Source organism: Ambystoma mexicanum, chromosome 2p, assembly GCF_040938575.1.
Source record: "Ambystoma mexicanum isolate Mex_15411 chromosome 2p, UKY_AmexF1_1, whole genome shotgun sequence".
NCBI classification, from domain to species: Eukaryota; Metazoa; Chordata; class Amphibia; order Caudata; family Ambystomatidae; genus Ambystoma; species Ambystoma mexicanum.
In genome coordinates, this window is record NC_090923.1 from 573,374,581 (window position 1) to 573,446,669 (window position 72,089).

The following is a 72,089-nucleotide window of genomic DNA, read 5'->3' on the forward strand; positions in this document are numbered from 1 at the left end:
TACACTAAACTGCCATTAATTACTTAGTCTGTAAAAAAAAAAATATATATTATTACTACTAATGCATTTGGATGTTTCTGTGCCTTTGAAATTTCACTGGCCATTATGTACGTTGCACATTGTCGCGGTTTGTAAGGTGGTACTATATTTCCCCATAAAAAGTTAATGTTTGCTAAAAAAGGGTATGTTTTACACCTTTGGTTTGTGCTGAGGTTGCATACTGCTACATGTTTTAATTCCACTTCCCCGCTTATCTAGTACAAAACACACAGTCTTATATTAATAATGACATACCCCCACTATGGAGATTGCACATTACCGCCGTCTTTACAATGTCACTACAATTTCCACTATTTTCTACAAAATGTATGTGTCATTGATATTTTTTTACCATCTATGCAGATTGCACATTGTCACCGTTTGTAGGGTGTCACTACATTTCCCCATATAACATTAATTGTTCATAGAAATGTTATGTGTTACACCTTTCATTTCCGCAAAGGCTTCGTATTGCTAGATTTTTTTTTCATTTTCCCCTCAGCTACTTCCTTCCCTATTGTGATTGTCATGGATTGCAGCGCCCAAGTGACGTTTTTTTTAATCGTCATTTGCAGCTATTCGTCACCGGTTGCATGTGCGTCATCATTGAATGGGATGACCGCATCGGACCTCTATGTCCGTACGCAGTTGTAGCAGTAAGAAGCAACATACCATCCTTTCTGGTGTCCAAGTTCACAGCCATTCATGTCGCCTTGTAAATCACTGTGAGAGGAATACGACTACTGTGTCAACAACGCATATTTTCTGTGTGGTTAAACAACAACGTCACCATTACCACTAACATTTTAAGTAACATACCATGCTTTCTGATGGACTACATCGCAGCAATTGACGCCGTCTTGGCGCTGAATGTGAGAGGAAACCGACTACTGTGTCGCCAATGCATACTGTGTGTGTGATAAAAACTGTGCCACCAACGCATGGTGACTGTGTGGGAAAACATCCACGGCACCGTCAAAATTACCCTTTTCATTGTGCAGCACAGACACAAACTTCTGATTTCTATGCAAATGAGAATAGGGTGATGAATTAGCGCTGTGATTGTGAAATAAAAGTACCTTACTAATTTTTACATGTTAGTGTGTTTTTAACAATTTAATCTTTCCCTTCACAATGTGCCATGCTGCATTGCAGAATGTTCTTTAGTAGATGCCGTATCACGGTACGTGAGTCATTATGGAATAATTTCTTTACGCTGCCAAGGTATGTTATCTAGACCGCTATTGCACACCAATGTCCGGGGTGGTAGTGGTAGCAGTGGAGAGTGCTGATGGGAAAAATGGGTGTTTAGCCTACCATAACTGCCGAATTTCAGGGGTTTTTAGATTTTACTTGTAATCATAACGTCCTTTAAACAAAGTTTTTGTACTGAATGGCATAGGTTTTTAATAGGGCAACTTAACCATAATGTCCCTTTAACAAAGTTTTTTTTGTAGTGAATATATATATATATATATATATATATATATAAAACGTTTCCAAAGAAATGTGTCCACTTTCCACCTATCTTTCCTACATCCACTCTCTCCTCCTCCCATTCCTTCCTTTACCCCATAATGTTTTTTTTCAGAACCACCATAACATTTCAGAAAAAGATCTAAACTGGGGGAGGTGGGTTTAATATGAAGCACCATGGCAACGGGCTAATAACCCTACCACTAACCGCCCAAGTTATAGGCCCAAATGAAACAAGGGTTGCTTGACGCATGCATTGGTAATGTTGCCAGCAGTCTCTGCCAGGTGCCGCAGATTAGATCACCATTAACACCTGTGTAGTTTTCTATGCAGGTGCTAAAGGTCTTTAATTTATTTTTAAAAAGACACTTATCTTGCGGTTCACTTCGACACCACGCCATAGGTGACATCATCAACAAAGAAACAGTCTTTGCAAAGTACGTCACGGCACAGCGCCACATCACAAGGTCCTTGCATGTGCTAAGGGTGTTTCATTGGAAAAAAACACACTTACCATGTGGCACACAAAGGCACCACACTCTAGTTCCTGAAATCCATTTTCACTGTTGATGACCGTGATGTCATCTACAGAGACATGGACTTCTGAAGGGTTGGCATGACACAGGACCACACCACAAGGTCATCTTTGTTAGGTTTCTTCGGACCCACTAGTCATGGCTGTCGGCCTTGGCCACTGTACATGTTGCACCAATAGTTTTTTTGGGGCCCACTAGCCTTGGCCTTCAACCATGGCCAATGCACATGTTGCTCCAATAGGTTTCTTTGAAGCCCACAAGCCATGGCCTTCGTCCATGGCCATTGTACATGTTGCACAAATCGGTTTCTTTGAGGCCAACTTTACATGGCCTTCGGCCTCTGCCACTGTACATATTGCACCAACAGGTTTCTTTGGGGTCCGCTAGCCATGGCCTTCGGCCTCGGCCACTGTCCATGTTGCACCAACAGCTTTCTATGGGGTTCACTAGCCATGACCACACCAATTGGTTTCTTTGAAGCCCACTAGCCATGGCCACTAATTACATCACCCATGAAATCACTGATGACATCACTGATGGCATCACTAATGACATCATACATGACACCACTGATATAACCTGTTTTATTAATTACATTTTGAAATATGGCAACTCTGTTTTGTTACATAGCATATATATACATATTTCACATTTACAAAGTATATTGTTTTCTGCCTTTGTTTCTTTAAATGTAGTGTGCAGTGCACAAATGTAAGTGCATACAGACATTATTACAATGAAGTGTAGCATATATGCATTATGTACTTTGGGAGGTAATCTGTTTTATTGTAATACAAATTCATAATTTATTTTCAAAAGAAATGACAAAAAATATTAGCAATACAAATTACATTTCTATAGCTAAATATGTACGTATGTATTTGATTATTTTCTTATAAAACCTGTCATTTAGAAAATAATGTGTTCATGTAATGTTATTACAGTAAGGAGAATTGTAAATTGATATGTGTACATTTACTATTTTCATAACACTTAAGATTAAATATGTTTCTCCTCCTATCTATTCTTATTTATTTTACTACTACATATACTTATTATGTTATATTTCAAATACCTGAAATAGATTTTCCTGACTCAGGTACTTTCCCTGCAATGAAGTATTGTAATTGTTTACTAATACATTAAATTCAAACCATGTATGAAACGGTACATATTTTTATTTAAAATTGTATAAATTGATAAGTACGAATTGTTTGCATCGAGCAAAACAAATGGTCGTTTTTCATTTCTGAAAAACCTCTCTGCTGCAAAGCGCCAAGGCCGATGAATACAAAGGTTTTAAGGAGCAAGGGGCACATCCATGACTCTGTCGAAAATATTTGTAAAACTGCTGGATTGTTTGTACCGCAACCAGTCAAGGAAATTAAGTCAGTGTTTTGTGCCCAAATTGTTAATTTGGTCCAAATCTGCCCAGCGTTCTTTCATGCCATGGCTGTTCAAAAACTGTACTTTTTCTCAATGGAAAAATGAATCGGAGGAGGCTGAAAACTGTGTTTATATGTTTTATTAATGTTTTCATGTTTTCATTAATTGTTTCCAGATTTTGCAAATCATGAGGAGGGGGGTTTCATAAATTCCATCCAGCAAGTCAAAAGTTGTTAGCCTCTCTCAACCTCCTTGCTGCCGATATAAAGGTTTAAAGGAGCCGTAGGCACCCGTTCTCTGTTGAATATCTTAAAAACAACTGGATGAATTTACCCCAAATCAGTCAAGGAAATTAGGTCAATGCTTTGTGCCCAAGTTGTTCATTGTTTGATCCAATTCTGCACTTTTTCTCTATAGAAAAATGAATGGGAGTAGACTGAAAACATACTGCGCTTTTTTGTTTTCTTAATACTTTTGTATTTTTTAATGTATCGTTCCCACAATTCCCTCTTTGTGGGGACCCTTGTGTGAAGATTGGAGGGGGGTATCTGTACTTCTGCTCCCTATATGGCAGAGTTGAGGCACAGAGCACCCCAGCCAGGATTCTCTATTTGGTAAACGTGGACGAGCAATCAAGGCTTAAGCACGCAGGAGGTGATGCAGGCTGGTTCTTAAGTACAGTGTAGTCGCCAAGCACCCACAAAGGAATGTCCACATACTATGTTACTGAAAACACAGTTCTTTATATAAATAGGCTCAAGTTATGTACACAATCACAATAACTTCTTTGTGCTCAAGATAATCTAAAATAGTAAATATATACAGTGGTACCACAATTACTCTTTGATTCCATTAAAATGCATCAACTGTACTCAGTTCAAAAGTCATACAAATCAGTTAATAAAGTGAACCAACAATAGACATAGGAGGAAAGCAGGTTGGTTAAAACAATAGGCAGAACACTGGGCCCCTACCAGGAGGCACAGTTCTGTATGAGGATTCCTCCACCTGGGCAACCTTTAGATAAAGATATACTACAAGCACAGTCCATATATTGCTCAATATGAGTCTTATTCCCTTCTAAAATAGTTGTACCACACCAATGTATCTGGAATAGCAGAGTTCGATGTCAGGGTCGTCGACGGATCCTTCTTGAGTGGCTCCCTTTAAGGCAGGAGCCACGGATCATCGAGATCCCTCAAAGAAATGGTGAACAACGGCATCGAGGTAGCAGCTTCGATCCTGACGGTGCTCGTCGATGATCGGTCATGGAGATCCTGTGAAGAGGAGGCGTGCTGTTCACCTCGATGACGGTAGTTCATTTACCGCAAAGGGTCACTGAAGAACTTTGGCACATCAATGGCGCCGGGTCGTCCGGTGTCTCTGCGGTCTTTGGGTGGCGGGAAACCCACCGGTGGATGCTCCTCGGCGCGTCGGTGGCCTCGGCTTTCTGCGGCGGGACAAAGCGGTCGACGGTGCTGGCGAAAGTGTCCTTGAATTCAAAGTGTCTTGATCAATGGAGCGTTGCGGCTCCGGTCGTCGGCGGCTCAGTATCAAGTGGTTCCCGCTTCTGGGCAACACAGCTTCGACGGGTCTCAAGCGGTTATAGCAGACCTGCAAACCCTGGTTGACGATGGTAGACGGCTGTCCGGTGCTTCTCTCCCATCTCCTCAGCGGTCTCCGTCTCTGGTTGACAGTCTTTCGAAGGATGGCTTCCAGAGCGCTTCGGTGAAGTTTAGCAGTGAACAATGGTCCCTCGTAGCTCGGGAAGAGGGCTCCTAGCCATGTTCTCTCTTGGATCAGTTTCAACGGCAAAGCAGCTTTCGGATTGCGGTGTAGGTAACAGCAGTCAATCCTATTCTTCGGGCTTGGCTTCGAGATTAGGCATCAGTTTCGACCTCAGCTTCTGAACAATTTCTAGCAGTGAGAGGCCCCCAGATATACTGTGCGGACTCTCATTCATTCTGCTGGGTCCCACTCAGGCAACCAATCACTCAGAAGGGCATTCACCAGGCAGGCAGCCAATCAGGCTCACTGGGCATTCAGGCCATTCTCCTCCCTCACAGACACTCACAACAACGAATGTGTATTGGGACAAGTACCCAGCCATTCAGCACTCCACACTGCATTTATACCAGTTTCGGGCAGGGCTGTCTCAGTCTTTGTGTCACGTACCAGAAACTAGACACCCATAATAGGAAGTGCATATTGGTCACAAACTCCATTCACCCATTTCCCATCCCAAGGGTGTACCCACAACACACAGGCACTGGGAAGGCTAGAGCCAGTCTGGCCTGGACTTCCCCACAATAGAATATATATGGAACTTCCACCCAACAGCCAGTCAGGGGGAAGGAACAGAGTCAGGGCTTCCCAGGACTTTGGGAAAAACAAGGTAACAGGCAATAGAAAGCAAAAGGCCACAGGGACCATCTTGTCTACTATCAGGAATCAACTGATTCCAATGGCAGGGCCTGGGCATCCCAAAATGGAGGATACTCAGAGCACCTGTAAAATTCAGCATGGAGCTGCCACCAGCCCATACCCTGCTCTGTAGGCCACACACAGGTGCCCAAAAACATACACTAGGGGTACAGGGTTGTACCCCCACCCAAGGGTGCCATATGGGTATCCCAAGGGTCTATACACCAAACCAAAAAGAGGAAGAGCTGCACTGCCAGGAGACCCACACGGTAACACAAAACATACACAAAAAAGGACTACAGAACAAGGACAGGGAGGCCCTGTCCCTCAAATGCATATCCGACCTCACAGTCGCCCCCCCAGACTGAGGTTAGGGCATCTACTCTCCCACAAGATTGATGCCCTCATCCAGATGGTCAACATACCTTCTGAAAAGGCCATCTGCATTATCGTGACTCTTCCCTGGTCTATGCTCAATGGTGAACTCTAGCCCTTGCAGGCTAATGGACCACCTGAGCAGTTTCGGGTTTTCACCCTTGATCTGCATAAGCCACTTCAGGGTTTACATTCTGTTTGGACCTTGAAGGCTCCAAACTATACTGAAACATTCCTTTTCAACAGTAGCCCACCTAAGTTGTCTACCCTTGAGTTGTCTACTGATGAAGATGATCGGATGTTCCCTCCCTTTATCATCTAACTGGGACAAGACAGCTCCAATTACGGTGTCACAGGCATCTGTCTGGACGATAAAGCGTTTGCTGTAATCAGGCACACACAACACCGTTGCCCTACACAGACTTTCATTCAAGCCAACAAAGGCCCTCTGACAGTCTTCTGTTCAATTAACCTTCCTTGGTTGCTTGGGCGAAGTCAAAGCTCTCACCTGGGTTTGAGTAGTGGGAGTCTCCCAGTCATGTACATCCTGTACCTTACTGGGGAGAGGTTGGATTCGACCCCCTCCTACCTCATGACCAAGATAAGTGAATTTCCCCTAAGCTATCTGGCACTTGGTGGCCTTAATAGTAAGGCTAGCCCTTTTCAAGGCCTGCAACACTTTATCCAAGTGAGTCAAATGCTCCTCACAAGTGGAACTTTAGACGGCAATATCGTCTAAGTAGGCCACACAAAAGGCCTCCAGCCCACTGAGTGCATGATTGACTAAACGTTGGAAAGTGGTAGGTGCATTTTCCAACCCAAAAGGCATGACTCTAAACTGGTAGAGTCCCTCAGGTGTTGAAAATGCAGTCTTTTCCTTGGCATGGTCCATCAGAGCTATTTGCCTTTGAGGTAAGGTCAAACGTGCTCACAAATTTGGCAACACATATGGTGTCCACAAGCTCATCAGCCCTGGGCCATAGGTGCGTGTCAATTTTGGTGACAGCATTGACGCCTCTGTAGTCCACACAGAATCGCCAATCCTTGGTACCTGCTTGGGAACTTGACTTGGGGACAAGGACCACTGGACTGGACCTGGGACTGGTCGAGGGCCCAATAACACCCAGAGCCAAAATTTTGGCGACCTCAGCCTGGATGTGGTTCTAAACAATGTCTGATATCCTGTGTTCTTGACAGGTACGCTGTCACCAGTGTCAATTTTGTTCCTACACCACTGTGTGAGGCCTGGTGACAGCGAGAATAAAGCGAGAATAAAGCTATTTTTTTGGGAGCTGGGGTCAACCTCTTCTCTGTCAAATATTTCAATAACTACTACATTGATTTACTGCAAAACAGTACCGGAATCGAGTCATCGTTTTGTGCCCAAGTTGTTTCTAATGTGCTCTAAATCTGTCCAGCGGTTTCCGTGCTATGGCTTCCCACAAATTGCCTAGCTGCCTACGGGCTTGGTGCATTCTATAAATGTCTAAATAAAATAAATAAATACATTTAAAAAATGCACTTTTTCTTAATGGGGGAATGTATGGGAGTAGGCACAAAACAACGTTTTTTTGTTCTCTTCATTTTTTCATTTTTCCAAGAATGTTTACCAAAATTTCCAGTTGCGGGGCGTGACAAACTTTGCTTTGGGAAAAGGTCATCCAAATCCATCCAACGAGTTCAAAGTCATTAGCAATTATATGTTTGCGAAAAGTCTTTTTAGAATCGCTTCACCTTAACTATGGGGCAGAGACCGCCACCCTATGATATGTGCATACATACCTGCCTTGTCTAAATAAAACATTTAATTTCTAAAAATAATAATGCTGGAGGGAATCAGACAGAAAGTTTGTGAAAGACAGGCCATGAATAAAATAGTTAAGTGGGTACAAAAAGTCAAATAAATCCATACACATGCCCTGAACGTGGCATACGATGGAGCACCTGAGCATTTGAGCATAGACCTTGTGAATAATGTCCAAACCTGGCTTATGAGAGTTTGCCTACCATAGGAGTGCAGTAATTGGCCATTTGAGGTTCTATTATTTTACCTGCCTTTTATACTGTGCCAATCACCACTGTACTGGTCTTCAAGTGACGAAACGTTGTCCAAGTGGAGGCAAATCGTCACCAAGCCCAGGGTGTCAAACCAGACTGTAATTTGTGGAGTGAAAAGAACCAGGGAAAGGTGTAGTGGAAGGGGAAAGAGGGTGAAGATGGACGTCAAGACAAACAGACGTAAATTTAAGAAAGCAGGGATATGAAACTTGGTATATGATAGTGATCGTTGGGAAGCATATAAGGTTGCAAAGTATTTTGTTCAGGAGTCAGGTCAGATTTGAACAAACGAGGAAAGAAGGCTACCTGTGTTGGCTGACCAACGCCCCTGGAGAGCGAGGCATGTACAGTGCTGTAATGGTACACGTTTAAATTAAGCTAAGGATGAGTGATGGCCTTTAAGTTTGCTCAAGAATGTCTAAGGGTACTGTTTGCTATTATTCCCGATGCAAACTGAGAGGCACCTGGTACTCAAGTGTCAGAGCCAAAAATTGGCCATGTGCAGGGGGAATTCGGCAGGACACAAAAAGGGGTTAATGTAGGAAGAGTAAAGGATCTCACCTATCCCGAGTCCCACAAAGATGGCCCCCAGAGGAGAGGTAAGAACATATCCTGCCTGCGTGTAAGGAGAGGGATTCGATAACCCTTGATGCTATTTTACTGCGTTGTGCGTTGCAAAGGATTGTAGTAAAACTCAGGTCTTGGTTTAAAATGTCTCTGCTATTATACAGGAGCTACTATTGCATCTGTCTGAGTTGGTGATAGTGAGCAAGGGGAGTCAAAATACTCATCACTTCTTTGGTTGGTGAGAGAATATTCATGGATCACAAAACAACCAGATAAAAAGCCAGCATTGTTGAGTCCTTACCAGTACCTCTGACGCTCCCTCCTCAAAATGACAGCAGCAACACAAATGCATACAAGGCACACACAGAAAGCCCACCATACAGACGAGCACCACACGAGATAGAATGTTGGCCCGCCCTCTGTTCTCCTGTTAGCTATAGAGGAACAGCAGAGAAACACCAAACTATCATTTCACAATACATTAGGAGTCTTCTGGAAGGTATGAGGAGGATAGTAGGGCATTCGCTTTGAATTTGTATGTGTAATTGATAAAACATTATTCACATCTAATGCCGCGATTGCTTTCCACAAAGTTAAACCTTGATGCTCAAGAGTTTCTTTCAACTCAATCTAATCATATCTTTATTGAGTTCACTGCTCTATGATCACATCTTCCAGCCTGAGACACCAACCCCATGTTCATGACTTGCTCTTTCCCTCTCTTATATGGCTGCTGTATGTTTCCACCGCTGTATGTTTGCTCCGTATGTTCCCCATGTCCCGCATGAACATCGTACACTAATGAACTCTCTTTTCTCGCATATCCCATGTATGCGCATATCTGCCTTTGGCCCTCGTGACTTTATCTAAAAATGCCCCTCACTTCCTGTTCAGTCATATAAACTCAATCACTCTCCAGCCCCATATCATGTCTCCATCTTTCCCTAATTTCATATATTTTGTCTCTGCCAAACCAACATGAATCCCTCGCTCCATCTATGCCTGTAACGTCTCCTCGCCTCCTGCTTCCATATCTTTCCTACTTATTAGCCTGCTCTCTACCCAGCACCATACTCAGGTCTCCTCCCAATGTTCTTCTGTCTCCCATAGGTCCATCACCCATTTACCCCGTATTATGTATATATCTTCTCCTCCTACCCTTACGTCTTTCGTTTGTTCCACTCTTTGGCCTTGGTTGACACCTCACACTGATGACTGTGCCTGGTAGGTGAGGCCAATGCGGCATAAGATGGTAGAACATGGGTATATGTTGTGTTCCTGACATATTATATTGCCCAAACATTACTGACTTTATTTTGCATAGTCTCTGGAGGATAGCTCTGGGGCAATGTGCTCGCCTTGGAAGCAAGACGACGTGGAGCAACACTGGTTCGAGTCCCGTGTCCGTGCTTAGAAACCTCTGGGTATTAAGCGCGTTATAAATAACATATCATATAATTATATCTGGAATGGAAGGCTACAATGGGCATAGGATGCCCGCAATCAGCCATATGCCGTTGGAATATCATACGAAGGCGGTGGATCTTGGGGCCTCTGCTGGGCATACACCTAGCTTACCATGGCTCTACATTTGGCATATCAAGGTACCATTCAAGCTAATACATGGTTGGTAGCTAAAATAGCTGTTTCTCGGCTTTTGTAACTTTGTTATTTTATAATGCTTACATTTAATGCATTTTTGTCCTCATTAATACACTTCCTCCACTTTGACATTGGGGGTCGAAGGGCAAGTAAAGGCACTTCCTGTGACATCTAGGCCAACAGTTCCTGTGATGTTACTAACTAATCAGACGTGTGAATTCACCTCTACTACCACTGGCATGTTGGGGACCCTGCTGCCTGCCTGCATTCTCTCTCCATTCCCTTTCCATTCTTAATCTCTTATTCCACATTTCGCACATGCATTCAATTTCCCCCCTCCCTCAGATTCCTCGCCTTGATCCCCTCTCTCACTTTAAGTTGCGTGTCTCATTCCCCTACTCTTATATTGATTCTCTCATCCCTCTTATATTCATGCTATTGTTTGGTCAATTTCATACTTATTCCAGAATTCCTAAACTCACATGCTCGTAAGTCACATTTCTCTCTCCCTTCCTTCCTCCCTTGCCTCACTCACTCCTCCGCCCCCCCCCCCCCACCCCACCCTTCGGTCCCTTCCTGCTTTCCATTTCCTTCCCTTCCCATCCCTTTCTTTCTCATGTTTCCATCAGCGTGGCTTCCTGTGTCTGAATTCACTCTCCTGCCCTCCTGCTCTGTCTACCATCTCACGCCGCCCTCTCACTCACCTGACCTTGTTATTCACCCCTCCCTTCTCCTGCTTTCTCATATGAAAGAGGGCACACCATTGTGAGTGAACAGGCTGCTGCTGTGCCTGCAGTGGATGAGATCATCTTCCACGGAAGAAATAAAATGCACACCCTCCTCCCTCCGCAATTCACTGAAAGTCTGGCTCTTCCAAGAAATCCGGCTAAGAAGAGGGCAGCGTCAGCACGTGTCACTCCGCTGAGGCGCCGACCTACCAATCAGCAGCAGGATGGATCAGTCTGCAGTGGCAGCTGGCGAGGGTTTTGCAGGGCACAGAAAGGGGCAGGGCTAGAGAAGAGGGTTAAATCAGCTACTCTGCGAACTGGACTATCAGGGCGCCTGGCACCATTTTCACATCTCTATGGCTAGATCTGACGAGCACTTAACCACACAGCAAACAGCCCTTTTGGGCATGTCTGCGTGTTTTCAGGGCTAGTCAATGAGTCCCAGGCTTTTTGATACAATCTTAGACTTACAGATTGAAGTGCTTCGATGTTTCTTTTGGTCTTCCCGGAACATTCCTTTTTATTTTTTTTAGACTTGTGCTTTTGATTAATAATCACAGTCTTCTGAACCTGCTAGAAAGCGTGCAATGGAAAGCACGAATGATAATATGCCTATGTATAAACGGATAATTCCGATGTATCTACACCAGATCCGGAGACACTGGGCCTCATTACGAGGTCGGCAGTAACTCGCCGGTTCCACCGGCAGATTGCCGCTGACCCAGAAACACTGTTTCCGGTGCCTGACTTCCCGGTGCCACCGGGACATTACAAGTCCCGGTGGTGCAGGGAAGTCAGGCGTCGGATTTGGGAGTCCCGGGATGGGGATTTGGTCCCCATCCCAGGACTCCATTCCTGTGGAGTCCCGCGATGGGGTCTCGGATGCACCGGCACCGCGGCTAATGGTGCCGATGCTTCCGTGACAACTCTGCCTTCTGGGCCGTTGCACCTGGCAGCGCAGACCTGCCGGGCGCAACGGCCTATGCAGGCAGACTTGTAGTGTGGCAGCCCGGAAACAAGGGTGCCGGACCGCCACACTCGTAATGAGGCCCACTGTCTATGTAGTGAAAACTACTGCCTTTAATACTTATTTCAATACAATTTATACCAGAATATACACTTTGTGCATATATTGAGCATTCTTTATTGATCTTCTTTTTATTTCTTCTTATCGAAGGAGAAGAAGCTGCTGCCAATGCATATCGGACTGGTAGATCCATCATCATGACAAAATCTACAACGACATATTCATATGTGTGTCATTAAAAAAGAGGTTTAACCATAATGTTTACCAAGATTCAGTGATGTACTAATATGGTAATGAGCACTGACTACCTGCCTACGTGCCTTTTCTTCCCTTATACCTGTGGGACGGTATAAATAGGCTTCGAGGATCTCAACTCGTCCTTACTGTCCACTTTGTTATTAAGAAGACATTTATTGACTGTGCATTTGTATCACATTCATACCTTCTAGGCAGGGGATGTCACTCTCTCAGGTGAAGGGAGTGTTAAAATAACATTATCAGTGTCCAATATCACAAGTCCTACTGGAAAAAATGGCGAGAGAAGATGTTTTTTGTAATAAAGCTGTTTCCTGGACATTTTGGTAAGGTTCTTCAAGTAAGTTTATTCATAGTTAATTACAAGATGTTACAGCGAACCACTGGGTCCAATCACCCAGGCTAGCTTCTACCAAATGACTAGTCCTAGAACCTTTACATAGCATCCACACCCAAACATTCCACCACAGCACACCAACATTCTCTAAGCTCATCATACATCTGCATACACTCCAAGCACTTCACAACACATCTCCCTCCTTACATTCACACACAAAACCACAAGAGGGAACACATAGGGGACACACTCTAACCCTTTTTAAGGAGAGATGCAACTCCCAAAAGGATTGGGCAGCGTCCACCCCAACATACTCCACATCCGTACACGGAGGGCGTCCCCCCCTCTACCTTTGCTGGCTCTCATGCAGCACTCTTCAAACTCTTCAGGATGTGTCCACATCCCTAGTTTGGTATGGATACATTGCTCTGACTCTCACTTCTCTAATAGAAGGCACGACCATCCAAACCTTGTGGGACACCATACCCACACTTACCCATTCAGAAGGCGCGATCCTCCAACCTTGTGGGACACCTTACCCACATTCACACTCTCAGAAGGCACGACCCTCCAATCTCGTGAGACACCATAACCGTTCTTACAGTCTCAGAAGGCGCTATCCTCCAACCTCGTGGGACACCATACCCACACTTACACATTCAGAAGGCGCTACCCTCCAACTTTGTGGGACACCATACCCACACTCACACTCTCGGAAGGCACTACCCTCCAACCTTGTGGGACACCCCATTCCCATCCACACTTAACCCAACTTCTCAGGGGGCATTATCAATACACAAAATTCAACATGCTTCCACATAACAATTAACATTGCTCTTCTAGAACTCCAAAACTGAATTGCTAAATGTCCATGCTGGTATCAGGTCTAGCCCTGAAAATCCTCAAAAGGTTAACTATAAACCACATCTCAGATTCTCACAACACTTTGGCACATTCCTTGCCCATTTAAAGCTATGATTTTATTTCCTAAAAGTCCATAGGTGCTTTGCATCTCTAACCTGCAAATCCTCAAAAAAATTAAATTAAGTCTGCAACTAACCTAGCTATAAACGTGTCCTCACCTACTCTGCACAATTATCCAGACAGCCATTCATTGCCAAAGACATGTAGACTACTCTTCAAACATTTTGCATAATTAACTTTACTGCTTACATCTCGCCCCATATGTTACTATAAACACTTCTTCACCGCCTAGTGTATGGTGATCCAAGGATTCTGTTTATGTGCCCTTCATGCGACACTTCTACTTGCTTGGGAACTGTGGCCGTTCTTCACTGCACTTCCTCAACAATGCCAGCAAGGTCTGTTCCTCAGACAACTCTGTCGCATCTGCATTTCTCATCTTCGGGGAAATAAAATCTGAACTATCCCACTTGCATTTTCCCTCAAATATGCCATCCAGTACACGTAACATGTTCCAAAACAAGGTAAATTCTTCTAAAACACGCTTTTGCGTTGCATTTACTTCTTTGAGTCTCATTCCGGTATGGTTGCAGCAATACTTTTATATCACAGGAACCTCAACGGTAGTAAAGGTGCCAGACCTCCCATGAGCTCTCTTCTAGTATTAGACATACTATCTATGCAGGCGCCATTCTCGTCGCCCTCACTCAAGCACCTCTTCCTTGATGCTACATCGATCTATTATGCAAAAACAAAACTCCTCAAAGTTTTTTTTCTTAGTCTCTATCAGAAGTTGACAGCATGCTGCAGGGTCCTTTTCTCTGACCTCCTAGATACGGCAACTGCCGTGGGCGTGCCGTAAACTGAAGTCATGACACTTGAATGCTGAACAGTCCCTTCTTCTAACTTTGGAACAAGAGCGCGCGGCACACTCATAGTTCATCGGAGCCGCTGGACCAACGCATTCCACCATCGTCATCACCCAGTGTGTAGCCTGATGTCATCACTGACCTCCCTCATACAGCAGGTACCGCATCTGCCCCTGGGAGCTCTCCAGCTGGGCACTTGACATCATTTTAATGGAGCCCCAGTCCACCAGCCTCCCCCTCCAACAGCACAATCTTCACGCCGCGCGGTCGGTAGACCACAACTTGCTGAGGCCGTCCTTCACTGCAGACTTCATCTGTACACAGGGAACTTGACACGGATCGATATATTCTTAACTCCCCATTATTCTTTGCACATGAGTTTCATAATATACATCCTGTGCAACTCTTTTGCCAACCTCCCTTCCTCTAGTCATTGTTGGGCTGGAAATCACATTTCTTCACTCCTACGGGGCCAAACGCCTCCCCTCTTCTTCATATGGGAGTGGGACAGGACTTCTTTAGCCTTGGACTTTCTGCCCTGTGTCGTCTGTTCTGCTCTCACCCTTCTGCTGTACTCTGGCCCTTCTGCTGTGCTCTGGGTCGTCTGCTATGGTCTTGGGCTGCACAAATCCCCTTATTCTCTGCCCTGGGTCACAGAACGGTTTCTTCATCCCCCTTCTTCTTGGATTATTACAGGGCCCTTTCTCTTTCCCCTGGGTGATGGGACTTACTTTTCATGGGGGGCAGTCGTTCCTCTCCTTCTTTTCTGCTCCCCCTTCAGCAGACTGATCATATTTTCCTCTCTTTGCACGTAGGTTCATTTTTTCTGCTCAGAAGCCATACTCGTCGCCAGTGTAATAAAGCTGTTTCCCCGACACTCTGATAAGGTTCTTTAAGTAAGCTTTATTCATAGTTCATTGGAAGATGTTATAGCAAACCACTGGGTCCCATCACCCAGGCTAGCTTCTAACAACTGACTAGTCCTAGAACCTTTACATAACATTCACACCCAAACCTTCCGCCACAGCACACCAACATTCTCTCAGCTCATCATATATCTGCATTCACTCCAAGCATTTCACAACAGTTTTTACATAATGTTTTTGGTTGTGCGTAATCGCTGACCTGGTATCGTAGGTCTGCTGTAAAATAATGTACCTGAACACTTGGTATATTGGTGCTGAACTGGCTGTGTAATTTGAATGCAGGCTTTCAGCCAAGTGCCTGTTATGTTTGACATGATCTGTGGAAAGAAATATTGGAAACAGTGTTGGAAGTGGACAGCAAGTTTTCATGCTTTCTTAGTCACCGGTTTGCACAAAGTATCATTTGCCGCTGGCTACGGTCCCTTCATTCGCTGCTTGCTTACCTGCCGGCTGCAGCGAGCTGCGTTGAGCGTCGGCCTAGCTTCTTTCTGATGCGCTCGGGAAATGCTTTTTTAGCTTTCCATTAACGGTGTGTGTGCCGGAACGAGCCACGTCACCTGGGTGGCATCATTGGCATCTGATGTCACACGCTTTGTGACGTGTCTTCTATGTTTACCTTTACTCAGATGATTGCAATGATGCAACAAAAAAACAGGTGCAGTGACTGTTAACAACATGTCATTTTCTCTGACTTGAAACTTATGTAAGGAAGGAGGGGTTCGGTTTACCCCCACTCCCTGTATGTTATACACAAAAGGGACCACCTGCTCTTGCAATAGTGGGGACACACCTTCCTTGCCTTTCTGTGGGCTCAGTGGACTAGTCCCTAGCACATACAGAAGTGGGGCTATTGCAAGATACATTTTCTGTACCCCAGACTCCATCTCTGGAATAGGCTGCATTATGGTATCTGTGAAGCCTTCACTTCCCTCTGCAGCGCAGCGCACAGCGAACACTGACAGCCCCCACCTTTTCCCTCCGGCGCCTGTGCCATCCAAGCCCATTTCTCACGGATGCTGTGGCGCGAATTGTTGCAAGCAAACAGTGTATTCTTTTCATCCTTCCTCTGAGATCACAGCCCTGTGTATGACCGGGCTGAATCATGACTTATGGCCCATCTATCTCAACAAAACCGCTCAGGCACTTCTCACCCCCACTGTTGGAAAATTACTGCCTGTTCAAGCCTGTGCCCCTCCAAGCCTTCTTTTGATGTAGCAGAAGTGTGATCCTTCCTTGCTGACCACCCTAGAGTGCTCCCAATAAAACCAAGCTCCTGTCATTATATATTTTGTCCGAAACTCACACATGGCAATCCATCCCCTCTCGCTCTGAAGTGCCAGACCCGACAACTGTTGATCACATCCCCCAACAAGTCACTTGAAGGACAAGACCCCCACACCTTTCACCTCACCAATGATCTGAAACAGGATAATGCAAATAAGCGTGTACAATTTATGGGCCTCTCTTAATACCAAAGGCTTATTTTATGGGTTATTATTTACTGCATGTCTTGTGATAGTGTGTAGATTAGTTTGACAGTATCAGCCCCCTCTCCCGGACCCAACCTGACCTTCAACTCGCACGGACCGGCCAGCTGAACCATGTGATGCCTACCAACCTGCCAAGCTTCCAGCCAATCTCGTGAAGCCTGCCCCTATAGCACTATACTAGGACCCATTCCCTCACAAATCAAAATGTAACTTGTAGAATGTATGGAAAACGTCATCTATAACACTATAACCTTTTAAAATGCATTGTATCTGTATTGCTTGCCAGAGCAATCTTGAGGCAGCAGAGTTCTCTTAATGCTGAATTTTACATAAAGACTTTGTTGTCTCTCACAATCTCCTGGTCTCATTCCCTACTGGGATGTGTCCATTATTCTGAGTTCTATTTGCAATGTGAGGATTGAGCACCTTCACTTGGTGACCCATAGGACGTGAACGAGGGTGTACCGAGAGACACCCTCGTGTCGTGCGGAAAGATCCGGGATGCCCCCCAGCAAAAACATCACCACCTGCGGCTGACCAGTGAGTGTACGCACCAGAGAGGTTCCAAGGGTCCGACCACTGCAAATATATGACTGCTCGCCCAGGTGGGTTACAGCTCGGTTGGGGTGCGGCCCGATTGTGGAAAAACAGTGAACGGAGGCTCTCGGATCACCCTGGACACGTGAGTATTGGTTGCGAGAACCTCAAAGGAGGGGGATTTTAAAGAGGACGTGAAGAGCGTAAGTGTAACGGTGAGGTAATAGTGGGGGAGTCAGATTGAGGATGCAGGGCTTGAATGAGTGTTGACCGCTAGGCTTTATTTTTTCTTTTCTTTAGATGGCCATTAGGTTGTGAATATAGAGGTAACAGAATATGGGAAGAGTACATGAATTTAGCTCCGAAAGGGGGTGGAAGGCGGTGCCGCATAGCATTGTCTCGACCAGTGCAGGAAATAAGTGGAGATAAAATAGAAAACGTAGGAGTCTTGTGTAATTAATAGGCTCAAGAGATATTAGCAAACCCATTTCCTTGTGTGCATGACTCTTTTAGAGGTCGGCCGAAAAGGGGCTCAGGGAAGGGGGAACAAAGAGAGTGAGTGTGGAAAGAGGACATGATAGTGTGATCAAGGGAAGGGCGGGGGTGTAACCAGAAGGGCAGCAGATCTGTTTTTCATGTTAATTGTCGTTAAAGTCAAACGTGTCAGTATGTCTAAGAGTATATGTAAAATAGTTTTGTGTTCCATTTGTTCAGATTATGTTTTAAAAATATGCTGGAGTCGAAAAGGTTTAAGTGAAAGGTTCTTTAAACTTTGCCTACCAGGTGTTATAAGGTGAACAGAAGTGTTTCTTGAACCTATTTCACACACACACACACACACACACGAGTGCACACGAGAGTCAAGCAGGGAATTATCACATATTTGCCAGCACCTCCCCCTGTATAGCGACAAAATCCAGAAGTACCATGATCAGTGGCTCACTGAGATAAAGGGGGAGGGATCGTCCCAAGTATGGCCAGAAGGGGGATCATTCGATAAAAAAGAATATTAGATCTTGTGACAACCCACTTGTTGGCCAAATACAGGGGAAACCAACTTCAAAATAGACGAGAAGTGTTAGATCCTTGGAGGATGTGTGAAGAAACGCCCCCTGTGAGAGACGGCACATGGCCCCATAGTGGGGTAGGAAAATCGGATGGAGGGGAACTAACAAAAACGGGGGATGAAGAACTCACTAGACTTTACCCACTGTGAACCAGGCCTGCTGAGGGGTACAGTGATCCATCTCATTTACCTGCGCCAAACACACCCTCTGCTCCCCCAGTGACGGCCCCGCCTCCTTATGACCCTAGACGGTTGTACGGTCCCACATGTGCCCCACCAGTAAATCTTGCACACCTAACTAATGATTTAGAAAGACAACTCGCTACCACTCAAATTGTCATGATGCATACCCCCGGGCATCCAGACCACGTCCATCAGCCCCGGGAGCAGGCATCATGTTGCCTTGAGAAAACCCAGCAACCCCTTTTAGGGGCTGTCTGGGTTCAGTCCTAGCACCTATGGCTCTAGGCTCATATGGGACATCAGTCCTGGCGCCATAGGCGCCGGGCTCATAGGTGCACACTTACCTGATGCAGACCATGCTGCAAGAAGATCCAAACCCATGTGAGGCCTCGAAGGGACTACTTTACCTTAGGGACTATTTTGTTTCTCGGTTGTGGTCGGGGAGGAATACCTACCTGGGACTACTTTGGAGGCTATTTAAACCACGCCCAAAGAGCAGCACACGCTTCGCGTTATTTTGAATCCAGCAGCGTAACGTTCACCGTGCCAGCAGCAGCATCCAGCCTTCTGCCACGCCCGCCTCGAACCTGGAGCACCTATAAAGAAGGAAAGAAGCAAATGTTACAACAAGAGTATTACCTGATTTCTTACCTGATACCGGATTCATCGCATCTTCAAACCAGAGGAAAGACTTTGTTTTAAAAGCGTTGCATCGCAGCAGCGGCGCCGCGCCATACTCACCGTTCCACGAAGCATTTCTTCGATCCGGCGCTGTCTCCATCTTTACATCGCCGAATCCCGGCACATAAGGGGGACAAGAAACAACAAGGTGAGCAGAGAGAACAGACCGAGACAATCGTTTTAGCTGCCATATGCTTACCTGATTTTACCGCCGGAGGTATTATTCATCAGCACGCCACATCTTCTTATGCTGCACCTGTAAGAAAAGGAGAAAGCAGCAAGTTTAACCCTTGGCATTATTTACCGGACAGTGTTGGGTAACACAGACTTTTACCGGAGCGCTTTCAGCAGTCAATCTTCTTATTGGGTCAAAGTTGCAAGATAAAAGAGGAATTGGGCAGGAGTGAATTCCAGACATTTTGAAATCTTACGAACTATATACTTACGGCTCTTCGCCCCGACCTTTTGGAGTCAGGATCCGTCTACAACTCTTCCAATATCTTCAGGCCAGTGAAGTAACTGGTCATCAACGCGCTCCTGCATGCTTCGCAGGATGGAGGGCTCATCCTTCAAGAATATAAGGTGAGATTGCTGAGAGGGCACAGAGGTGATTAGTCGTGAGGACAGTGGGGGAGCTATCACTTGAATCCACAAGTGGCTAAATCATCTCTTCACTTGTAGGAGTATATTTCTACGGGTCAAGCAGACAAGATTAGGAGGGCAGATCCAGTCAGTCATCGCTGCACTACGCATCACGTGGGTGCAGGCCGCAGCAGTCCGGGTCTGACCGACGCCCCTGTGGGAGCCAGGTGAGCGTAACACAAATGGAATTGACTCGACTGAGAGCGCTGTGTGACAGGGGCCAAATGTTGCCCGGGGCAGGGGAGCCGCCGTCCATCTCGGCGGGTGGACCAACATCGTCACTGCTCCCATCCAGGAATCCATCTAGCCAGCCAGAGGATGAGTGGAAATCAGGAGAATTCTTCTTCTCCCTTAACAATACCCCAATAAAGGTAGTACGAGTGGGACAAGAAGGTAGCCAAGCAAGTGAAGAACAAGGAAGTGTAGTATCTGACAGAGAAATAGATGAAGTATGGAGTGATCTGGATGAATATGAGGAAGGGGCGGAGGCAGCAGGAATGCCACTGCCGCTACTAGAAGAGTTGCAAGATGGGGTGATGCGAGAAAGGTAGCAGGGGAGGCTCCGAAGTACATTGGGAAACATGTCATTGAGCAAGAAGAAAGGAGTAAAGGTAAGTAAGAAAGGGAGCAAAACGAAATTGCAAATGCCCCTCATTCACAAGGGAGCAGGGAGGCCCCATTACATACCATGGGCACAGATGGATAGGAATAATCTGTTGAAAGCATTGCCTCCACTATTGGGAGGGGCGTGAAAGGGGATATATGCTTTTTAGAAGCATACTGCAGAGTTCCCGCTGGCTATAGGGGATGTAAAGAGCTTGCTTGTGTCTGCTGTGGGACACCAGGCAGACGGACTGTGGGTGAAGGCCAGTTTCCCAGGAGTAACGATAGATTGCGACCGCCATGATGGGTCAGCGTTTAATAATGTACGGTCTCAGGTGTGGGGTGCACTGCGGAGAACCTTCCCTGATACCCCAGATTTATATTCGATAATGAAATGCACCATGGGGGACAAGGAAGAGGCTGTGCAGTACATTGTTCGGGTGCAGGACCTGTGCAGATCAGAGGCAGGCACAGCTTGGAACCAATCAACCTCCCTTTTCTACTTTATCATCAAAAGAGGCCTCCCGAAGGAGGTACAGAAAGCCCTAGAAAAAAATTGCTGGGATAGAAGCCAAAGGATGGCCTGAAATACAGAGCATTATAGTACACCATTGTAGGAGGATCCAAGAAAGAGAAAAAGAAATTGCACAGAAGAGTTTGGCAGAGGAGACCAAACTTGTACAAAATAAGCTGGTGAAGTTTGCCACGGTAACAGCGGCCCTGCCTACTGAGACACAGGGAGATGGGGAGGAGGGGTCAGGAGTTTCACTGGCAAGGATGGCAGCAACATGGTCTGCAAATGGACAGGGACAACGGGCCGGCAAGGAGCAATATGAGCGACCTCAATGGCAGGGAAGGCCTGGAAGAGGACGCTGTGGGTACAGGCGACAGAGATGTGGGTATGAGGACAAGGGCCATGGGGAGGGGGCCAAGGGACATGTTGGAATTGCGGGAGGTGGGGACATATTTCAAGGAAATGCCATGCCCAACCCATTGGGTATTATCAACGACCAGGAAATGAACAGCAATTTGGCCACCCTCATCCAGGCAGCCCTTACCGATGGGTGGCCATGGGCAACAAGAGCAATATTATCATAATTTTCAACAAGGGACCCAACCAACTCAGCAAGGGCCACAAGCACCGCAACAGGGTATACAACCACAATTAGCACATCAAAACACCATGGGAAACACCCATACAAATGTCTTTGCTACTTCGGCGATTGGTGCGCCTGCAACGTTCCTGTAACGCTCACCTGATTCCCGTAGAGGCGCCGGTCTTGACTGGGCGTATACCGTATCTTCAAAGGTGATGTGTAACACACGGCTGGCTCTTTGGGCTGGACCTCTGTGCACTGTATGTCTGACTCGAAGGGTAAGATGTCTGCAGATAGAAAATATGGGATTAATGAACTGGGTTATTGAATGTCTCTCTCTTCTTCCCTTTCTCTTCTCCTGTAGAACCCCAAAGGTCAACGCTCTCACATTAAGTAAGTGAACGCCGTGCCCTCCATCTGCCTCGGGGCAGGGTGCTGTAACCAGTTTCTTCACTGGATAAGGGGAGCAGGCCTCTTGACTTCAGAGGACTGCTGTCCGTCGTTTACTGCACGAACGGTAAGTTTCGAGTAATTCTAATGTCTTTAAAAGTCTTTAGTAATGATGTCTCTTGTTTTGCAGGGTTCCGGCGATGGCGGATGACGGGCTGAAGTGAGTTCAAGATGGAGCCCGTGTGATGAATTGAAGCGCCTGGAAGCACGTAAGTAAGCGCTTGTTGCCTGCTTCACGATGCGCTCTAACTGTCTTTGCAGGTACAAGTTCGGAGCGGCTGCAGGGTGCCGGAATACCCACTGGGTTAGATGTGGAAAGGAGTAATGGCACGTGAGTATTAAAGTTCCCCAATGTCTTTAAACGCACCTTGTTTTGTCTTTCAGATGCAGGATGCAGCGCCGAAGGCCTCCGGAGCGTGCAAAGAGTTGGTAAGCTTTTGTCTTTCAGATGCCGGAATGCAGTGCGAAGACCTCCGGAGCGCACGAAGAGTAGATAAGCCTTTGTCTTTCAGATGCCGGAATGCAGCGCGAGGCGTTGATGACAGCCGATGGATCAGGTAAGTGAAGCGCTGTCACTGAAGACCGTAATGCTAACCTGTTCTTTCTTGTCTTTATAGGTGTTGCTGAAGACTGGATTCAGGATGGTAAGCCTTTTTCCTTAGGCCCAGGATCAGATGCAGAAGACAAAATGAGCGTTCTGCTGCAGAGGATGCAGAATAACGCAAAGCAAGATTCATCCATCGGGTGTGGTTTAAATAGCCTCCTGTAGTGCTTAGGTGTCTCCTTCCACAGCCACGCCTAGGTAAGAAAAGAGTTCCTGCTTTCCAGAAGAGTTCCAGTGTTCTGAACCTAGGGAGTGGCTCCTGCCCCACCCAACAGGAAAGGTAGTTCCAAACAGAAGAGGATCAGAGGCTCAACTGGCAGGCAAGTAAGCAGCATGGTCTGCTGCAGGTAAGTCCACCCAAGCATTATGAGCCCGGCGCTTCCAGCGCTGGGACTGGGCATATTTATGAGCCTGGTGCCACTGGCACCAGGACTGGGTCCAAAAGGTCCCAATTGGGACTGGTTGGCCCTCGGAACCTGGGTTATGGATCTGCTTCCAAGGGAGTTGGGAAAACCCTGACCTTTTGGAAGCAGAGATCATGACAGTACCCCCCCTCAAGGCCCCTCCCAAACCGGGCTTCCCCGGGGGTTTTGGCCTGTCAGGAAATGTTCGGTGAAATCTTTTGATTAGGCGAGGAGCGTGGACATATTCAGCAGGTTCCCAGGATCTATCTTGGGGGCCGTAGCCTTTCCAGTCAATTAGGTAAAATAGTTTAGATTTGGAGATCTTGGAGTCCAGAATGCTTTTGACTTCAAACTCGAGTTCTCCATCAACTAGGATGGGTTTTGGAGATTTAGTTAGTCGGGTTTGAGGTTGCACGGGTTTTAATAGAGAGACGTGGAAGACCGGATGTATCTTCATGTGCGGGGGCAAGTCCAACTTGACCGCTACTGGGTTTACTATGGTAGTGATGGAATAGGGACCAAGGTATCTTGGGTTGAATGTGCGTGGCCCTTTTAGAGGTAGATATTTGGTGGATAACCAGACTTGATCCCCTACTTGATATTGAGGGGCTTCCTTCCGATGTTGATCTGCTCCTTTCTTGTATTGTTCTTTAGCCCTTTGAAGGTGAGAAACAGCTTCCTTAAAGGCTTGAGTGATTGTAGAATGCAGGTAGTCAACTGCTGGTGTTTCAAGATCTTGGAGGGGATCCAACTCCGAGGTTCGAGGGTGACTGCCGTATAAAAGAAAAAACGGGGTTTTCCCAGTTCCCGAATGGACAGAGTTGTTGTAGGCATATTCGGCTATCCAAAGGATGTCTTTCCAAGTTTTTTCAGTTTGTTGCAGCATGCAGCGTAAATACTATTCCAGAGTTTGATTGGTCCTCTCGGTTTGTCCGTCGGTCTGAGGGTGGTGACTGGTCGATAGTCTCACATCAATTTGAGCCGACCGACAGCAACTTCGCCAAAAATGAGAAATAAATTGACTACCTCGATCCGAAATTAGAACCGAAGGAAAACCGTGCAGTCGGACGATGTTTTCGAGAAATTCTCGGGCCAGAGTTGCTGCTGTTGGCAAGCCTTTGAGCGGAATGAAATGCGCCATCTTGGAGAATAAGTCCACGATTACTAGAATCGTATTGTATCCGGAGCATGGAGGTAGATCGGTGATGAAGTCCATAGAAAGCGTATGCCAAGGGCGAGGTGGGATGTCAATAGGGCGTAAGAGGCCTGCTGGTCTTTCCTTTTGACTCTTGTTTTGGGCGCATACTCCACAGGACATTATAAAGTCTCTGATATCTTTTTTCCAAGACGGCCACCAGAAGTAGCGCTTGATTTTTTCTGAGGTCTTGGCCATACCGGGATGTCCTTCCATTAAAGAATCGTGATAACAAGAGATTACTTTTTTCTGTAAATCTGTGCTGGGCAGGTATAATCGTTCTTGGAAATACAATAAGTTGTCCTTTACTGCAAAGTCCTTTCCCTGCAGATGCCAATTCTGTATGTCTGCTGGAGTTACAAGTTGCCTGGCTTCATCCTTAACTTCCTCTATGGATTGTGTGGCGATTACACCCAGAATTCTTTGTTCGGGAATGATTGGTACAGGTTTAGGGTTGATCAAGTGTTCTTCCACTCCCATCCGAGAAAGGGCATCAGCTTTACCGTTTTTTGTACCAGGTCGATAGGTAATTATGAAGTCAAACTCGGCAAAGAATAATGCCCAACGGAGTTGTCTAGAGGATTGGGCTTTTGCGGTTTTCAAATATTGCAGGTTTCGGTGATCCGTAATCACAGTAACGGTGTGTCGGGCCCCCAGCAGATAATGCCGCCAAGCCTTAAAGGCAGACTTGATAGCCAGAAGTTCCTTGTCAGTAATCGTGTAATTGATTTCAGGAGGCGAGAATTTGCGGGACCAAAATGCCACGGGATGCAACTGATTGGTTACCGGGTCCTTTTGTGATAGAACTGCCCCCATGGCAAGGCTTGAAGCATCAGTTTCCACGATGTAGGGGAGTTTGGGGCGAGGGTGTTTTAAGATTGGTGCAGAGATAAATCTAGTCTTCAAATCCTGGAAAGCTTGTTCCGCCTCGGTAGACCATTCAAAACGTTTGTTTTTCTTTAACAAGGCAGTGATGGGCTGGACTATCCGAGAAAATTCAGGGATAAACCTGCGGTAAAAGTTAGCGAAGCCTAACATGCTTTGCACACTTTTTACGGAGGATGGTGATGGCCATTTGAGAACTGCATCGACCTTCTTTGAATCCATACGCACTCCGCTAGGTGATAATATGAATCCCAAGAATTCAACTTCAGTCACGTTGCAAACACATTTTTCCAACTTAGCGAAAAGTTTGTGTTGACGCAATCTTTCGAGGACCATTTTCACGTGTTTCCGATGTTCAGATTCTGATGAAGAATAAACGAGGATGTCGTCAATGTAAACAACAACACACATATCTATGAGCTCTCTGAGGACATCGTTCATAAAATATTGAAAGGCGGCCGGGGCATTGCAAAGTCCGAAGGGCATGACCTGATATTCAAATAGCCCATATTTGGTGCGGAAGGCCGTCTTCCATTCATCGCCCTCTTTTACTCGTACCAAGTGGTAGGCTCCTCTAAGATCCAGCTTTGTATATATGCATGCTTTTCTGACTTGGTCCAGGAGTTCAGGGATCAAAGGTAATGGATATCTATTCTTGACGGTGATCTGGTTCAGGGAGCGATAATCTATACAAGTTCTAAGGTCTCCTTCCTTTTTTGGAACGAAGAACAAAGCTGAAGAAGCAGGGGACTTGGAAGGACGAATAAACCCATTTGCCAGGTATTGATCCAGGTATTGTCGAAGGTGAAGGTTCTCAGGCTCGGTGAGGGCATAAACTCTACTACAAGGAGGAGTAGATCCAGGTATCAGGTCTATCTGGCAGTCATAAGACCTATGAGGAGGTAGAGAGTTAGCCTGATCCTTCCGGAAAACATCTTGGTATTCTAGGTATTCGGGAGGTAACTGGGGAGTCTCTGAAGAAATTGCTGCCAGTGCAACACCAGGTGGAGGGTGACAAGTAGAGACACATTCTGGAAACTGGACCGTTCTTGCTCGCCAATCGATCAGAGGATTGTGTTTCTCTAACCAAGGTATTCCTAGAATAATCTGAAACTGAGGAGCCTTGATCACATCAAACACGATCTTCTCATGGTGTCCATCTTGACTTACTAACGTCACTTCTTGAGTGGTATGCATTACTGGTCCGGAGGCTATCTCCGTTCCATCCACCGTAGTAATGACGTCCTTTACAGCCTTGGGACAAAGAGTTAGATTCATCCTCAAAACCATTTCATGATCCACATAATTGCCGATGGCACCGCTGTCGACGTAAGCTTCAATTGCATGTAATCGATCCGGATTATCAGGGCTAATGAGGACCATAGGTATCACAAAATGCGAGGTCACGGAACTGGTTTTCACGCTCGTCAAGAGGACCTCTATTCTTGTCGGGCGAGGTCGTTTCCCTGCTCAGAGGTTGTAACTTTGGTAACTGCAGCTCCTACTGCCTTCTTGGCAGGTTTTACCGGACAGTCTCGAAGAAAGTGCCCTGAGTTTCCGCAATAGAGGCATAATTGCAACTGTTTTCTCCTTTCCCGCTCCTTTTGTGTTAGAGGACCTTTCAGGCCCCCTATTTGCATGGGTTCCCCGGAGTCTACTCCTTTGGAAGGAGTTGGCGGTTTGGAAAATACTCGAGCATCAAACTTGGAACGATCGGCCTTCCTGTTCTGCAGTTTGTGATCTATTTGAACGACTAAGTCTATATAGTCCGAACAATCTTGTGGGGGATTCACTACTTGGGCTGACAAATCTTTGAGCTCTCCACGTAGACCTCTATAAAACAGCGTAATCCTTTTGTCCTCAGGCCATTGAGTTTCCACAATCAGTCTGTTGAAAGACGCAATATAAGCCAAAAGGTCTTGATTACCTTGTCGCAACGAAAGAAGCTCATTGTCCAAGGCCTGCCCATTAGAATGTCTTGCGAACAGTTTTTCCATACTGAGCTGAAAAGCTTGAAAATCATGGAGGACAGGATCATCTTGATTTACTAGAGGGATCGACCAGTCTGCCGCATTGCCACTAAGGTACGAAAGCACGAAAGCTACTTTAGCTTGATCAGTTGGAAAGGCTGCTGGCCGGCATAAGAAATGCAACCGGCACTGATTGATAAATACTGCAAACCTCTTTGGGTCAGCAGAAAATCGTTCGGGCGGAGCCAGAGGTACATTCCCAGGTAGGTTGATCTGCACTGGATTCATAGAGGATGTAGAAGGAAGATTTCCCCCAGATGCGGGTAACGGGGTCTGTCCGGCTTGTGACTGTAGCAATTGTCTAGCGAGATCATCTGTTCGCTCCTTGGAAATAATCAATTCCCTTCTTAGAGTGTTCGTTTCCTGACGGGCTGCATGCACTTCTGCCCTTAGTTCCCCAAGTAACTGGGCTAGCTGGTCGGTATCCGAGGTTTTCATAGCGCCTGGACGGGAGTTTTGCGGTAGGCTTTGCGTTCTGTAACGCTCACCTGATTCCCGTAGAGGCGCCGGTCTTGACTGGGCGTATACTGTATCTTCAAAGGTGATGTGTAACACACGGCTGGCTCTTTGGGCTGGACCTCTGTGCACTGTATGTCTGACTCGAAGGGTAAGATGTCTGCAGATAGAAAATATGGGATTAATGAACTGGGTTATTGAATGTCTCTCTCTTCTTCCCTTTCTCTTCTCCTGTAGAACCCCAAAGGTCAACGCTCTCACCTTAGGTAAGTGAACGCCGTGCTCTCCATCTGCCTCGGGGCAGGGTGCTGTAACCAGTTTCTTCACTGGATAAGGGGAGCAGGCCTCTTGACTTCAGAGGACTGCTGTCCGTCGTTTACTGCACGAACGGTAAGTTTCGAGTAATTCTAATGTCTTTAAAAGTCTTTAGTAATGATGTCTCTTGTTTTGCAGGGTTCCGGCGATGGCGGATGACGGGCTGAAGTGAGTTCAAGATGGAGCCCGTGTGATGAATTGAAGCGCCTGGAAGCACGTAAGTAAGCGCTTGTTGCCTGCTTCACGATGCGCTCTAACTGTCTTTGCAGGTACAAGTTCGGAGCGGCTGCAGGGTGCCGGAATACCCACTGGGTTAGATGTGGAAAGGAGTAATGGCACGTGAGTATTAAAGTTCCCCAATGTCTTTAAACGCACCTTGTTTTGTCTTTCAGATGCAGGATGCAGCGCCGAAGGCCTCCGGAGCGTGCGAAGAGTTGGTAATCTTTTGTCTTTCAGATGCCGGAATGCAGTGCGAAGACCTCCGGAGCGCACGAAGAGTAGATAAGCCTTTGTCTTTCAGATGCCGGAATGCAGCGCGAGGCGTTGATGACAGCCGATGGATCAGGTAAGTGAAGCGCTGTCACTGAAGACCGTAATGCTAACCTGTTCTTTCTTGTCTTTATAGGTGTTGCTGAAGACTGGATTCAGGATGGTAAGCCTTTTTCCTTAGGCCCAGGATCAGATGCAGAAGACACAATGAGCGTTCTGCTGCAGAGGATGCAGAATAACGCAAAGCAAGATTCATCCATCGGGTGTGGTTTAAATAGCCTCCTGTAGTGCTTAGGTGTCTCCTTCCACAGCCACGCCTAGGTAAGAAAAGAGTTCCTGCTTTCCAGAAGAGTTCCAGTGTTCTGAACCTAGGGAGTGGCTCCTGCCCCACCCAACAGGAAAGGTAGTTCCAAACAGAAGAGGATCAACTGGCAGGCAAGTAAGCAGCATGGTCTGCTGCAGGTAAGTCCACCCAAGCATTATGAGCCCGGCGCTTCCAGCGCTGGGACTGGGCATATTTATGAGCCTGGTGCCACTGGCACCAGGACTGGGTCCAAAAGGTCCCAATTGGGACTGGTTGGCCCTCGGAACCTGGGTTATGGATCTGCTTCCAAGGGAGTTGGGAAAACCCTGACCTTTTGGAAGCAGAGATCATGACAGTTCCGCAGAACAGCAATGGTTGGGAAACATTTTTTCTCTGTCCCAGGAACAAATACCTACCCAGATTAGGACAGCCCACAGAGAGCACTTGCGTTTCCAGTCCTATCGACTACCCTACGTCCAGACGAGGAACCACTGGTGGGGGCAGAGATAGGAAACAAGTAGTTCATCCTTATGGTGGACTCAGGAGCGGAAAAATCATGCCTCATTGAAGGCCGGTTTCCGCTGTTGGGCCATTTGGAAATGCAGGGATTCTCTGGGGCAATTTTAAAGGTTCTCTACGCAAAAGATTTGGACATAACGGTAGGAGGAAAGATGGTGCGAGCACCCCTGTTATACCACGAAGACTCGCCCATAAATTTGCTAGAGAGGGATCTCCTCAGTAAACTTAATATGACCATCTTGTTTACAGAACGAGGGATAGTATTCTCCACTCCAGGGGTGTGCCCACTCAGAGCAATGCTAATGATCAGTGCCATGACAAATGAAGGAGCAGTGAGGCGGGTGCCCACGGATGTTGACATGTTCATTTATGGGATACAGGTACTAGCTAGAGTGGTGCCTGAAATAACATGAAAAGAATGGCGAGTACCGTCTGATTTTATTTTCCGTCCAGTGGTAACCCGGGAAATCGTGCCAGGTACCATCCTCTTGATTGACCTACAAGGGGTGCAAGTGTCAGCTAAACGTATTGTGCCAATAGGACAGGCCACGCATGGATGTGAGTGGAGAACAGTGTTGTGTATAAACCCAAATATAGAGCTACGCGATCTTACTGACGAAGAGCTGTTCACTGACAGTGACACTGAAGGGGAGAAAATCATGGAAATGTGTATGCCTTGTGACATAATGATTCAAAATAGAGAAGTGAATAACCCCAGTGCCAGTGTCAGTGCACCGCCTTCAATTTCTGACGAAGACATGAAACAGGTACTACCCAATTTATGAACCACAGGGCCACATGATATAGGGCTTTTACAGGAAGCAACGCCCATAAAAATAAAAATAAAACCCAGTGCAGTGCCAACCGGAGTAAAGCAATGCCCCCTGTCCAGGGAAGCGGAGGAAGGTATAAAAGAGACGATAAATGCACTGCTGCAACCGGGCATTATCGTGCCATCAAATTCACCTTGAAATACAGCTATCTATCTGATCAAAAATGCGAAGAGCGGGGCTTGGAGGATAATACAGGACTTACTCCCACTTAATGACGTTATACAGAAGGAGTTCCCTCTGGTCCCAAATCCTGCGTCCATCTTATGCAGCATTCCGAAAGAGGCCACGTGCTTCACAGTAGTGGACTTTAAAAATGCTTTTTTCTCAGTGCCACTTGACCCCAGTTCCCAATATGGGGAACAGCCACAAGAACGGGAAAGTGCAGTGCCGTAAGTAAAATGTGCAGAAAACGAAAACGGATGCAAACTTGCGTAACAGTGTACAGCATTATGAAGTATATATGAGAAGTAAAAAAAAAATGATTGAATAATATGCAAAGTATTGGTACGTTGTCTCTCTATTTCTCTCTTTCTCTCTCTCTCTGTCTTCCTCTCACTCTCCCTCTCTCTTTCTCTCTCTTGCTCTCTCTTCCTCTTTCCCTCTCTCTTTCTCTCTCTCTCTCTCTCTCTCTCTCTCTCTCCCTCTCTCTCTCTCACTAGTATTTTATTGTAATAATACTGGTCCTCAAATGAACGTAACTAAATTGCCTGCTGAGGAGATAAATGATAGTATATTGTTTGTTTGTTTTTACTTAACCCATTCATATCGCCCCTTCAGGTTCAAACATGGCGGAGAGAAGAGCCCTCAATGAAAACATTACAAATGTAGATAGCAAGAGAGAAAATGTTAGTGCTACTAGAGTTTATAGTTATGAGTGTGGGTTGTATTTCGTTGCCATTGTTTTCTCTATGATGTTGTTTTTTTTGGGTATGTACTGGAGCATCACTTTTATCTTGGGTGATATAAAAGAGGGGGACGGGGTAAAACTAATACAAGAAGGAACAAGCCTTATTTGGAACGGTGTTAAAGTAATATGGGCCGACAATGCCTCGGCAAATCTTAATCTCACCACTCTGCATAAGAACTGAACAGTCAAAGCCCCAACCTTTCCATATGCTGCCATGAATTATGATGTTGATGAAGCATCAAATGATTATAATTTTGACACTCCAATGTTTGATTTATCAGTATCGCCATATGTACATATGCACGCAACCAAGGAACCTACTTCAGATGGCGAGAATATGCACTTTAGGCCCCATGCCTCAACCGCACAAATGTATTCAATCTCACAGTTTTAGCAGAGTGATAGTGAACACAATGATGAAACATGGACAGACATTTTTCCTATACAATATGGGAGGGTGAAAAAGCTGCATAATGATTTAGGGGGAATAGAAGACAGAAAAGGGGGGCGGAACGCAAAAGGTACGATGCATACCATGGCCTGGGATTAGATGCTGTAGAAGACCCCGGCCACCCTGACCAATCTAATAGATGGTATTCAGATATGAGTGCCATGGCTAAACAGGCGACCAACAAAAGTTGTTACGTCTGCTCTTTGATACCCCATGCCTCTGGAATGCCCAAAGTTCTCATAGCCCAAGAAGTGCCTTTGTCGGATGGCCAGTGTCTAGCCATTTGTAGGATTCAGAGTACCTTCCAGGCACACACCGTAACAGTAAAAATGCTGCAGAACGAGAGAACATGTAATAGCAAGCCTCAAGGAGTACTTCGCGGGAAAGAGCCGTTTTTTTATCATCAAAGGGACAATGTTCACTGAAAACAGATGGCAGGAAGAGACAATAACGCGTCAAGCAGACGCGCTGCGAGGACTGTCGGAAGAAAAATTTCAATGGGTCGAACCAACATGCACTCCAACGTGGTCACAACACATTGCCAAACTGACCTGGGTGACAGCTCTTGAAAAACCCATCAAGGTACAACAAGAAATACAGTACAAACTTTGCTTTCACGGAGAAGGGAAGGTGTCCATGGGATCAAACAAACACTGCAACAAAACACTCATCCTCCCAGACATGAAGAGAGGCGCAGCAGCCTTAATGGACACTTACTGGGTATGCAGCAAGCAAGCGTACCTGCACCTACCACCATCATGGAGAGGTACCTGCGCCATGGCCACACTGCACTTGGCCATGATGGTGATCCCAGAAAGTCATATCCAGGGGGAGAGGATGCCAACCGAAACGTCCTCGGCGCCCCAGCCAGCAACTGAGGAGCCCCCCACATACAATGTCCTGTCAGAAGATAAGTTGCAGCAAAGAGGCGATCGTCAAACTATATCTCCAGCAAGTCCTCAGAACTCCTGGCACAAATTCCTGACCAATACAGATTATTTAACACAGCAGAAACATTCTTTGCCTCACTTGTGCCAAGTATCCAGATGCGAGCGAACGCCAAATCGCTGCAAATAGTTCCCTGGGAGCTGATCCAGCTGGCTAACGACACAGAAGAGGGATTCAACGTGATCAAAGTAGAACTCTGAGCCCTGAGGTTGATGACCAGGCAAAACCGGTACGTCTTAGACCTCCTCAAAGCAATGGACGGCAGTGTTTGCCAAAAAAAACGGGAGTGCATGTTGTACATTCGTACCTTCTGCCTATTCTGACAATGGAACTTTATCACACGTGATGTCTGCAGTGCACAACCTTGGTGAAAGAATGAAAAAGGAAGGCGGGATACAACCAAGCAGTTGGTTTGACGACATTTTTGACTGGATCCCTTCCTGGTTCGGAACTCTGATGAAAATCCTTGTCCCAGTTATAGTTTTCTTGTTACTGATTTTTTGTGTGTGCCAGGTAGGCGTCCGATGATGTGCAAAATCAATGCCTAGTTCTGCAATGATGATGGTGACAATGGACCAAACGACAAAGGTGCAAACAATGAAAGACACACAAATACAGACTGGGGAAATTAACAATCCTAAATTTCATATGACAGCAGTGTATCACAACCCAGGGGACAGGGTGGATAGTTTGTATCATACCACAATCAAGGAACCCCGGGAGCTGGAATGGTATAAGGAGGTGTGGGTGGACCTGGATGGGGATGGGGGGATTTATATTTCATGCACCCCTGATGAATTTGCTATCAGAGGCCAAAGCTTAAGAGGTGTTTGTAGGGCTTGGATGCCCATAAAAGGGACACCTGCTTGGGATGAGGCGGTGCTGTTGCCGTAGCATATGGGAATGCTAATAATATTAAAAGTAATTTGTTACTTTAAATGTAACGAAAGGGGGGAATGTAAGAAAGGAGGGGGTCGGTTTGTTCCACACGAAAGGGACCACCAGCTCTTGCAATAGTGGGGGGATGCCTTCCTTTCCTTTCTGTGGCCTCAGTGGACTAGTCCCTGGCACATTCAGAAGTGGGGCTATTGCAAGATACATTTGGATTCCATTTTGTATGCCCCAGACTCCATCTTTGGAGTAGGCTGCATTCTGGTATCTGTGAAGCCGCGCACAGCGAACACTGACAGACCCACCTTTTTCTTCCCGCGCCTGTGCCATCCAAGCCCATTTCTCACGGATGCTCTGGCGCGAATTGTTGCAAGAAAACAGTGTATTCTTTTCATCCTTCCTCTGAGATCACTGCCCTGTGTGTGATCGGGTCGAATCATGACTTGTGGTGCTTCTATCTCAACAAACCCACTCAGGCACCTCTCACCCCCACTGTTGGAAAATGACTGCCTGTTCAACCCTGTGCCCCTCCAATCCTTCTTTTGATGTAGCAGAAGTGTGACCCTTCCCACCTGACCACCCTAGAGTGCCCCCAATAAAACCAAGCTCCTGTCATTATATATTTTGTCCGAAACTAACACCTGGCAATCCATCCCCTCTCGCTCTGAATTGCCAGACCCGACAACTGTTTATCACACCACCCAACAAGTCACTCGGAGGGCAAGACCCCCACACCTTTCACCAATGATCTGAAGCAGGATAATGTAAATAAGCGTGTACAATTTATGGGCCTCTCTTAATACCAAAGGTTTAGTTTATGGGTTATTATTTACTGCATGTCTTGTGATAGTGTGTAGATTAGTTAGACAGTACCAGCCACCTCTACCGGACCAAACGTGACCTTCAACTCGCATGGACTGGCCCAGCTGAACCACATGATGCCTACCAACCCACCAAACTCTGGTGTTCTCAAGTGGTATCTCAAGGGTCATAGGGTTAGAGGGCTGAGTCATGTTCCGGGAGTCCTTCTTCCCATGAGTGGAGTCTCTCCCTGTGAAGCCCTCCCACTGTGTACTACCCCTAAGGAGAATATTCAGTAGCGGCCACACCTCCTTAGCCTCACAGGTAATGGCTCCCCCTGGGTAGAAGTGACGGGTTCCCATGGCTCGTCACACAACATAATAACACCTATCATGCATAATGTATCTTATATGCCCAGTAAAAGAAATATCATGCCTGCCTCATAGCCCCTCAGTGCCTCACACACACACAATAAATGTGATCTGTGGTACTTTATAATTAGGCATCTATCATAGATGCCCCAGTAGAAAAATGCTGATGGCCCCTGGGCCTCCCAGTGCCTCATATGCACATAATGTGATTCTGTGCATGTGAGGCACTGGGGTGCCCTGGGTCAGGCATGGTATTTTTTACTAGGCATCTATCATAGCTGCCCAGTACAAATATACCATGCCTGCCCCCTGTGTCCCCCAGTGCCTCGCATGGAGAGCTGATTTTAGCCAGTGGGGTTGTGCTACAATGGCATTGTAAAAATGCTGATGTGGCACAAGCCCCCTTGCCCCCAGCCACCAGAATCAGTTCCCCGGCCCTGCACAAACCTACACGCACAAATTCACACAGCATTCACATGCAGCATACACTCGCTCATTCAGACACTCACCTGTCATGATATGATATGATATGGCATTTATAACGTGCCTATACACAAGTGTTTCAAGTCACGACGAGGCAAGGGAGGGGAACAGAGGGAAGACAGAGACAACAATCTTACTAGACCAGGTGACATTGAGATTGTGCAAGTGCAGGGGAAAGGGGAAGGGGAAGAAAGTGCAGGGGGGAAGGGGCAGTGCAGTACATGGGAACGACAGTAAAAATAAATAGATAAATAAAGCAAAAGTAAAAGTGTGGCCAACTGGTGGCAAGTGCAAGGGTAAGAGCAGACATTGGGTGTCAAGTGCTGGTAGGGGGCTGTAGGGATGCAGAACACAGTCCCCAAGTGCGAGGGATGCCAGGGAGGCAGTGTAGGGGTGCAGCTGGCAGGGGAGGGTACCTGAGCCCGAGATCAGATGGTAGCCAGGAGACCAGAGCAGTTTCAGTTTCAGCCAGGAGTTCAGCAGGGGAGATGAGGAGAGAAAGCAGATGCAAAGAGGAAGGTTTTGAGCTGCTTATGGAACCAGAGATGGTTCTCCTCAAGATTCAGGGAGGCAGGGAGGCTGTTCCAGAGGAAGGCCCCAGCCGAAGAAAGAGATCTACCACCAACTCATTGCAAGAAGAGAGAGTTGAAGGTATTGAGGCCGCAGGTCCCAGAAGGCCTTGTGAACAATGCAGAGGGTTTTGAACTTAATCCTCGCAGCCACTGGGAGCCAGTGTAGAGGTTTCAGCCCTGGAGAGATACGATCCCTGGGCTTGAGGCCAAGGACAGGTCTGATAGTCCTGTTCTGGATGAGTTGCATAGGGCGGAGAGTAGAAGCAGGCAGATTTATAAGCATACACTCACTCATTGCAGACAACACAAGCATACACACATAAACACACATTTAAATTAACTTACCTTCTGCCCCAGTCCTCAAGCTTCCTCACAATGCTCCAGCTCCCGCGTAACATGAAAAGGAACCAGGAAGCAGAGAGCGCTTCCTGGTTCCTACGCATGCGCACAACAGCCGCGGCGCTGATGGTGAAGCTCCACGCTCCATTTGCATGTGCAGGCAGGTGCAGATGCAGCCCCGCACATATACACACATGCAGTTCCCCAGCCAGCATCCCCAATGGTCCATGCAAGGCTGGGGAAGCAAAACTCCCCGGCTTGCATGGCCCACTGGACATGTGTGGCTGTGGAGCAGATTGTCAAACGGAAACTATGTTTCCCTTTTGACAGTACAAGACAGCCCAGAAGCTCCCTCATCTGCAAAAAGCATCCGATTACATGCTCAGTGTTTACATGGGGTTGGCTCCTCGACTCCTCCATAATGATAAAGGGTGCCAGTGCTTTGGTGCACTTTGCCCATTATGGGCGAGCCGCCACTGGTACATCCTCAATGAATCTAGGCACAGGGTCAGTGTGGCTGGAGATGAAATGCTGATGACTTTGAAGTCATGCACATGAACTCCACTGTTGGTAATGCAGTGATTTTGAGCACATTAAGGGATCCATATACACACTCTACAATAGAAGGGGGGAAGCTCAGCAGGTTTAGTGACTGTTGCTGAGATGTTATATATTTGCAATTCCCTATTAAAAAATAAGTGCAATAAAATGCGTTCAGCCAGGCAACGGATTGGGCTGGTTGATTGCTTATATATAGGGCAAGATGGGACAATGTCTGCCCCTGCAGTGAAAATCAAACGTTGGCACCCATCAGCCCACAGTTTAATTTCCTAATAACTACTGTCAGCACAATAGAAACATTGAATTGTGATTAAGCAGTTTGGCAAGCACATAACATCTTTAGCAATGTATCATGTGATAAAACACAATGGAAGGTCCACACAGATCACACAGTATTTGTGTGATAGTCAAACAAAAAAAGTAAACAGTCTTAAGCAAACTGGTGGATGTAACTTTAAGAAGCATGTTTCAGTTTGGAAATGTCTTTTCTTGTTTTTTTCAATGAAAGTGTAAGCTACACACTTGGTAGGAAGCCAGCTTTCAACAGTGATATTCATAGCCCATTGATTCCCGTGGTGTCCCTTTCAGGCCAGAAGAAAGCACACAGTCTGGGGAAATAAAGCCTGGAAACGCACACATTACTGCTGGGAGAAGGCGCATCTTTATGACTCCTGGAAAGAGTTATTTGCCGGGGTAGGGTCAGTCCACCAATTAGGGGAGCAAAGCAGCATATGGGGGGTAGGGGGGTTGCCTCCGTTTGCCCCGTATGACTACACCTCGGTTCAGAAGACGGTAACACGGTGGGAGATCCCTCCAGGTATTTGGTTTGAAATTCTGGAACAACCTCCAATGACACTGAAAACAGAAATATACCCGCAACAGTTTCAAAAGAAATGTGAAAACCTGACTTTATGAACAGAAGATCTAACTGAGATATATCCAGATATGTTAACCAAATAAACTGCCCACTCTACCGCACTTATAACATATGACTTGCACTTCTGAGGATGAGGCTCACTTGTGCAACCATTAGCTGATAACCTCACATTTGAATGCCTCGGCCCTGTGAAAGGCTACCTGACTTGCTCGAACACCTACTTGCTTTATATTTGTTGTGACATGAATAACCTGCTAGCACTAGAATCCCGGTAACCAATGGTGCTTAGCAAAAGCATCATCCACACTATGCAACCCAACTGTCAGCTCAGATCTCTGATATCAACCATCACTAATTAGACTTTGGGCATGTAACCTCACGCCATACTTCCTATTCCTTTTATATATGTCACACATTTGGATTGTGTCCAATGTGCTGTTTTGTTTTTCCATGTTCTTTGACCTGTTTCAAATTACTTCACTATATAACAAACAAAAAATAAATAGTTATATTTCCAGACTATTTAAGCTGGACTGCAAGTACCATAATGCAAAGTGATTTTTCTGGTGCAAAGTTTTGGCATATTGAAGCAGAATTCCACTGCAAAGGCTGTCTTACAAATCATCATAAAATGCATAGAACTGGTTGAGAACGTCACTCCTGATATGGGCCATTTTGAGATGTGTGTAATCTGCTGTGTGGGTTACAGAGGCATTTTGAAGTCACCTCTTCTTGGTCATTCACATCCCCATGTAAAATGGTCTCCCATTGTGCTTAGCCAGGCGTTTTCCAAGGCATCGATTTCCTTGGGTTTCTTGCCAGGGTGGTCGCTGGACGGACTTCCAGAGGGCATTTTCACCATCTAGGTGGGAGAGGAACAAGGTTTGGACAGCAGAGCAGAAATCGATTGCTGGGATGAAAGGCTGATTTTCCGCATGAGGGAAAGTTGGCACCATGCCGTTTGTGCGTTTCTTGCTATATGCTCCTTGGAAGAGAGGTGTTTGTCAATGTAGAACCAACAGGACTTGGTGCAGGTGGTTTTTGAAAGTTATCTTCTGGTAGAGGTGCATGTTATGGATTGTGATGCACAGCACCTGCTACAATGCATGTAACTCTTTACTGATGCCTGTGCCCACACCACCAGAGAAAAAGCACATAACATGGCCTATGAAGAATATGTTGCCTTTCCCCATTGTGTTGAGCACATTCAAACATGTGCTTGCTTTTATTATTATTATTAGGGTATTTGATGAGCATAGACCTATCTTCAAAAAGCAACAGACTTCTTTACAAGTCATAGGGCAAAGTACATAGTGAGGAAACCGGAGAAACAAGAGAGCGGGTGGTAGCAACGTCGGAGTGCGAGCAATTAGGCAGCAAGGGATATAAAAGCCACTGGGAGAGGAAACAGGGAGAGCAGATCTCCCAGTCTCAGGTTAGGTGGGGAGTGGAGGGTGTGTGTGATCCTAGGTTTTAAGGAGCAGCTATTCCTCGAAAAGGGGGGTCTTGAGCTCCTTCCTGTATGCCGAAGCAAAGGGACAAGCGGAATCTGGGGCATAGACCGAGAAGGTCTGTCTTGTGGTTCTTTCCTGCCTTCACCTGATGTTTTCACATGTGCCTTTAATTATGGTGGATTGTAGGCCTATTGAGGTGCTGAGCTTGTGGACTTGAGGCCAACAGCCTTATAGATGACGCAGCAGTATTTGAAGGTGATACATGCTTGCAGTGGGAGCCAGAAGAGTTCGATCAGGGTTGGGGTAATGTTGTCGAATTTGCAGAGTCCTTTGATGAGTCATACTGCAGCATGTAGGATACAGTCAAAGGGTGACAAGGTGGTGGCCGGAAGGCCTTCCAGAATGGCATTGCCTCCATCTAGGTGGGAGAGGACCAAGATTTGAACAGCAGATCGGCGGTTGTTTGCTGGCTTGATTTTCTGCACGAGGAAATGTTGATACTAAGCCGTTTGTGTCTTCCTTGCTATGTGCTTCTTGAAAAGAGCTGTCTGTCAATATTTTGGTTGGGGAGTATAGATGTTATCACCATTGAAAATGTAAAGATAAGGCATTTATTGAAGCATAACCATAAGTTAGATCTGCAGGAAAGACCCCACACCAGCAGGACTCTGAGTATAATTTGTTTTAATTTATTTCATTTTGAGGTTTTATCTAGCATAGACAAGGCCCTGAAGGGCATTGAACTGCTTAAAAAAACTTCTTCCCTGTCATCATCAACTATCAATGGCAGAACCTTCCCATTCGAATTCTCTTCTCACATAACCTTTGGAACCCTGCTTCCCCCACATTCTAAAATAGTATCACATTGCAATTAGTAAGTACGTGATAAGGAAACTGCCCATGTGGGTTTACATGTGTGATGTCTTGGCAAGTTAGAGGCCTGCCAGATATTTTGGTTTAGACTCTATGTTGTTTACATGACTTTGTGTGTTTTTACATTGCGCGTGTAGGAGATATTAATCATTAACTATCTTTCATTCGTTCTCGGCAAGTGATGAGGGCTTAATTTAATGGTCCTTGACATACAATCTCACACCACAATATTGGGCACAAGGAACAGGTTGCTTTTGTCAATTCTTAAATTTGTTTTATTATTTAGTGTAGAATAAATGCAGAGATGGTCCCCAGATGCATTCATCAGAAGTCACCACAATGTTACGCTCCTAGATAGCTTGAGCAAAAAAAAGAAAATGCTTTGCCTGCTTGAATATCAACACTAGTGTACAATCACAGGCAGTTTATCTACAAAAACTAAATTGACCTGCCAGCTTAAATCGCAACCGCATTATACACATTATAGACATTATACACATGTATCCATGTCCAATCTACATATATAATTTGAATTCTGTATAACAATAGAACATTCTAATTATAACTCTGCCACTAACCGGCCATTTGGTTCCAATGATTCTTGATTTCATATTAACGTTCATAAACTGCAACCTTTCTTCCACAATATTACCAACCAGTCCTGTTATCAGGGAACTGTTGCATGCACACATTTTCCCCATGTGGTTATGGTGCTGAGGTCTGCTTATGTATTTATGTCATTTAAAGAAAAGTCCAAATAGGTTAAGGAAGCAATGTCACCAATTTAGGACGCACTCAACTTCAGATTGCCCACGCCAATCTAGGAGAATGGTTCTCAGATTATATGAACTACATGTAAGTAGCCCTACCCTTCACTTCACAAATGAGACACCCTTCACAATTGGGTCTCCCTGTGCATTTTCAGAAAAAGGGGCTGCCTGGGATTTACTTGATGAGTTGTATTCTTATGGAAATAGAAATCTGTTTAATTATCTATGGCCTCTAAAGGCTGCAAATGATCAAACCTCTCTATAAAAAAGCAAAACTATACTTAAATGGCACAGAAGTGCTATTGGTTTTACACTGCACACTAACACTAAATTGCAACCGGCTTTATCGAAATGAAATCTCATTTTGCACTTAATTACAATGAAGGGCACTGTGCATTTCATTTAACAATGCTCTTGTGTTCTATTGGAAACTAACGTCCCCTAGTACTCCAAGACCACTCATTTTTGGGATGGAAATGTCTGAAGAGATATTCAGATTTACATTGGGGATTTATATAGATATATATATACACACTAAATGGTGCTTCCAATTTTGCAGATCAGCCAGGACCCTCTCAGATTGGAATTCTTCAATCAGCAAGTGCCCCAAGCTGTTCTGACAGGTTCCCATATGAACTGGGCTCATCGCCTTAAAATAGAACTCATCCTATCTACCTACTCCGTGGAATCCTGGCTCGCCAGTGTATTTTATTTATTTTAATATTTGGAATGCGCCGGTAGCTCGCGAGCCTCGGGGCGCAGAGACAAGAACACGATAGACAGACAGACAGGTGGATAGACAGATGAGACGGGATAAACACACGGAGTTTACTCTAACTGGGAGTAGAACAGGTGGCAATTTATTTGAAAATATCCACAGTACCAATCCACAGTAATCTAATAACTTTCTGGAGTTTATTTTATATTGAAAATATTCAGAACCCTATATGCTGCATATTTTCTTTGGTCATGTCCTTTCAATGGCTACTCCAAAAGATATACATAGCCCTGCCCTTCATTGACTTATCACAATCTCCATATTGTCAACATGAGCAGAATGGAGGGGTGATTTCTCTACTACACGGCTAAATAGTATTTATTTTTTTTCTCTGTAATTCCTGACAGCAACACACTTATTCATTGTGCTTGTAGATGCACACTTGGAAATACAACACACCTGATGGGATATTTATTCACAATTTTCAACATCCACCCTTTCCCTCTCCATTCTCCCCTCTGGTCCTACCCACTCGACTGGACACACTCTCGATGCCTTGATTGACTCTGATCTTTTGCTCTCCGCCCCACTCACCACCCCACTCTGCTGGTCAGACCACTCTCTCCTCTCCTCTAACCTGGGTCCTCTTTGCCATCTGACTGCACCTCCCGCAGCTCTGCCAAACTCGTTCATGGACATCAGTTCAATGAAACGAGAGTCAGCTGCCGCCTTCGCATCCACCTTCATCCTCCCCTCTCCCCCCACTGCAGTCTCTACCTCTGACTCCACTATCACCAACCTCCATCATGCCATCACTAATACTATCGACATTCTTGCCCCAGTGATGAGGATCCACCTGAAACATACCTCCAAGCATAACACCTGGTACGACTCTGAACTTGCAGCCCTGAAACGCAAGTGCAGAGCTCCGGAATGGAAGTGGCAGACCTCAGGGTGATCCTCTGACAAACTGACCTGTCGCTTTCCCCAAAGGCAATACCAACTCTCCATTCGTTCTAAGAAAAGAGGCCACATCCAGGCTCCTATCGCTGGTGTATCCAAAAAAATGGCTGAACTCTTTAAAGTCTGCAAGGAACTAGCCAACACTTCTGCAGTCTCCACCTCACCTCTTCCCTCTCAGGCCCTCTGCAATGCATTGGCCACACACTTCACTGCAAAAAATCAGGACATCCAGAGCACTCTCTCTTCCTTTCCTCCTCCCCCTATCTCCCTGCCACCATGGCCTACCATCCCCCCTCTGCTTTTCCCTCCTCCTTCTCTCCTATCACATCTGATGAGGTCACTAACGTTGTCCACTCCATGAAAGTCTCCTCCACACAGGTCTCCCTCTGTTTTTCCAGAACTATTAAGGACAATAATGACTCTCTTGCCCCTGCACTGGCTGATTTCTGCAATCACTCTTTTGCTACTTGGTCTTTCCCCTATTCCCACAGGCACGCTCTTGTATTTGTATTTATTTTATTTGTATTGCGCACCTGGCCCGAAGGCATCTGGGTGCATTTCTTAGGAACGGTGCAATTGGTTACAAGGAAAGGTACATAAATTAACAGTGAGTTACATCAGTAACAAGGTGCAGCAGAGAGTAACTACATTTACATAGAGGCATACTATCTAGAGTGGATAAACATATTTGCAGTGAAGGCACAGTTTCAAAATGGGTATATGTTTTTACAGGAAGGTAAGTGAGATGGATGTAGAAGTGAAGAAGGTTTACGTGCATGACGCAGCGTGGTCCTGCGCGACGAGCCAGGATTTGACTTTGTTCTTAAACGCGTGGTAAGAGGGTTTAGCTCTAAGTGTAGAAGGTAGTATGTCCCAGAGTTTAGCGGCAAGGACTGGGAAGCTGGATCCCCCTGCCTTCTAGAGCTTGAATCTGGCTATTGAAAGTGAGTGGACTTGAGCAGATTTTAAAGGTCTGTTAGGATTATGGGCAATGAAGCGGTTAGCAAGATAGATGGGTGCCTGGTTGGCTTGGGATTTGTGAGTCAGAGCAAGAGTTTTGATTGCTATTCTAGAGGCAACAGGGAGCAAGTGTACACTTCTGCGAGTGTCAGAGATTTGAAGTTTCTTAGGGATGTTAAGAGCACCCTTATAGCATTGTTCTGTGTGACCTGGAGCTTTTTGATGTTTCTTTGGCTGGTCCCTAAACATAGGGCATTACAATAGTACATTTTAGCCATAACAAGGGTTCTAGTGAGGATGATGCAGTTGGGGGTTGTTAGGAAAGGTCTACATGCTGTTATAAGCTTGCAGGTGTAGGCCGAAGCTGATACCACAGCATTGGTTTGTCTTGTGAGTGACAGGGCGGAATCAGGGCAAATACCTAGTGTATTAGTATTATTAGAGAACTTAATGGTATTCCTGTCGATAATAAATGATTTAAAGGCAAGGTCCAGTTTACTGAGTCTAGTATGTGAGGCTAAGATGAGTAACTCGCTGTTTTCATCATTTAGACACAGTCCATGATGCGCCATCCAGGCCTGGATGACAGAGTAAACATTGTTAAGTGCTTTCGAGTCAATAGCATGGTCGCCCGTGACCGTGATAGGGATGAGTATCTGGGTGTCATCTGCGTAATTGGTATAGCTGACGCCCAGATAGTCACCCTCGTGCACCCCTCCTGAAAAAACCTTCCACCGACCCCTCATGTCCGGCTAACTACCACCCCATCTCTATCACCCCATTCCTTGGGAAACTCTTGAAGAAGCTAGTCTTCCCCCAACTGACAAAGTAAACTGAGTTTGTCGGTTGTCTACACGACCATCAATATGGATTCCGAGCATCCAGAGGCACAGAAACTGCTCTCCTGAACATCCGTGAAGAAATGCTTGCATATATTGATCCTAACTCTCCAGCTGTTATCATTCTACTTGATCTCTCCTCTGCATTTGATATGGTCAACCTCTCCATCCTCACAAAACTGCTCCACGATACCCTCTGCATATTGCAGCGGGCACTGGACTGGCTGACCTCCTTCCTCAATGACTGTGCCTCCCAGGTAACCCTGGGCTCTTTCTCCTCTCCATCCTCTATCTCCACATGTGGCATTTCCCAGGACTCCAACATTTCTCCCAGACTCTTTAACATCTATCTTTCTCGGCATGCGCACCTAACACACAACTCTTCTTCAAACTTCCCTCCAATCCTCTCCTTACTTCCTCCATCATTCCTGACTGCCTACCAGCTACTCAGTCCTTGTGTTCCTCCAATGATCTCTGCCTTAACACCAGCAAGACTGAGATCCTTCCCATCAGGACTCCGGCTCCCTCTTACGTCCCCTCACTCTGGCCACCCTCTATGGGCTCTCCCCTTTCTCCTTAATCTGAAGCCAGCAACCTTGGCATCATCTTCGACTCCTCACTTTCCTCCCCCCTCACATCCAAGACCTTGTCAAGAAGGCCCACTTTCAACTCTGCCACCTGAAAAGGAATCATACCTTTCCTTACATTCCCCTAGAAGCTCAATGCCTCTACAGCTCTGGTACTCTCTAGGCTGGACTACTGCAACAGCCTCTTCCTTAATCTACCCTCTTCCTCTTTACATCCCCTCCAGCTTATCCAGAATAGGGCTGTGAGACTGATCCTTGGCTCAAGCTCAGGAACAGCATCTCTCCAGCCCTAAAATCTCTCCAATGGCTCCAATGGCTCCCGGTTGCTGCAAGGATCAAATTCAAATCCCTCTGCATCATCCATAAGGCTGTCTGGGGGCTTGGACCATGCTATCTACAACTGGCTCTCACTAAATACCCTCCCTCCAATTCTTTATGCTCCTCCGGCACCAACTCGCTGCGTGTCAAGTGCTTCTCTAAATTTTGTATTTTAATTGTACATACAATGGTACGACATAGATGATTATTTGACATCTAACTTGCTTAATATTCCCACTTGGGGGACACAGTGCCTTTATGAGGGGTTCAGGCCTTGATAAATGTAACAGATCTCTTTGTTTTCCCTCGTTAGCTGGACAGCTGTCCGAGTTTATTACAATGCAAAGTTCACAGTGCCATTTTTAATAGTTGTAGTTGTCTTTTATCTTTGTAATTAAAAAAGGCCTGGAGTTTTCGTGGGAAAATTAACAGTTGAATTCTGAACCTCTGAATGTTAAGTATTCTCTCACCCAATCTCCAGGGTGGGGGCTCGCTTGCTCTCTGTTCAAACCAACACAATAGTGCACAAAATGAATAAACAGCTTATTCAAACCACACAACATATGGCTTTTCATATTGTGTGTAAAGGTAATATATTCATTTGAATAATTTCAATGTGTCATTAGGGCATTGCACAATAATCTGACAGCAGTTAAATAAATACACAATTAACACTTGTGAGCCATTGGCATTTTACTCCATATGTCAAAACTGCGCAACTTTTGAAAACTTGGTAATGCTCTTTTCTTCTTAAAGAATACCTTGCTTAATCCTTTGTATATTGTCTGATCCATATATTTTTGCAAAACAGGCCATTCATCTTTTTGCTTAGCCAAGTTGCGAAGTTGGGCCTGTCGCACTAAAGATGCAAGGGGCATTCTGAATCTTCTGTTGTTGGAATTACAGTGGACTACAAACCCATTCCTTTTAGGCTTGCTTGCATAAATGTTCCTGGTGTATGTGTGAACCCTCAAACAGTGGGTGTGGTATTTCCACTGCCCTCATTCTTTCCTAGCCATGACCTGCATTGTGCTTAAAAACAGTAGCAGATATTTTCGGCCTCCGTTTCCTTGACTGAAATAACTTGGATGTCACATAAGAACGAGGATGTAGCCTGAAAAGTTGAAGATGCCGGTGCAATGGCAGTGATAGCAGGATCCCTCCCCCAGGGCATGGGGCTGCCGAAGAATATTTTAGAGGACCGTGGGCTGAGGTGGGCCACACATAAAGAATTGAAGCACGTGGGGGGTGCAGTGGTGAGTTTGGCAGTCACCCAGGCCACAGGGCTACTGTTTGGAGGATTCACAAGGTCCCGGAGCATGGAAGCTGCCTGAGAGCATTACATTTGTGCGGGCCACTCATGGTGAGATCATGTGGTCCCATGTGGTGGACAGGACCACCCCAGAAGAGAAGCCTGAGGGGAATCATCCAAATATTTAGTCAATGGCCACCCCAACCACCATGGACAGCACAAAAGGACAATAGCTTCTGAGAAGGGGTGGCTGCAGCAGTCACCTCCATGCATTATAATATGGTTTTATATGTTGTTAGTTGTGTTTTTAAATGTGTATGTATATAAGTATTCAAATATAAATTAATAGTTATTAGATGTGGAATATTTTAATAGTTAGGTAGGAGAATGTCTATAGTGTTATGTTTAGTGTCACATATGTAAGGTGTGAAGAAGGGATTTAAAAGTATGAAAAATAGGATGTTGCCGATATCCTGGCACGAGGTAAGCAATGTCAACCCGGAGGGAGGCCGTCCTTAAATCAGTAACACCTCATGCATGGATGGGATGCAGAATAACTCTTACATCAAATAATAAGTCAGACTCAGGAAGTTGGCAAACTGCGTTTGACTGTTTTATTATCAATTGTCTAAAATAGGGAGTTACAACGACCATCAACGGACGTTCGCTCGTGTTCTCTCAAAGCATTTCATAAAAAACAACATTTATATAGCAGAAATTCATCAAACGTGATGTCATACTATGTGGCAAAATAAGAGAAACCTACGGGGAGTTGTGGTTGGACTAAGGGGTACATCTAAATATACTTTCTATATATGGACCGGTTGTGATTGGGTCTCTACAGTCAGGTGGACAACTTATGCCCACCCCAAGTGCAAGTCATCCTTATGAGTTATTAGATGCACAGTATACTATTGGCTCTCAAAATATAAAGCCCTTTGTTATATGAACCTCGTTAATTGGTTGGCACATGTGTACCCTTCTGGAACATTCGGATCACTAGCAGCACATAAGCCGGTACACCAGGTGTCAGTGATTGGACTTTGACCATGTCTCCCCACCCAATTAGGCCAGCATCTCTCATCACTCATGCCTTCTGCCATTCAGATTGTCTTTGAACTTGGCCTTGCAAAGTATCTTTGCTAAAAGGGAGTGCAGTCACACGCTATCTCAAGTCCAGAGCAGCATGTCCACCTTCTATTTCCCTTCTTAGCTCACATGAAAGCAGACCGTATTTCGTCCTGTTTTGCAGCATTTAATTGTCTTTAGTTAACAAACTTGCCACTCGTGGCGTTCTTTCTTTGTACATTAACATGAGATTATTCAGCGTCTCACAGTTACTGTTCTTTTTAAATAGATAACCAGTTCTTGGCTCCTTCATCCTTTGACACCAAGCCAGACAGCTCTTCCAGGCATTTCCATGCTTTTAACTTCATGTTTCTGTGAAACAACTTTTCTGATCCTTCCTTCTTCGTGGGTCCGAGCTTATTAAACATGTGACACTGATATCCAGCTTCTATATAGTGGTGGCATCGCCTGCAGTCTACTCACTACGTATAACCAGACTTTATGATTACTTTGTCTACTTGCGTTGCTGCATTTGTACAGTTATTAAACTACCTGCATTTTCTGCAGTGCTCTTCACACGTGCAATCTTCATTTTGCACATGAAAGTTTACTCAATTCTTTACTTAGTTATCAGATTCCATAAAGTCTATACATCCTCTTCTTTAGCCACTCTTCTTAGTGCGTCACACTTACTTCTTGTGATGTCACTAGTTCTCTTTCTTTCATCTCCATATTCCTTCTGGGTTCTCCTGCAAGAGATTGTCATCTCTACGGGGATACATCAGATAGGTTTTCTTAGTGGATACCTTTTCTCGAAAGCTCTCTGCAGAATAAGCACAATCGCTGGTGTTGTGCATGTTGCAATTTCTGGCTCCCAGCATATAGGAAGGATGGGGGCGGGACTTCCTGCAGAGACATTTAGCTGCTCCTCTACAAATGGAAGCGAGAGTCCCCCTTGAGGGAGGGACCACCCACTAGGGCCATCTACTGGTGCCCCCCCTGCACAGTGGGTGGTGCCAGGAATAGGTCAGGGGTCTTTTCAGTCGTGTCCACTGTATGAGGGCCCCTATGACCCTGCTTAGGAACGGTGGGCAGATGGGGCAGATCCCTTTGAAATAACTGATGCCAGGGGAACATAGAAGGGCATTACCGTCAGGAGGGGAAAGTTAGGAATGTTAAATAAGATAAATAAAGAGGGGTCCCAAATGGGATCCCCAAAAAATAAACCTTATTCTCAGTGTCTCATAAAGGAATTAAGAAATAAGGTAAGAACACAGGATGTAGCCCATATCCTGTTTAACAGTGAGTTTATGTTCAGTTTGCAGCGCCCCTTCTATCTAGAAGGGACTGCCCCTGGTTTGGGGTGATGGAGATGCACACCCTTGCTTGGACGAGGGCTGGAAAACAAGGGCTGGAAAACAAGGGCTACATTATCCTTGATACTTAATGCTATTTAGCACAATACTAAGGCAACGTGTAGCTCAAATAAAAGCTGTCCACAGGAAAGGATATGTGAGACTAGCATATTAAGTCAATCATACAACAACATATAAAACAACTACACAGCATTTTGCTTCCGGTATGTCAGAGAGAAAGTACACTACAAGCTGATTTGTAACATACAGACAGTGTTGGAGAGAGAGATTGCCAGTTCCTGCTTGCCAAATCAGTGCAGTGCAGTATAGCATTAGCTCAGTGTCTGACCCTTGGGACAAAGAATACTAGTGTGAGAGTGATGAGCCCCTGTATTCAGAGACAATCTAGTAGTTCCCGGCAGTGACAGTTCAAGAAGGACTGTGTGTGGAAGTAGCAGAGGCAAACGAAGATAAAAACATTGATGCACTAAAGACCAGTGAGATATTTATATGCCATTCCCTTTGTTAAAAATATCAATCACTACATGCTGAAAACTGTATGCTGCTGCAAGGTGCTGTTGGCCTCTCTCATGTGAGATATTTCTAAGCCTGGGGGAATGGTCAGTATGGTACGTTAGCCTCGACTTATCCTGGCAAAAACCCAGGGTCTGTCTAAAGTTACAGTTTCTCTACCCAGCAAGAAGTCCTAGCTGGCAACCGCCAGCTTACAGTGACAATATGTGTGCTTGCACTACATGGGCAAAAGGTCAGTGGGATCAGCTATGTGCCTGAACACATGTATGTGATTGGTACTTTAAGATACTATAACCGAATGTATGGCCCTTGCTTAGCCTAATAATAGATGTAGGACATAAAACGTGTCACTCTTCTACTAGAGTGGCTGAATTTTACATTAGGGAGACTACTCACTGCCCGCCAAAGGAGAAGTGCCTCTCTTTAAAGTCTAGCAGGTCAGCCAGTTACTTCTCGCCCTTAAATTTCTGACATCTCCCACTTTCTCTCAGGGACTGACAAGTTAATAAGAATGTAATGTTCATTTAAACCCATCATCATGCTATATAGTCAGCTATTGGAATTTAGGGCAGAGTTTACCACACATAGGGCCTCATTACGACTATGGCGGTAGCCGTGCCGGAGTCGTTTTCTTTCCAGCACCTGGCAATGGGCAATAACTGGGGCATTCCGGCCCCGCCAGAACCGGTAATTGCTTATTGCCGGGTGCTGGTATTTATTACTCCACATTCCCACTGAGCCCCATTGTGCTCAATGGGAATGGGGAGGCCGGTAGCGTCAGCGGCATCAATAACGGTGCTGGAGCTACTGGGTAGGGTTGCCCACGGGTGCCGTTCCGCACGGCAGGTCGGACCTGTCGGGCTGACAGGCACCCGCGGGCAGACCTCGTAGTTTGCCGGTTCGGTAACTACGGTACCGGCAAGCTTACTGGTACCGTACTTACCGGACCGGCAAACTTATAATAAGGACCATAGATTCTCTCTTGTGTCACTTAGAAGGTTAGGACCAGGACTATCGGCCACTTAGAAATGGCCTTCAACTCCCATTACCAAGCAATGCCTGTGGACCCTCTTTCTTCATAGACTAATATTTAATGCGCTTAGGCACCCACTCCTAGCTCCTATCCTCTCTCTTACATTTTTGCCCTTTGAAGCAACCTCTGTGCAATTGTAAGAGCTACCTCATAAAACAAAGAATGATATCACTGCTGTTGTATGGCTGAGCAATGATGCACAAGATAAAGGCTTATGGTGTTCAAACAGAGAGCTTTTAATACTAACCTTAAAGTGAGTGGGATTGGTTAAACACTTGCAGGTTCTAGCTGAAGAGCTATAAACAACAGGGATTGTGTTACAGTAATCAGTGCACACTGCGTGTCGACACAAAGTTATACTTTCCTACAGGTGTTTAACACCATTCTAACCAAACACCCCTACCATGGCCTACAGGAATGTTCACAAAAATGTCAACTAGACTATAAACCTTGAATGAGGTTAAAAATCTCAGTATCCTGATTCACAATGAGCTAACACTGGAACCTCAAGTTAACTCAGTAGTAAATAACTGCTTCTCACTTTTCCACATGGAACCCTCACCATTATCTCACCTACCACATCAAGAATAGATTGTGCCAAAAGCATCTTCCTTGGTAAGTCTGACTACCTCACAAAAAAACGACAAAGAAAGTAGAACGCAGCAGCAAGTTTCCTTGTAAGACTCAACATGACTGTACAAATCATGCACACACTAAGATCCCTAAACTGGCTACCAGTCACGAAAACAATTGATTTCAAAGCTTGGCATTCTTTCCAGAGCAATTCATGGCCAAGGAGCAAGATTCCTATAAAAAAACAATCTCCTTCTACATATAAAACTGAACCCTGAGGTCTAGCAATAGTATATGCATTGCACCCAAACGTTATTTTAAAATTAAATATAGAGGATGCACATTTTCAAACATATCAACAGAACTGTGGCACTTTCTCCCCAAGGGAATACGCATGATAGAGGAACCCTTGACATTCAGGAAAGCAGTAAAAACATGGCTGTATTATAGGCTAACCTAGCCCACGAGCCACAGTCCATTTTCAAAGAGAGACCATACCTAGCTGACCACAGGATACTGGGCTACCAAAGAAGCCATCAGCATGACTTAACCCGAAGACACAAAGATCTCACTCTTTTCCCCCCACGAACACATGCTAAAACCCTCCATACTCCTGCAAACATACTGCATGCAAATCAACTCTGCTACACGGACATGACACAAATATAATACCCTCCTCACACACTGACAAACAACAGAAGAACGCCACACCTCCTGCACTTAATCACATAATCTCAACATGTCCAATGCATCCTTATGCCACGGCACCCAAGGCCTTTCATATGGACACAATAAATGTGCATACCCAACAACCCGGACCACCTAAAAGCAAACCCACACAAATTGACCATTTTGTCTGAACAGAAACTACCGACACCATAGCAAAATCGCATGTGCACACTCCCTCTTCTCCCACTAACAAACTAGCCCCTCCCTTATTTTCAGGTCTGCCAGAGTTGCTGTAGATCATGCAAATGGCAGCAGCGCACAGTATAAATACCACTAACATAAAATAGCAACGAAACATGGTTTAGGTTCAAATCATAAAGTTCTTAGCCCATCATATTCTTGCAAGTCCTTGTTTCCCCTGCAGACGCCATGCCCTACCAAATAAAGTCTTCAAAATGGTGGCCAACGAAAATGTCCCAACTACCTAATCTTATCAAGCAATTAGCCTTCGTGCTACCCTAAGCTAATAGCTCAAGTGTGCCAGGAATTTGTTCCAAAGCAAAAGAAAAGAGAAGTATTCTTTTGGGAAGGATCTTGTAGCAGTTATTCCCCATCTGGTCTCTCCTTCGGGCTTCTCTTCTTTCACTCTCAATACCTCTCCCAGGTTTCAGGTTTTGCATTTCTTTCTGCTCCAGGCTTTCCCTCCACTTTGTAAAAATCATTTGAGGGGTTTTCAGAGCCCCCATGCTTCCCAGGCGTTACAGCAGTTCTCTTTCAAGCATCAAGTTTCTCTGGATTCAAAATAGGTCTCGACAATGTCAGGGTTCTCAGCAGAGCTTGTGTATACTATGGCTTTGCCACGATTCACAACACGGCTTTCCCAGACCTTGGCTTTGCCAGGATTCACAATATGTCTCTTCCAGACCTTAACTTTATCAGGATTTACAGCAGCTGTAATGGGCATTCTCCAACCTCATTAGCACCCTTGACAGGCAGCCAATATTAAGTTGCCCTCCTGCCATTGGCCCAGTCTCTTCTGCTTTTACCCTAGGTTTGCTGGTGGGTGATCTCACACTTTAGTCTTCGAATTTCCTTAAGGTATGGATGGTCTCTTCTGAGCACCCTGGTCAGATTCTCCGTCCACGGTCCCCAGGCCTGCTTCCAATCCGTATTCTTCATATTTTCTCTAAGTCGTCTCCTTACTCTCCTATGCAGCGTTTCACTTCTGGTACCTTGCTGCAAGAATGTCCCGTTTGATCAAGGGAGCACAAGTAGACATGTCTTCCTCCTCCAGGATTCTCTCCTCCACTGAGTTTTCCCAGCACATTTTATATTTCTTGGGCTCGGGGTTTGAATTCTAAACTAATTTCTGCTAAACTATTCCTGATTTTGGTTTGAATTCTCCAATATAATGGATTATTTTCTAGGTATTTCTTAATCTCCCTCATTATGTTATTATTGATGTCATTTTTTTTATTGGGTAACTAAAGCAATCTTTATGATTGCTAATGTGAGCTAATGAGGTGTTAACACTTGGAACCGTGTTGCCACTTGGTTTGTGGTTCTGTAGAGTTCTGCTGTGCCTCCTCTGCACATTTTGGGCAGCGCTGAAACATGGAGTAAGTCATTCTTTCTTTACTGGCTATCCCTCAGGTAAAGTTCACGTAGAGTTTCTCCCTGATTCGCGGATGCTGTCTGTTCACAGAATGCATGTTTTCCACACTGCTCTGTCTGTTGCTCTGGTCCCTGGGCTGCAGGTGCAAATTAGGGAGATGTACTTTTGTAAACCATTATCCTTCAGTATGGCCCCCACACTGGTGTAATACTGTGTCTCCAGGGGTATAATGAGCCAGTGGGAAGCCTCCTCTGCACTCTGAGAGGCACTTCAACATCTAGTAGTGGCCGGTCCAGCCCATTCGCTGGTGGCTTACTTCCACCACATATAAGGATAGGGACGTCAGCCAACTTGTTACATTGAGCCACATTCCGGGTCCGGTTCCGGGTCCGGGTTCCCTGAATGGGGAAATACTGGGCCATTGTGACCTTGGAGGGCCCGGTATTTCCCAATTTAGGGGACCCGGACCATCCCCATTTTCATTTTAGCCCCCATAGGGCTCAATGGGAATGGGGAGCATGCTAACAACGGGCCTGTTAATGACGGGCCCGTTGTTAGCATGCTGGCTCCCTCGCGGGACCTACTAAGGGCATCTGGTAAAACCAGACGTCCAGATCGGGTCCCGCAAGAGGACATCATAATAGGGCGGTATGGGGTTAACGGCTCTGGCGTCTTTACCGGCGTCGTTAACCCCTTACCACTCAACTCGTAATGAGGCCCAATTGCCTTTTTTCTGTTCTTATCCTTTCTCCTAGTCACCCGACAGTCTCTTGTCCCTCTTTCCTCATCTCCCACAGCCATTCAGAGTGAAGAATTGCTCAAAAGCTTTCAATGTGTTCTTCCTCAGTTTTAACCACTAGATTATATATGTTGGCTTTTGTTGAGTTATTTTACTTTTCAGTATCTATGTATGGACAAAGGTTCTGTGCAATACACTATTTGGGCCGATTCTTCATAACTGTTTTGGGGAGAGCACCCTTCCCCCTCCCCAAACCCTCCTTAGAGGGGGTGTGCTTGATTGCTAAGTTCGCTCGTATCGAATGTTTTTAGCTCATTTTGAAAACATTTTCCAGGGCCCCTTCTGGTTCCCAGTCCACCCCTAGTAAACCCCCCACCATTTCACGGTGTTACTTTTTCAAAATAAGTGTTATTTCTAGGCAGCAGTAATTCACCGACCAATTAAAGGGAATGATAAATGCTTTAAGCTTTCCAAATATAGCATTTCTCTTTGAAGTTCTCATGAAAAGTGCTGTTTAGGAACTCCTACCTCAATTATCATTTTGGTGGGAAAGCTGAAGCCTGTGTGTACTGCTGTTTGATTGATCTGGTCATGGCCCACAGAAGGTTTTACACTTCAAACTAAGGAGGTGATGGCCCATTCTTTTCCAAGGACATTGCGTTCCCCGTTGTTTGAATTTAGACATATATTTGGGAGGCGATAGTTTGGTATGTGTGAACTCTGGATCTGCTGGAAAATGTTCTTATTGCACTCCTGGAGGAATTAAGGCCTTTTGGCCTCATTACAAGTTTGCTGGTATCCCACCGGTAATTTCGAGGGGATACCGTCAGACTGACCCTTCCGTTACCAGCACCTGATATCCTGGTATTACCGGGATATTCCAGGTCCCAGCAATTTGAGTAAATCCCCATGGGGATTGCTGTTATTTGCAGCAGCAGTGACGCAAATACTGGCTGCTTTTTTGCCGCTGGGGGCCTGATTTACCTCCAGCTCTTGGCTTGAGGTAAATCTGTGACCCCCACCGGCAAACATTGCTGGTGCAGTAACAATGCCAGAATTACTGGCAATTTTACCTGCACTTTTCCTGCAGCGGCAAACCCATAATGACCCCCACTGCGGCTAGTTTTAATTGGTTTTAATTTCTGAGAATTGTCAATGGTAACAACATTTACACTCAAAGAGCGATGTTTCCAAAAGCATGCTTTGCAGTGCTGTGCCGAATGTCAGGTTTGTTGCAGATGCTGGATTGATATGTTGTGAGGGATTGCATTATGGATTAGTTCTGCTGTTTTGCTTCTTAAATGGTCTTCACTTAGAGTCCAAGATATGAAATCAGATCACATACGCTGTTAGTAACTGCTAACGCAAAGAATGAGGTTTACAATGATGTTTTCTTTGAGAGGAGCTTGTCGAGATAAAAAAAAAGTGCAAATTAAGAACTACCCGAATAATTTACTGCTAAAGCTTGGACCTGCCGTGGTCTGTCCTACTCAACGTTTCAAAAAAGCATCCTAAAGGGTTTAGAGTCTCTTTACCGAGTCCACTCTTCTCACAAACACTTTGGTTGCAGGCCTGCCTTGGCCCAGCCAAAACGGACTTTCTGGTCCCCAGTCACTCTTCACACAGCAGGCTTTGTATGTGGCCACTTACCTGTTTCTCTGCACCACCCTGACATCTCCTTTCTCCCCTTCCTGCTATGTTCCTCTGTTCATGCTATAAGCAGGAGCTTTCCCGTGGACTCTGTTTCTGCCACCTTACTACCTACCTGCTACCTACACCATCTATCCTCGGGTACCGAGATGGGGGCCAGGAAGTATCCCCGCTGCAGGGCACATCATCCATAGTACATTGTCATTGTCGATCTGACTGCAGTAAGGTCACCTGCTCCCTGCAATGGCCTCCCTGAAGCTGCCTCACTGCATGATTTTATGACTTTGTTTAATTTAAATGTTTATACAGCGCTGGCCACACCTAGCGTGTCTCGGAGTGCTTTGCGAAGTTCAAAAGGGGGAGGAGAAAAAGAAGTTGTACTGTTGTTCAGAACAGGATTGAAGATCTGGAGAGATAAAGGATAGTGGGGGAGTAGATGTTTCTTGATTAGATGGGGGAAGATGTAATTATGCTGTGCAGGAACGGTCGTGTCTAACTCTGCCATGGATTTTATCAGGCTTCCTTGGCTCTCATTATACATTTACAGATATTATCCTCTCCCATTTTATTTTCTGTTTTTGTGTGTACTCCTCCTGATAGACCCACAGCTCTGAGGCAATTGTCTTTGTGTCTCGACAACTTAAATTACCTCTGTGTTGATACTTTGCTACAAGGTAGACGTGGGAGAGATCAGGCAGAATCTTGCTGAGAACAGTTGTTTCAAGTCTCAGACATAAACAGAAGGCAAAGCAGGCAATTAGATATCTCAGCGTGCCAAAGTGGGCACGACGAGTGGTGGATGGAGACAAGAAAATGTTCAAGGGAAAAGCAACTGGCTGCAATACTTTTAACAATACTTCTGTGACTCCAATCTTGCAAATCGTTTATTGTAGTCATTGCGAGCGTTTGGGGTCTCAGGCTGCCCAGCAACTGCTTTTGAAATGCGTCTGTTTGTTTTTGGCCTTCAAATGCCTAAGCTGTGCTTGGCCTAACCAGCATCATTGCATGCATTCTACCTAAATAGTAAATCCGTGAGATGGACCCATGTCAAAAATCTCAATGCCTTTTACTTCAATTACTAATCTTCAGCTTTTCAAAATAGTAGAAGTCATTTGTAGGGAAGATTGTGCAACACCTTTTAGGCCTGTCGGTATGCGATGCAGCAGAACTACATCCTTATGACCAGGGAGGGCTGGCAACATTTGGCCTGGGGGGCAGGTTTACTTTTCTGGCCCATAGTGCAATGGCCCAAACCCAAAGAGCAGCAGCCCCTACTTCCAAAACAAGTAATCTCAATATCAACCTCTCCCCCTCAACCGACATTGCTCAAGTATTTATAGCAGGCATTATTGACATTACTTTCCTTTTGTGCAACTTATTTTTCTGTAATGGTTGTGGTTTCTAAGAGAACCGGACCCCTGGAAATTCTCCCACTTACCAAACAGTAAAATGATTTCACCAGGATAATTTAATTGGTGAAATGGGAACACTGAGATTTGAGCCAAGTTTTCAATGTGTTACAGTTTTTAATTTCACAGCAGGCTACATCTTCTCCAATCCCACCCCACTTTTAGGTTTAGAAAAATGTAAAGAGATGACGAAAATAGAGAATTCATTGGTAGAGCAAAGTCATTGCTGAAATAGGGGGTCTGCGTTGGCTCTCAAAGTCAAACATGAGCTGGCATGGCAAGATACCTATACCTGGCTTCCTGCCTACCCAGCCCACAGCACCCTGTGTACCCAACCCCACAACATAAGATTGTAATTTCTCATCCTGCCTACTCATCATGCTTCAGTTTCTGTGACTGGGTTAATGTGTTTGAGCGTATTTGTGACAGTGTAAAGTATAGGTGGAAGGATGTATCTGTGATCATATGACTTATCTGTTTATCTGGTGTTGATTTGCATGTTTGTCCTTTGTTGCTCACATAAGAGAGGGAGTGATCTGGACAAGATAACGAAAAAAGATCACCGACTTAGGGAATCATTCAGAGTTGGGAGGTGTGATGAATTGAGGGATTGTGTCCCTACTCCCCAATGGGTGGTAAACCCACTCTGCAATACCCTTTCTAGTGGTCGAGGCAAGTGGTAACTGTTGTAATTATTGTTTGAAAGTATTTTATTTTGTTGTATTAATTGTGTCCGTGTGGCGCTTCAGCTCATGAGAAAAGTCCTTTGTAAACACTTTAGAACTTTGTCTTCCAGAATGCAATGTGTATGTTTTCCTTCTCTCGCAGTGTCTTGGGGATGCTTTGGTATTGGGACTACCTTTCCCAAAATGCAGCATCAGAGTTCTTGTTCTCGCACAATCTTAATCAGCCATTTTGGTTCTATGACTACAATTTCCAGAATTCTTTGTCTTGGCTTTCCTTCTCTCATAGTGTTTGTTGGAAAGTGTGGTACTTTGATTGCAAGGCCTAACATTCTCCTTCTCCCACAGTTTCTTTTAGATGCTTTTGAACTTTGACTGTGATTCTCAGAATTCAATGTTTTCACTTTACTTTTCTCAAGTCTTTATTTGACACTTTGGTATATGACCTTCGATTCCCAGAATATAGCGTCTTCGCTTTCCATCACTTATAGTCTTAATGGGATGCTTTGGTATTTTGACTACAATTCCTTTAGTTTAGTATCCCACCTCTCCGTCTCTTACAGTCTTTATCAGATGCTTTAAATTTTGGAAATTATAGTTTAAGCACCAATATCCAAACGCTCAATATCTCACACTCTTTATTAGATGCTTTGGCAATTTGACCACATTTTGTGACATGCACCATCAGTCCAGCTGGCAAACCTGCATCTTCAGTGGCTCGCTCCCACTGGGTCTTGTCCTACGTCACTTCTTATTCCATCTCTGCATTTTCTGTAAATTTACAATGTAGGTGTCATCTATGGCTTTTTAAGGCACGTTGATTCCTCTTTAGATATCAGTCAAGACGCCCTGGCTCTCTGGACAATGCTTCACGCAGACTTTGCAGCTACTGACTCAGTGTCACCTGCTCCAGGCTACCTCCGCAGTCTCTTTCTATTCTCATACTTCCTATATCATCACTTCTTTGGTCTACTAGTCTTTGGCTTCTCCTCATGCTCCAGCATTTCCAGTCTCTAACCTTAAATAACATGGTCTAGGGAGGGGCCATTATTAAAGCGCAGGCCTCCATCATGGATTTCGATGTCATGTCTCAACGGATCCAGTTATTCAGGAATCAGTGTCCTCTTTATTTTTTAAGAGTGACTGGCTGTGTGTCAGAACATTTTTAGGAGCATTTGTGTTGCTTTAATGATGCTCCACTGAATGCAGTAGTGAAGACTTCTACTGTACTCAAAGGTGTCTTTGGTAGTTATTAATTTTCTCCGCCCAGATGTGATTATTCTATAAATGATTAGCTACAGGGTTCTTCCATACCAATTATTTCCCAATGGTTGTCTCTTTTTGAGTTAATATTTTAGTGTTTTGTCCCATTTTTATCCTTCTCCGTTGCATTCCCTGGAGTCGTGTTACAGGCATCTGGTTTTGTTTGGTCACACGATTCATGCTATATTCTCATTTCTGCACATGTTGGTCCTTGGCATTGCAAATTCTTTGATCGTAATTTGTAATTTTAGCACCTCCATTAAGCATTTTATCCAGTATAATGGTCATTCATGGCTCTTGGGTTGGTCTTACATCCGTCGTTTTCCAGCTTCGAGTTGGGTCTTATTTAGTTTTATTCATTGTATGTACTCTTTTTTTTTCTCCAATAATCTAAAGTTTAATGATATATCTTTCTCATCTTGTTTAAGCAAAAATGCATGCAGGGTTCTTATTCCTCTTGGAGGTCAGTCACCCAATAACTTAAGGCCACAAATCCAGGCAACAAATCCAGAATTTGTGCTACCTCGGTTTTCTTTTCAGGTCCACATAGATTTTAGTACTTTAAGAAAGCTTCTGCCCTTAAACTTGTAGTCGCTGCAGAGTCTCTTCGAAATAATTGTCATCCACTATGTATTGGATCTAATTACAGTTTGGCAGAAAAATGACAGTAACAGAATTACCACCACTTTACGGCCCCACTGAAATCCGAGTTTGAAGGTCAAGTGGGGGATTTACCTACTTGCATACACCTGGAGGTAAATACACCACTTCACCACCAAAAATCAACATATTTACTGTGGCAGAATTAAAGCGGGCTGTAAATCTGAAAAAGTCCCCCTGGAGTCCTATGTACTTAAAGAATGGATATTAACTCCACTGTTACCCCACTCACAATCTGACAATACTTCTGCCAAAATGAGTGGCATTAATAGTGTTCTAGTTTGGCAGTTATTCCACAAGAAATTATGGAATTACCACTATACTAATAATGAGACCATAACTTTTTCCATTTCAACAACTTCTTATTTGTCTTGTTATCTCTCATAGTACTCACAAGTCTTAGAATTGGCTTTAGCAAAGAGTTCGGGTTGTTTAACATTTCCAGACCAGTGAGGCCAGCTGTTTTAAGCACATAATCTCCTTTTTTTGGTAGGTGCTGTAGAACACTATAGTCATTAGTGAGTGTAATGTTGCACCTATCTTTATGATGCCACAGGGTTGATGAAACAGTTCAAATAATTGCAACCTAGCTTCCAATCCTCTTATAAAAGTATGATTATGTTGATATTTTCACAAGAGTAAATATTTTCTGTAGAAATGTGGGTAGGACTTTGGGTGTGGTCATTGGAATCCTAGTTTTGAAACCATATGTGGCAGATTGGTATGGATAATACAAGGACATAGATACAGTGTCTCAAAATATCATTCTGCATGGTAGTGTTGCAGTGTCAACACTATAGTGAAGGTTGCATAGGACCACCATAACATGTTATCCTCTGTAATTTTGTGTAATGTCTAATCACCAATATCGTACTTATCATTGAACATAAGCATCAACATACAAGATAATCACCCACCTCTAGGCTTGATCTTTCCCGGGTGTAATTAATTCTGGTAGACGATAAATTAGGTTCCTTCTAGAAACCCTTTCACAACCCTGCTCCAAGAGCTGGGACATAAAGGAGCCCCCAGGGAAAACCCCCGAAGGGGAAAAAAACCTGTGTTGGGCTGCTAGGGTTCGTAGAATCCTGTGGGCAGCTGGAATTATGTAACCTTTCCAGTCAACTAAGTACTGGAGCCTCCCACGATGTATCCGGGAGTCACAAATGCCAGGGACTTCGTACTCAGGTCCTGTGGCCATTATGACTGGTGCGTGCCATGTGGAGATACAGGGATGGAATGCACTCCGTCGGTCAGGTTTCAATTGTGAGACGTGAAAAACTGGATGTATGCGCGCCCATGTCTTTGGAAGCTTGAGTTTGAATGCTGTAGTTCCCATAGCGGCAACCACCCGGAAAGGACCCATGTATTTAGGGGACAACTTCGAGGGTTTAAGATGTCTGGGAAGAAATCGGGCAGATAACCACACCCAATCTCTGGGTTTAATCTCCGGAGCTGGGGATCGGTGCCGAACAGCAAACCGTTTTACCCTGTCCTGAGTATTCTTCAGAGCTTCTTTGGCGAGTTATTGACCTTGATGTATCTGTTTTAGTAGGGAATCAACATCTGGATTTTTATTATCCTGGGGTCTCTTCTCTGGAAATGATGCTGGGTGAAATCCATAGGTGCAGTAGAATGGGGATGTTTTAATGGCAGAATGATATGAGTTATTGTAAGCATACTCTGCAATGGGTAACAAATCCTTCCAATTATCCTGAGCAGCGGAAATGTAATTCCTTAAGTATCCTTCCAAGGTCTAGTTAAATCTCTCGGTTTGGCCGTTAGTTTGTGGAGGATAACCCGAACTTAAGGCTCGAGTGATCCCCAATCTATGACATATATGTTTCCAGTATCCGGATGTTTACTGGGATCCTCGATCCGAGATTATGGTTTCGGGTAGACCATGTAGGGAAAATATCCGAGCAATGAAGGTAAGTGCCATTAAGACCGCAGATGGTAGATTAGTAAGTGGTAAAAAAAAGAGCCATTTTAGTGAAAGAGTCGACTGCTACCATAATGGTAGAACATCCTCCAGAGGGTGGTAATTCGACTATAAAGTCTGTAGAAATTATTTGCCAAGGCCGTGAATGTATCAGCATATTTTCCAATGTTCCAAAAGGAGAATGTCTAGGACTCTTGGACTGCAGACAAAGAGGACAGGATTCCACATAACTGCGAATATACTTCTTCAGAGATGGGCACCAAAAGTATCAAAAAATTAATTCATGAGTGGTAGCATAACCACGATGTCCTGAAGTTTTAGAATCGTGGCACATGCCAAGAACCTCCCTTTGTAAAGATCTGGTAGGTACATATGCTTGATTTTCCCGGAAATAACACCCCTCTTTTCTACTAAGGGTGTCTTGTTCTGTCTTAGAAAGCAACTTTAAGGCTGAAGGTCCAGAATGCTGTTCCAGACGTTGTAAGAAGCCTGGAGTTTTTGAAACACTCATCACCCAACAAGGGAAAATTCGTTCAGATTTGATCAAAATTTTGGAATGATTTTCCTTACGAGACAAAGCATCAGCCTGTAAGTTATTTTTCCCAGGGATGAAAGTAAATACAATCCTAAAAGGTGAAAAAAAATGAGCCCACCTAGCCTGTCGACTATTACATGTCTGTGCATATTGGAGAATCTGTAAATTCTGATGGTCTGTTCTTACTTCTATGGGATGTCGGGCTCCCAACAGTAAATGTCTCCATTCTTCGAATGATCTCTTAATAGCTAGCAGTTCTTTCTCTAGAACGGTGTAATTCAGTTCCGCAGGAGAAAGAGTCTTAGACAAATATGAGCTGTGGCGTTCCAGGTCTTGCTCATCCTTCTGTAAAAGAACCGCTCCCGAAGCATATTGTGATGCATCCGTTTAGATGATAAAACCCCGGGACTGGTCCGGAGTGTTCAATATTGGTGCTGTGGAGAATCTTCTCTTTAGAGTTTCAAAGGCCTTTTGTGTCAATTCGGTCCAGACATAAGGAACGCCTTTTTTTAGAAGGTTGGTGAGAGGCTGAGTAAAGGCGGAGAAATTGGGTATGAAACAACAATAGAAGTTGGAAAACCCCACAAACCTTTGAATGTCCTTGCAGGATTTAGGGGTAGGCCAGTCTTGAACTGCAGTGACTTTTTCGGGATCCATGGAAATGCCCTGAGCGGACAGAATATAACCCAAGTATGTTACCTTAGACTGGTGAATGAACATTTTTCGAAATTACAATATAAATGATTATTCAGTAGTCTGTCTAATACTTTTTTAACAGGGACTTGTGTTCGGGAACAGACTTAGTAAACACCAGGATGTCATCTAGATAAACGATGACGTAATGGAGCAATAAATCTGAAAATAGGTGGTCCATAAATCGCTGAAATACCGCTGGGGCATTGGATAACCCAAATGGCATGACTTGATATTGAAAGTGTCCAAAAGGAGTCCTGAAGGCGGTTTTCCATTCGTCTCCTTTTCTTATTCTGATCAGATGGTAAGGGCCCTTAGGGTCCAATTTAGTGTATATGTTTGCTCCGGAATCAAAGGCATGGGGTACCTGTCTGGAATGGTGATTTTATTTAACCCCCTGAAATCAATACATGGCCTGAGTTCTGTAGAGTTCTTCTTAGGCACAAAGAAGAGGGATGCTGCAGCCGGCGAGGTTGATTCTGTTATTAATCCATTCATTAAATTAGTGTCGAGGTAGTCTCTCAGAACTTCCTTCTCTGAAGTAGAAAGGATATACATCCTGCCAAACGGTAACAGTTGTTCTGGGATGAGATCTATGGCACAGTCATCTCTCCGGTGAGGTGGTAGCTAAGTATATTCAACTGGGGAGAAGACTTCAGCAAATTGTTGGTATTCTGCTGGAAGACCCACAGCAAAATTAAGCGAGGTAACCTGCCTGGGGACTTCTGAGTTAAAATCATTCCCAAATGACATCTTATCTGTGTGACTAATACAATGAGAAAGACAGAATTCGGACCCCAAAAAGAATGAACCTGCTGTCTAGTTTATGAAGGGGTTATGCCTTCGGAACCATGGTAAACCCAATATGATGGGGTAATGAGCAGCTTGTGTGATGTCCAATGTAAGAGTTTCTTGATGAGTAGCGATAAACAGAGATAATGGACAAGTCTGGTTGATTATAGGGCCCGAAATTAATGGGCTACCATCGACACTTTCTACTGAAACAGCCTCTGCTTTGACCGTCCTGGGGATATGATGTTGCATGGCCCAAACGTCATCAATAAAAATTCCTGCTGCCCCACTGTCCAATAAAGCTGATACCTCAGGTAGAATATTATTTCCAAATTTTAGAATGACATGTAATACCAGCATATTAGTGGAAGATGGATTACTGCCTTGAAAGGTTTGCAAAACAGTGGAGGAACCTGGATTGGACATAGGACCCCGGACCGCAGTTCCTCCAACGGCCGGGCGTTGGCGTGTCCCGACTTTCTAGGAGGCGTAATAGGACACTACTGTACGGTGTGGGTATTTGAGCCGTAGTACTTACATAGTCCCTGTGACCTTCTGCAAGCTCTTTCCTTCGGAGATAGAGGCCCTCTGCTTGTTGCACCTAACTGCATTGGTTCTTCAGAACTAGTCCCTTTATGAGTAGAGGCAGGAGTGGCGCAAGAACGAGTAAATTTCCCTTTGCGCATTTCACTGCTTCTTTCCTTTATTCTGTAGTCGATCTGCATAACTCAAGTAATAAATTCAGTCAGATGGATGAGGTACCCGGAAATTCTCGTCCTTTAAATCTTCAGATAACCCTCTCCGGAACAATGTTACCTGAGCGTCATCCGACCAATCTAGATTCGCTAGCGATTTGTTTAAATCTGGTAATATATGTTAATATATCCTGATTCCTTTGTCTTAAATCTAACAGCTGCTCCTGAGCGGTGATTCTTATTTCATGTCTCCCGGACATAGTTTTAACACTGTTAAGGAAGGCAGTATGGGAATCAAGGATAGGGTTATTTGTTGTGATCAGAGGAGTTGCCCAGGCGAGTGCCGGACCCACCATTTGGGATATCATGTATCCGACACAATCTCGGTCAGAATGAAACAAAGCATTTTTAAATGAAAACTGAACAGAACAGGCATTGAGGACTCCTTAATCTTGTGCAGGTTCCCATCGAACTGACCCCCCCGGCAAGGGCCCCGGAGGAACCTCAAAGCAATGGGGTACCCGATTAGCAGCTGCCTGTTGTGAGGCATATTGAGCTGCCTGTTACTGATTTTGTTGGGACTGCCGAAGGTTGGCATTTTCCTGTTTAAGGCTCTGAACTTCTGCAGTCAATGATTGAACTGCGGTTATCAGCTGTTGTATCTGTTGATCCATGTTTAATAAGATGCTTGTATGTTGAATCTTAGTTCTAGGCCAATCACCAATATCGTACTTATCATTGAACATAAGCATCAACATACAAAATAATCACCCACCTCTAGGCTTGATCTTTCCCGGGTGTAATTAATTCTGGTAGACGATAAATGAGGTTCCTCCTAGAAACCCTTTCACAACTCTGCTCCAAGAGCCGGGATGTAAAGGAGCCCCCCGGGAAAACCCCAGAAGGGGAAAAACCCTGTGTTGAGCTGCTAGGGTTCGTAGAATCCTGTGGGCAGCTGGAATGATGTGGCTCATCAACTGGTTTCTCTGTCAGGGTGTCAGGGCGTCAGTTGAGCTGGATATCGAGATAGAAATAGATATAATGAGATGTAGAATAGCCAGAGCGTGGAAAGGGAAGATAAAATAGTGATTCACAAAGAAAAGGGCTTACCCCAGCATCAATTGACCAATCCTGTACTTTGGTGAAAAAAGCGGGTAGAGGCTGACACCTAACCTCGTAGGGCTACTGAAACCAGAGCAAATAAACTTAAAGTGTGAATCTATGGATTCATATAGATATCCAGGAAACATGGAAGATTGAATGGGAAATAGGTTTAGAGCTCCTCTTACCGCCTGATAAAATAGATTGAAGGAAATAACCGCTCCTGTACTTCCGGGTATGGATTCCTACATCTTTCTGCGCGAAGGATAGGGTCTGGAGTCCGTTATTAAGAATAACACATTTAGTAGTGCAAAGAATAGAAATGAATAACAAGTGGAAGCAGTAGAGACCTGTTACGTATGTAACATACCTAAAAGGGCTCCCAAAGTCGCTAGTAAAGCCAGAGGGCTGCGTGAAGGTTTGTAAATAAACAGCTGAAAGTCTTGAAAAGCACGATCCGTGGAGCGTGACGCCACTCTGGAGTAGAGAAGCAACGCAAGTTGCATCCAGCAAAGTATCTGGATATGCCATGTGAGAGCCAGGGGGCGTAGCTAACAATCCATTAGGATCTGGCCGAAACGCTAGAGCATTACAGCCTGTTTCGCGTTTGGACATACTGGACATACTGGAGGAACCCGGAGCAGATCGCACAACGTGAGAGGAAGGGCAAACAGAATGAAGTGTGACATTTTGACCTTATCCATTGTGACAAAGCGTGTGCTGGGGTGGTGGATGGTAAAGGGGCATGTGGCCGCCAAGCACGTTATTATACTGGGCACGTTTTGATACATGGAGGTACCCCGTTCACTCCACCTATCAGCGGGGCTCCGGCAGGAGATTCTCACTAAAGATATGTACACTGGTTGCCTTCCCTATTTAAAAGGTCTTCCTGCCTATTAGGAGAATCAGAGAGCTCTACGTTTGGCAGGGCTGGGCCAGTGATACTCTGTTTAGCGTGATTGGTGGGGAAGCCCAGCGTGGGGGTTCTGCATGAACAAGGTTTTCTTGGCAGATACAGAGTTACAGGTATGACCACCAAGATGGTGGATGAGGTGGAAGAAGTCTCACTCTGTAGAGCTCCACAGCATGGAGTCTCCCAAGCACCAACAGGAGAAGTGAATCTCTGACCTCTGCCACACCAATCGGGACACTATACTAAATATCGCACGCAGATGCAAGCACGCACATAGCAGGCAGACCCAAGCGAGGGTTTGGGCCAGAAATAATCCACAGAATTCCGGGAGTAGGGTGGATGAAAAGAGCTGAAGATCAAGCTATGGAGGCGCTTGGTGTGAAAGTGAAGGAGATGCTAAAGTGTAGGCACAGAGCAGGAGGAAGGAAGAGGCTGAGATGAAAGCCCAGAGGAGAAGACAGATGGAGAGAAGGGAGGCTGGGAGAGAAAAAAGATGCTATCATCCACAACGCAAGCAAACAAATACAAAATTGCCTACTGATACCAACTAATATATGTATCATGAAACCAAAGTAACAATACTGAGATACAGAGTAGGGTTATTGAGTTAGTCACAAAATATACGTTTTTAGCAAGTATGCCATTATCAGTCTCTTGAACCTTTTATGGTTGGGCTCCAACTGGATTTCAATATGTGAATTGTTCCAACTCTTGGTTCCCAACGATGCAGGGGTATGTCCTTCATGCTGGTTCTGAGAGGTGGTGAAAGAGATTAGATTAAGATTGGTGATTGCATCTTACTTCTTGCTTAGTAAATTCACAGGTTTACTTTCAGGTACAGAGGATCTATGATCAGGTGGGGTTTGTGTACAGTAAAAAGGTCTTGAATAGAATTATTTATTAGGAAGGCGGCCAACTGAGTACCTTCAGAGTCAGTGCCATGGTGTCCCAAGCTTTCATAGTGAATGCCTTTCTCACTCGTTTAGAATCAGTTGGAACTAGTGAATCAAGTATTTACAGAAGTCCGCGTTATAAGTGTTTTAAATGTATGATATTGAGAGTACCTAAACTCAGGTGACCTCCATTTTTGGTGCCATCTGTAAGGAATGATTTTCTTAACCCCATTCGGTTGAGGTTTCTGTGAGACAGGGATGAGTTTGCGGATGCATGTGAGGTGGTTGTCAAATGAGATTCTGAAATTCTTTGCTTTTAGGCAGGTGTAGGAAGTATTCCTCAAAACACTGGACATTTGAATGGGATTGCCCTTGGTTCAGGAAAACCAAAGCTCAAAATCTATGTTTTCTATGCAAGAGCTAGTTAGTTATCTGGGGTCTAATCCAAGATTCTTATACAGAATGATATAATGAGAGCATTGTTTGAGTCCCTAGTTCAGAGGTCCAGTAGAATGTAAGATTTGTCCACAAACATTTGAAAGGTGTGGTCAAATAATTCAATGAGGCCTGCAAATGGTTTGATTTAGGCATTTAATAACCAATGGGAGATGATGCTCATCCAAAACCATCAAGGACCACATCGACTCCTTGGCTCCTACCCTGGCTGACTTCTGCAATCACTCCTTCGCCTCTGGAATCTTCCCATTCCCCCCTCAAGCACTCCCTTGTGCTCCCCCTTCTTAAGAAACCCTCCTTCGACCCCTCCTGCCCGGCTAACTATCGCCCAATCTCTATCAGTCCCTTCCTGGGCAAGCTCCTGGAGAAACTGGCCATAATCTCCATGCTGAATCTGTTGGTAGTCTTCACGACCATCGGTCTGGCTTCAGAGCGGCCAGAAGCAAAGAAACTGCTCTCCTGAACATCCGTGAGGACCTGCTCTCGAACCTTGACTCAAACACTCCTTGTGTTCTCATTTTGCTTGATCTCTCTTCTGCCTTTGATACTGTCAACCATACCATCCTGCTCAAGCGTCTCCGTGATTACCTGGGTATCACTGGTCAGGCTCTGGTGTGGCTGTCCTCTTTCCTCTGCAATCGACCCTCCCAGGTCCAACTGGGGTCCTTCCTCGCTGACATCTTTTTCTCTACCTGTGGTGTCCCCCAGGGATCTAACCTCTCTCCCTGGCTGTTCAACCAGTACTTGGCACTTCTTGCCCACCGCATCGCCGCTCTCTGCCCCAATTTTCAGTGCTATGCAGATGATACCCAGCTCATTTTCAGGCTACCCTCGGCCTCCTCTTCTCCTTCCCTCATCTCTGACTGTCTTTCTGCTATCCAGGAATGGTGTGCCGCCAATGACCTCTGCCTTAATGCCAGTAAGACTGAGATTCTACTCATCGGCACACCCACTCCCTCCAAAGCAGTGAGATTCATATGTGTATTTACTAGGCAGTGGAGAAGGGCAAACCACTAAGAAGCCCATTTACATTTAGTACCTATATATAGTTCTGTTGCTCCTGAGGTAGATTTGCGCTATATAAATGTATAATAATATTAATAATGATAGTAGGTGGAGAAGGCCAAAGCAGTGAGAACCCATGTGCATTTACTACGCATAACAAAAGGGAAAAGGACAGAGAACTTAATTTGGATTTTACAGGTCGAGATGGCCAAGGCACCCAGAATCCTACATTCATGTACCAGGTGGTGGAGAAAGACAAAGCACTGACAACCCTATATGCATTCATTAGGCATAAGAGCAGGCTACAATACTGAGATTCCCATGAACATGCAGTAGGAAGAGGAGAACCCCACAGACATTTAGAAGGCTGAGAAGGCCAAAGCACTAAGAACCCTATGTACATTTAGTAAGCAGAGGAGAAGGCCCAACAATGGAGAACCACATCTGCAATGACTAGGCATAGGAGACCGGCAAAGTACTGAGAAGCTCATGTACATTTTATATGAAGAAAAGGACAAAGTAATTGGAACCCCATATGCATTTACTAGGCAGAGATGAAGGGCAAAGCACTAACAACCCGCATGGATTTCCTAGGCAGAGGAGAAGGCCGAAGCACTAAGAAACCCATGTGTATTTACTAGGCGTAGAAGAAGAGCAAAGCACTGAGAACCCCAAGTGCCTTTAATAGGTTGAGAAGGCCAAAGCACTCTGATCCCTGACTAGGCTGAGAAGGGCAAATCAAGGATAACCCCACATTCATTTATTAGGCGAGGGATGAGTCCAAAGCACTGAGAAACCTATGTGTACTTAGTATGCATAACACAAGGTCGCAGCAGAGGAAACAGAGGAAACAGGGAAAGGGAAGCCGCCTGACCCTTAACTGCAAGCAATGGCCACATGGGCACCACAATCTTGCACCACTACACACCAGAGAATATTACTGATTCACAGATTTTCACAAGCCATGTCAGGACAGCATCTTTACCTGCAGATCCCGCATCATGCTGACAACCTTTTCACCCCTAAGTGCACAAGCCTTTGCACTGATGACTCTTTTGCGCATGTAAGAAAACATTGCAAAAGATACAAAAAGCTCTTTAATTCAATGCAACCTTCGTGTAATCTTTGCACATGAATGTACTGTCGTGTTACTTTTTTATATATATAGAGTCAGCACTACTTCATGCCAACTTCAGTACCACTCTGCTACAGCCGTGTTGTGGAAGCAGTGAGAATGTCACTGGACCAGTGTGAGGGTAAGAAAGTCCACCTAACAATTGATATGTGGACCAGTGCTCAAGTCAAACATTTCATGCTATCTTCAGACAGTGTTTTACCTTCCCCATACCTCTCATCAGCAAAGTCCATGCCAACGGCAAACAAAGGCCAACCACCATGTGTTTGGGACACAGGGCCTATTCTTCAGGACAGCTGACAGCTCTAAAGTTGTACTCCCACTGAGGATAGATAACACAACAAGCATGTGCCCTACTTTGCCCATGGCCGTCATCTTTTTGTGACCCGCTTCATAATCTCCTGTAGGTGAGATGATCAGTGTGGCCTAAAAGATTGCATCCCTTTTAACCACTCTTATAGTTAGTGGAAAATATTAGGAAAACTGCAATCATGCAACCAACTCCCATACAACCAGCTACAAACTGCAATGCTGGTGGAATTAAAGAACCGACCACCGTAATAGATACAGCCGGCAACTCGAGAGGGTGCATACTTAACAACTACACTGTAACAATTGTTGGGAAATATTTGTACTTTGTCAAGCTCTTTGAAGAAGCCACGTAGTGAGGTGTGGCCAGTGTTACATCTGTTGGAATTAGAACTACCGGACATAATGCACAAACTTCAACTGTGTGGCAACACAGAAGCAGGGCAAATGGCAACGCATCTGCTCTCATCATTTAGAGATAATCCATGCATTCAGAGGTGTTGCTAGGTCGGGAAAAGATATGGGGCTATGCTAATGGCGGGACTGTCGGGACTCCGGGCTAGCTAGCCTTTTGGTTGTAGCCCCAGAGCTTCTATCCAGGGTTGCAACCAAAGGTCCTGGGGTTATAGCCCCCTGAGCCCTCCTAGCAACGTCTCTGCATGCATTATTGAAATGAATGGTAATATATGGAATGCCTTCTGTCATCTTTTCTTGACACAATTTCAAGTTAAGATGGCACATTTTAAAGAGCATGTGTATGTGTATGTGGAAACCCCAGTGGGTCGTCATTAATAGGAGGACCTGCTAATCATGTCCAAGGATGAATTAAACAAGCATTTAAAGGCCTAATAGAACAAGAAGTGAGAGCCAAAGGTCAGATATCAACAACCCAGTGCGGGACACCACCTGCAAAGATGTTTATTTGATAGTACAGACTAATTCTCCACACCTTCTGACTCTATTCATGCGGCTTCTATTATCAAAACGGTTCTGAGTCACAGGTAGGGATAAACTTCTTGCTCTGTGAACATACACTTTTTTTTATACAAAAAGAAAGTCCAGTATTTCGAACGGTGTCACTAAACACTCTTACCCCATCAAAAGTGGAGTCAATTATCACAAACACTTTATTTAAATCTCATAAATTTCATAAAAACAATCATAAAAATGATCATAATACATAAAACATATATAATATGTTAAAACCACACAAGTAAGAACACCATAAGTGAATAATGTTGTAGTCATTTCTTTAGGATCATACACTCTGATTCCTATGCCGCACTACTAATGGCCTATTTCCTATTGGTGTAATGTAAACAACCTATTCATGCGGCACCTGGATGAGCCTTCAGAGAGTGGAAAAACGTAAAAGGCTGTGGGGACAGTCTGGATTGCTTTTTGCATCAGGATCGCTACAAGTATTCAGTGGGACAACAGCAGCTTATGCTCTTGACATATGCCAACTAAGTAGATAATGCTGCAGGTTTGGAAAGGGTCAGTGTGTATACCTGTACCTCTTCATTTATCTGTGGAAATCCAAAGCCTGCCCCAGCGTAGCGTGCCGTTTGACAGGTTTTTTGCACTGCTGTGGCTATTGTCTCAGTCCACAGAAGACGACTTAATGAGACACGTCATACTTCTATAAAAATGTTAAGGATCTTATCACCAAAGACTATGGTGGGAAGAAACACCATTCCCACCGCTTTGAAGATCACAGAACAGATTCCTGATGACGAATTGTTGTGCGCGAGCCAGCTACAGTTGCACGGATAGAAAGGTGGTAGGCACTTGGATTCTCATAGTAGTGACTGAATGCAATGCAAACATATATTTTTAGCTACTCCTTCACACTCCATTTATTTGGTTCTACCATCTTACAGAGCCACTCTCTAAGTACTAGTACCATGCTCGCTTGAATGTTCTTCCTCAAGTCATATGATTCTATCTACCAGCAGACTCACTTGTGCATTCTTTCAGCACTCTCCTGTTCACCATGTCCCCCAATGTATTACCATTTTGCCCTGTCATTTAGAAGAGTGCAGGGCGATGCAGGAGTATGTGCCTCTTTATCAGATTCACCACTACTTGGGGGAGAGGAAGACATAGGGCTGTCCCAAAG